Consider the following 62,163-nt stretch of genomic DNA (forward strand, 5'->3'; position numbering starts at 1 on the left):
TTCTTCACGCTTGGACTGTTCATGTTCGTCTCCAGTCTTTGCAGAATCTCCTCCTCCGTGAGATAACACAGACACAGACGCTAGAACCACGTAAAGAACCAGCGCCATCATTGATGACACGTTCTGAAACGAGCGTCAGTCCTAGAGCTATGCGTTACCTCAATGTTTTTTCTCTAGGGCGCAAGATCATGAGATTTGTTGCTAACGTACAAACAGTCTTTGTGGTTCTTTGGTAATCTCCAAGCAGCTCCTTTTCTGGTTGCAGGACAGTATCAAATACATCTGAAATGCCGTAGCTCACCCGACTTGCGTGATACGTGTATAATGGTTACTAGTATAAATGACCAGATGGGACGTTAAGCTGAGGTCCACCGTTCTTTGTACTTTTTGTAAAGACGTTGCAATGACTGTCATTTGTAAAAAGTGTGGATGAGTAGCTTTAAAGAAAGCTAGTACTGAATCGAGACATTGTACTTGTATTTCCTTCCATGTACAATACTTTGCACATAGAATTCACATAAAAAATGACATTCTTCGTGGTTTACCTTCCAAGGTCGCCATACGAAATTGGAATGATCTCATATGCAAACACATGCTTTACAAACTATATTCATTTGAAATTGTATGCTTTAAAAACTCTATTCTTATACAGTGTATATATAGGCACTGGGAGTTTGTTTAGGCTGAGTGATCATATTGTTAACCAGCTATCCGACACCGTGAATTCACTCTTCAAACGCCTGTGTATTATTGTGTCTTTGATATTATGGAAAAACAAAGTATGGGCCTAAAAGACCAACTTATCCGCTATTCTAGAATAGCTTTGAAATTTTCAAGAAGTTCGTTTAAAGGACCTGGGCAACCCTAAAACAATACAGTGTTCGGGGCCATTTTAACCTACTTCTAAGGACAACCACGTGACAACCAAAGAAGTGCCCAAAGTTTGCAACCATGCAATTTATAGCACATATGATTATGTATCTATGATTCAAATTTGAAGCAAAAAAAATTACCATCTTTGGACTTACAGCACTTCGAAGTTGGGCAGAAATAACGCTTTTTCAGAAGCCTCAAACACTGTATTGTGTTAGGGTTGCCCAGGTCCTTTAACCCTCAACAGTACACCTTCCCGGACTGATTAATCTGTACACCTGGGGTCCGCGCGGACCCCAGAACAGTTTTTTGCTAATTTTTAGAAATTATCAACATGCTACCAGCTCAATTGTTTTGCAAACTAATGTGGGAACCACTGTGTCCACATTACATACAAAAATCATACATTTTGAACTTTTTCTATTTTTGGGTGAAGAAAAGAAGACAAGAAGAAATACCCGCTTTTTAAACCCATTTCAGACTGAAGGGGCTTTTGAGGCCCAACTTTGATCTCAGATAGCGGCTAAACGGCTTGCGCTAGAAGTATCAAATTTGGAGACCTTTCCTAAAATGTCTCTAGCAAAAAGTTCATATTAGTTTAATACTAGTAAGTTGATGTTTTTTTGTGTTGCCATGGCAACGGGTTTCTAGCAGGCAGTTTTTTTGAAAATAGAAGTAATTTTGGTTTAAACATAAAAATTTTCTGAGTTTTATATTAAATTACACTTCTTTTCCGACATTAATAACATCTTACATAATTGAACATAAGTTAAATCATTTAATATGCATAGAATATGCTAATTTGATGACGTCATTGGTCAAAATCCAATATGGCGGACTATATTATTATTAGCTCTGACGTCATATGACGTCATAATTACACCAAAGTTATTAAAATCTAATTCTATTACTACACAATTCTCTGAAAACTTGGTAGACATACGATGAGTGCATAAAAACATATAAAAACGGAAATAAGGTAATGTATAAGAACGCCAGTGTATCCATTATGATCGAAAGCCGGCTGGGGTCCGCGCGGACCCCAAAAGAAAATCAGATATAATTTTTTTTATAAATGGTAGAAACGGAGTTTTCTGCACTGTATTGAGAGACAACTTTGTGGGTGACAATTACCTAAAATTTCAGAAACAAATCTTCAGAAACAAAAAAGATATTACAGAATATATAGTGCTGGGGTCCACGCGGACCCCAGGTGTTCTGTTTAGGGTTAAACGAACTTCTTGAAAATTTCAAAGCTATTCTAGAATAGCGGATAAGTTGGTCTTTTAGGCCCATACTTTGTTTTTCCATAATATCAAAGCACTTGCTCGTAATCGTGCCTTAAACTATGCCAAATTTCATGTTTTTCACATGTCTAAATCAGGGAAAATGGCCCCGAAACTTGTTTGGCCCGTTACCATGGCAACGATCGGTGCTGACCGGAAAGAAAGCTATTTTGAGGGGTTGTGGGGCAAGTACTATCACTGTGCAAAGTTTGAGCCAAATCGATTTTTTGACCCCTGCCACCATTGTTTGATCCTTACAGACATTCGCTCTTAAGTCTATATTCGATGCATTTTAGCCTTTATCCAGGAAAAAAACTATTTTCAAAATTCGAGTTTTATAATCCAAGATGGCGGATAGCTTAAATATGCATGACGTCATTTCATGACGTCACTGGTGTTGCTATGGGCAACATAAGTCTTAGTACACCCTAATATTCCATTACGAACATTTTTTGTTAAAGTCACGTTGTATGCCATTGAGTTTTTAGGGAATAACCTATATATACGGTTTTGGCCAATATAAAATCACATTAATGACGTCATAATGACTTAATTTTACGTCATAACGACATCAAAATTATTGTAATGATACATTTTTACTAGTACACCATCCTCTAAAAATTTGGTGGTCATACGATATACCGTTCGCGAGTTCTGAGGGGGGGGGGCGAATGAGGATAGTTTAGGCTAGGTTTTCACGTCACATGGTAACGGTTCTGTCATCAACATAGATGTACAAAAAATATTGTCCTTTTCATCAGACTACTAGTATGGCCATATACCAGTGACGTGTTATATGACGGGAACGTTACATGCATAAACAGTCTATCAATTTATCATGCAATTATCTGGGGATTTGTATACGATATCTATGACTAAATTGAACAAGGAATAAGGTAGCTGGAATGTGCCAAGGATGGCAGGATGATGTCGGATATGATAATGATGATGACAGGAATGATAAATGTTGCACTGCAGTTACAACAAGATGCATGCATATAGCTCTCGAGGTTGACCCATTTACTGACATTGTCGTCAACTTTTCGTAACAAATAGAACTTCACTTAGTGTTCTCTCAAAATCTAAGGCCCGTCACTTTTAAGAATTTTAGGACGGAGTGCGTCTACAATGTTTGCAGATAAATAGGATGAACCCAAGAACACCTGGTCGTTGAAGGGACTGCTAGCCATGTTAGAGTTTGGAAAATGCACTATGCATGAAGCCACACTATTCACAAATCGCACGACACTACAACTTTAATCATGAATGAAGGAAATGTTTCAAGCCATAGTTTGAAGGCTATGGTGTAACATTTACCCCACTTGACAAATAAACTTCCTTGTGGCGGAACACGACCTATCGTTCCACTTGTTCCTGATGGAAGCGTCATGGTGATTATCGGAACGATACTCTCCACAGTCTTCGTTGTCCCAATTGTCAGGTTGTCTCGGAGCCCACTGCCTGAAAATTCCCAGAACAGTACCATCCTCCCACACCCAACGTCCTTCCTGACGGCTGTCGGTCAGTCCGAAGAAAAAGGCAGCGTTTGGATCGACGGCATTTTTCAGGTTGATGAGGAAGGTGTTGGTGACGGCATCGCGGGGCATGGCGAGAGTTCCGCCGTCAGATGTACAGGCTGCTCTAGCACTGTTGTAGTTACTCCACTGGTCGTATGCCTTGTAGCAGGACCGGCTGTGCTGGTGAGATTCGTACCCGCTGGGACAAGCTATATCGGAAGAGGATGGTTTAGGCTAGGTTTTTCACCTCACATTGTAACAGTTCTGTCATCAACATAGATGTACAAACACGATTGTCCTTTTCATCAGACTACTAGTATGGCAATATACAAATGACGTGTTATATGACGGGAACGTTCATGCATAAACAGTCTATCAATTTATCATGCAATTATCTGGGAATCTGTATCAGGTGCCTTTGACTGCAAAGAATGAGGAATATGGTAGCTGGAATGCGCCAAGGATGGCAGGATGATATGAGGATAATGATGATGAAGAGAATGATAAATGGTGCACTGCAGTTACAAGATGCATGCATATAGCTCTCAAGGTCAAAACAATTTCTGGCATTGCCATCAACTTTTCGTTACAAATAGAACTTAGTTCATTACATCAGCATGAAATTTCACCTGAGTTGTTAAATTACATTATGACAAATTTAAACTGTTCTCCAACTCATAAATTTTACTCGTCGGAATTTTCGACTGAATCACTCAGTTTTCTTCAGCTATCTGACCCAAATGCTTTGGACACGTGATTTTTTCAACGTGTGACGTCAGCAGAGGGTCAAAGGTTGTCACACAGTAAACTTGGAGGGGGTTAGAATCTTCCGAGTTGGATTCCGAACAGGATTACTTCAAGAGAGGAATAAAAGAGGCCATATATATACATCAGGGCACATCAACCTTCGCTCAACCGGGACGGGGAGTGATATCAACTTCTGACAACCTTTGACACGGATGGTCGTTCCACATGTTCCTATTGGTATCCCCGTAACTTCCGGGATAATATTCTGCGCAGTCCTCGTTATAAAATATTAAGTTGTTAGGTTCTCCTGGATTCCACGAACTGAAACCTCCAAGTGCAACGCCATCCTCCCACACCCAAAGTCCTTCCTGACGGATGTCAGTCATTCCAAAACGGAAGAAAGCGCAGTTATCGACGGCATTCTTCAGGTTAAATAGAAACGAGTTGGTGACGGCATCGCGGGGCATGGCGAGGGTTCCGCCGTCAGAAGTACAGATCACTTTAGCATCGTTGTAGTTTCTCTCTTGGCCGCACGCTTTGTAGCACAGTCGACTAGGCGGATGGTATTCGTACCCGCTGGGACAGCCAAGGTTTTCACGTCACATGGCAACGGTTCTGTCACCAGCATAGATATACATATTAGTAAACTCTGCTCTGCTGAACTTCACTCCCTTGTACCCCCACTCCGAACATTCTCTGCAAGAACACGCCCTGCCACCTTAACAGCAGAAAATCACCCTTTCTTTCTCAATACTCCATCACTCAAGAGAAAATTTCATGCCGACAGTTTCTTCCCCAGAACCACTTTACTGTGGAACAAGCTTCCCCGTGAATGTTTCCCCACTAGGTACGACCTCCAACGGTTTATATTAAATCTAGGGTGAACAAATATCTGACCACACAGTCATCGCTGTAACCCATGCCAAAACATGCAAGTGGCTCTCACGAGCCTTGTTTTGAGGTGAAAACTGAAGTAAATAAAAAAAAAAAACAAATGTCATTTTAATGATACTATGATCCAGGACATATGACAATAACGTGTTACATGACGGGAACGTCACATGCATAAATATTTCACCAATTTATTATGCAATCATCTGGGGATTTTGTGTAAGGTATCTATATAGAATGAATATATATATCTATATAGTATGAATAGAATAAGGAATAAGGTACATGTAGCTGGAATGCACCAAGGATGGCAGGATAATAATGATAGAAGATGCATTGTTTTGTAACAAATAGAACTGGCTACAGTACGTGATTTTCAAAATCTATCCCCAGTCCATTTCACACCAAATTCTAGGACGGATTGCGTCTACAATGGTATGCCGTTCATAGAATGATCCCGAAAACACGTGGTCGTTGACGGGGTTGCTAGCCATATTGGAGTTTGTTGAGTGCACTGGGCATGAAGCCACACTCCTTACTCGGCATTTCAACTTAAAGCATGACTATGAAAAAACATTTGACGCCATCGTTTTAAGACTAACATGCTAAATTGGCGGGATCTGACAAATGAACTTGTTAGAGGGATAGTAGGAACACGAAATATCATTCCACTTGTTCCTCCAGGAAGCGTCATAATTCATGGAAAGATACTCCACACAGTCCCAGCTACTAGGCTGTCCCGGAGCCCACCACCTGAAATCTCCAAGAGCAGAACCATCCTCCCACACCCAACGTCCTTCCTGGCGGATGTCAGTCAGTCCGAAAATAAAGGCAGCGTTTGGATCGACGGCATTTTTCAGGTTGATGAGGAAGGTGTTGGTGACGGCATCGCGGGGCATGGCGAGGGTTCCGCCGTCAGAAGAACAGGTTGCTCTAGCACTGTTGTAGTTGCCCCAATGGTCGTATGCCTTGTAGCAGGATCGGCTGTGCTGGTGAGATTCGTACCCGCCAGGACAAGCCATATCGGGAGAGGATGTTCATATGGTAACCCTTTATAGGTTTTTTTCATTTCACATGGTAGCTTTTGTCACCAACATAGACATATGTCACAGTAGAGATGCAATTCCAGTAGAGTTGGCATCTCTACTAGTAGAGATGGGAATCGTATTTATACGATTCTAGCAGGGCACAGTCATATTAGTTACCTAATTCTAGCAGGGCACAGTCATACTAGTTACCTAATTCTAGCAGGGCACAGTCATATTAGTTACCTAATTCTAGCAGGGCACAGTCAATTGGCATCTCTACTAGTAGAGATGGGAATCGTATTTATACGATTCTAGCAGGGCACAGTCATATTAGTTACCTAAAAATGTTTTGGAAAATAGACTGAATATTTTCACACCTCAATCATTACCCAACATCACTCAATAGCTGTTTGTACATGCCACTGAAAAACAGAGACATTTGCATCAGGCCATTATGAGTTAGAGACTCAATGTGATAAACAGTTTTTTCCAGTTAGTTAGTGACTGGGTATATAAGAGCTAATCAGTCATACCAAGCCAGTTCAAAAAATGATGTCAAAGTGAACAGAAGATATGACAGATGATGAGCAGCAGAAAGCAGAATTCTACAGACTGATTGAAGAACAAATCAGCGGCCTTGATCAGAAGAGGATTGCCAGCTACTACATCACACAAGAAAGATACGACAAGGTTCTACAGGCACTACAACTCGACAAAGGGGTAAAGTGCCAAGATGGGAGCTACTTCAAGTTCTGGGCTACCAAGAACTTCAAGTTTCACGAAATCGGCTCCAAGAAGATTCTCTACTGCAAGAAATCATCCTGTCCTGTTGTTCCCAAGGAAGACATCTTTGACACAATAAAACGGCGAGTTGTTTAATCTTCACTCCATGTGATATAAGATTGAAATATATTGTTTTTTTTTTTCAACATATAAGGGGGGGTGATGCCGTTACTTTTATGGTAGTTGTATTTATGAGGAAAAATGAGCTCTTCCGTTCTTAGGAATCTTCTCAGCGTTACTCTTTTGTCATATATCACATATATTTTGCTGTGTTAAGTCCAAACATGAATCCCAGGTCATGGTATAAAAGTGAAATCATCTGTAATTTGGTATGAGGGATATCTTTTGCACAAGAGATGGGGGTAACTTGGAAGGGCCCATTTTTGCCATGGGGTGTTGTTTAAAGATTCCATTGATTAGTTAATCAATCAATTAATGGTAGATGATAGCTCTTGCACTGAGAAAGAAGTGATGTGGTTTTGGGCCCCTAAGGAGCTTGTAAGGAGGTTGGAACAGCAGGGGCATTTGTTAAAATATTTCCTCACCACTCTTCAGATAAAAACAACTTTTGGGGGCAAAACTTTCTTTGGTTTTTTGCAAGCTTGCATGCATGCACGTCACGACAGTGTCACGACATACTTGGGTGACCCTATATAAATCTTAAAGATGGCACATGGTTAATCTGGTGTTTTATATATTTACAGCTGCCACTCCAGGGTCGGTCATTCTCGTCGCGACAAGACTTGGGTTGAAATCAAGAACAACTACTCATGGATTCGTCATGGCTTTGTTGAGTTGTACCTAGTAGAGATTGGAACTCAGTAGTATAAATACTAGGATTCCCATCTCTACTAGTAGAGTTGGCAACTCTACTGGATTTGCATCTCTACTGTGACACATACATGTACATGTACATAAACGATTGTCCTTTTATGGGAATATGATGGAGGCCATATAGCATTGACGTGAAGCTAATTGGAATGCGTCAAAAATTGGCACAATGATGTTGGATATGATGATGATGATGATGATGATGAGAATGATAGAAGATGCACTGCAGATACAATAAGATACATGCATATACTAGTAGTAGCTCTCAGGGTCACAACATGTCCTGACTTTCACGTAAATTTTTACTAATAAGCGTTCTTTAAATTCCGTCCATCTCAACATGAAATCCTATGACGGAGTTCGTCTACGATGGTTTGCAGATTTTCAAACTTGGCCGTGAACACGTGATGGTTAACAGGTCTGCTAGCCATGTTATTTAATGTTCCCATGCCGTCTTGCCATTCTGCAACGCCTACACAGAAGAGTGTGGTGCCGTCATTTCTCAGTGCCATCGAGTCCGGTATGACATCGCTACTCGAACTGTCTTGGCCGTCTGTTAGGACGATCCCGTACTTTCTCGCTGCCGGCTGTCCGGAAGTGAAGAATTCGTTACGCATAACAGACAAGCCCGCGACAGAGGGAACTCCGCTACTGAACGACATGTCCACGCTTTCGATCCTTGACAACAAATCGGCCTTATTGCTGTAGTCCGCGAGGGAAATCGCCCTACTTGCAGAGCTACCTTCAAACTTGATGAGACCAACTCGCGCGTAACTTCCCCCGATGTTGAGGGAACGTACTACACCACTGATAAAGTCCTTGACTGTCCCAAAGTGCCCAGAAACACTCCCGGAAACGTCGATTGAAAAGATGATGTCAGCCCCTCCGTTACAGGCTACAGAGTAAAGGAATAGCATACATTCATCTATTCTGTGCTGTACAAAGTACCTTCTTTGAGATTCTATCCTACTAGCAGTCATATCTAAACAAAATTGAAAGTGATGGAAAGAGTTAGAGCTAACTGGATGGAATGAATGATGAAGCGAGAGCGTAAGCGAGTAAATACGTTAATGTTACATTACAATAACATTGTAGCCTGGGTGCTATCCGTTTTGTAACGGAACTTCTTGCACTCGCCTCCGTTTTCCTGATGCAGGACCGATGGCTCCCAGGTTATGTTTTAATAGTATTATAGTCTTTGAAGAGTTGATTTTATTAATCAATTCACAGTTGGCCTGGTACTCACCTCTACAGAATGGGTTACTCCCAGTCCACCTGCCATTAGCCTGGCAGGTTCTGCTGCTGCTGCCTGTGTACAGCTGGTAACCATGGTTACAGCTGAAGGTGCAGGTTTCCGGATGGCGGAAGGTGGAGCCGCGATTACACGTCATCCTTCCGTTAGTCGGTCTGGACAGGGTCGGACACCGTACGCCTGGAGTGGCAATTTGCAACAATGAACAATGTGGCAGTTCCATTGGTGTTGTGTTACATAGGATATTGTTATGCCTGTTACCATTACTTATGTTTCAGCTATGTGATAGCATTGACGATGATGTTGACTATCTGGCAAAATATAATTGTTTTAATCATCTTGTAAACTTGTAGAAATATCAAATAGCTTTACTTATATTTCTACACTGAATTTAAATTCTAAACACCAATCATTTTGCTGTTTTGAAAAAAAAAACATCAAAGCATACTTACCAATACACCTGGCATCATCGCCAGACCAGGTTGCGTCTGCCTGACAGTGCCTTACCGGCACCATTGGGGTATCCAGTTCATAGCCATAGTTACAGGTAAAGGTGCAGGTCGAGTCCGGGTAGCGAAGGGAGCTGGTATTGCAGGCCATTCTTCCGTTTGGTGGAGCAGACAGATCCGGGCATTTCACACCTAACAGCAGAGAACAATGATGTTAACCATAATAGATTCAAAACTCCCTATCACATCTAGTATTGATGCTTGTATCATCTAGACGTAACCTCTAACAAAAGCAGCATATTTATGTAATGGTTTGGTCACCGTCAAGACGAAGTTACAGCTTACCGATACACTCTGCGTTGTTTCCAGACCAGGTTGCATCAGTCTGACAGCGTCTCTCACTGCTGCTTGTGGGAGTCGTGAGCTCGTAGCCTCGGTCGCAGGCGAAGTTGCAGACTTCAGGATACCGGAAATAGTAGCCGCTGTCGCAGGTCATATTACCGTGTAGAGGACTTGAAAGGTCCAAGCATTTGACGGCTGAAACAGAAATCAGATTTCAAGACGAGAATTGCAATCATGACTTGGTATCGAAGATAAATTCCTGAACTTTTGTTTGCTGTAAAATAACAATGTATCACGTCTTAAAATCGGACTTATTTTAAAATAAGACCGACTTGCCAAAGTGCAACGTCAAAAACTACGAACAGGGAATAAGATGCTTGGACTTACCTAAACACGGTATGATCCCAGTAGTGTTTGTGTCGAAAGGAATGGTCCAGTTGCCGTCCTGTCCACAGGAGTACTCGGCATAGATGAGCCTGTCGTACCCAGGGTTACAGTGGAGCAGACAGACGACCTCGTACTCCTCCGCCGTGCTGTCAGGTGATTGGCAGAAGTCAGCCGCAGGGGATGCCGGGATAGAACACCCGAAGTACCCGTTTTCCGGTTCAGCGACCTGTGAGGATGAAACAGCAGCATATTTGGTGTACTAGCAGGTTATGTCATCAATTGCACATATGTGTAGCAGCCATGTTGGTGGACTCCATAGATCCAAGATGGCTACTTACCATTCAAAATGCCTCGTACTTTTTAACATTTAATCTTGCAGTACAAAAGATTATACAGGGTTCTGTTCATCCACAGATTCGAGACTTCGAAGAATTATATGGAATGTATTTTCCGTTGAACTTATTGCACGGAGAGATTAGAAACATAATCCTACATACCGGGAAAGGCGGACAGGGGGTCCGTTCACAGCGTCTCCCGTCCCCGACCGTCCCGACCCGGCAGCGGCAGCTGAAGGTCTGGTGGCCCGTCAGGTCGCAGATCCCGTGCTCAGGGTGGCAGTCGTGCAGGCCGAGCCGGCAGTAGTCGGATGGGACGCATCTGAAGGAAAGTTGGACGAAGTTTTTATTGATATTTCCAGCATAAAGTTCTCCCAGTGTGAGAAATGCGACGAACCAGAGATGTATAGTCATGTCAAAAGATTAGAAACTTTCTTCACCTTGGCTTGTCATTCCATTGTCCACTTGCCGTGCACCTGAAGCTGTGTAGACTGTGGAGATGAAGGTCCTGCTCATTGCCGACTTTGTAGCCGGACTCACATGTCAGGCGGCAGGAGTCCTGGTACCTGGTACCGCTGCACGTCAGGCTGCCGTTGGCAGGGCTCTGTTAAATAAAATGTCAGTGTTATGAGCAACATTATTCAATACTTCAAGAATGATAAATGCTGCAAACTTCCATTCATAGGGCTGAACACCAAAGCATGAATAATCACAATATATATTTCAGTTGTGCTACAGTTTAATGTTTCAGCTTTGATAAAATTTGGAGTACGTACTGTAAGGTTGCCGCAGTCTTTCTTCTGACAGAACAGTTCTGGTCCCCCAACAACTGGCTGGAGCGCTGCAGTTCACAAAGGAATAACAGTAGAAGCATTAGAAAGCTAAAGAGAGGCGAAAACGTCTAACATAGGTATACATGTATGTTGTGTTGGTGTATGTCGGGATGGCATGTGCACTTTGATTTGCTTTCGCGGCCTCTTTTTACGTGTAATTCGGCAAAGGTCGCTGAAAAAGGAACAGAAGTTCGTACCTCCCTCCTGCAGGCTCCAGTTGCCGCTGCTATGACAAGCTACGCTCCGGTGGTCCGTTCCTTCGTACCCGTCCGCACAGGTGACTCCGCAGGTGTTCCCGTAGGTGTGTCCGCTGGCGCACTGTAGGGCGGTGTTTGGGAACTCAGGAGGGGAGCCGCAACTCACTGGTAAATAATATAAAAATATTGTCATTAGCTTTTAAAAATTTGTTTACATTTTTACTAAGAATGAAGCTTAACTTAGAAGGGAATGTTGGTTACAAGAGACACATAATATATCATGTATATACTATCTCAGTATACCATCATCAGTATACTAGTAAGATACTAGTAAGATAGTAAAATGCAGTACACGCGACAGACTCCGGTTCCCCACCCCAAAGTTGTAAAGTCGTCTTGTTCCAGCCTTTCGAAGCAGGATATGCTATATTACCTGGGGTACACGTTGGCTCCCCACTCCAGGTGGCCTGGGCTGAGACTCGGTACACCTGGCAGGTGAAGTTGTCTTGTCCCAGTCGTTCGTAGCCGTCCTGACAGGTGAGATGACACGTCTCGCCGTACGTCGTACCTGTACAGGTGACGTCACCGTGTGCCGGGATCTGTGCATGGCGGAGTTGAATGATCTTTGACTGTTTGACTGGTCTTTGGTCTAAACTGAATACAATAATCTTTAAGCGGATGTAGTTGACCCATCCAATCAACAACCATATTGGATGACAGATTGCAACGTCAGCCCATTCTTCCTATTGTAGTAACAATTCTTACGTTGCATTTCCCATTCGGTGTAAACATGGCTGTCCAAATATAGAGATTACAACATGTATTAGATGGTTGTTGAAGATTAGGATTAGGCAGAGAAGACTTTAATGGTTGACTTACCGAAATGTTTGCACAGTCAGCGACGACACAGGCCAGCGTCTGTGGGATGACAACGTCTGTCAGAAGAAAGAAAAATGTCAATTTGCATGCATTTCAGCACCTTATACCTGTACATGGGAAACAGAATATCCCCCCAAAAACGAGTTGTCAAAAATGATACGTCCCCCACCTGCAAACACAGCATTTTCCATCTCTGTCGTGTTCCATCTGCGGAAGGTGGTCCAGTTTCCGGTCCAACTGCAGCCAAGGGCGTAGTCCGTTTCCGGTACGTACCCTGCGTCGCAGGTGACATCACAACGGTCCGAGAACACGTGACCCTGACACAGGTACGAGCCGTGCGGGGGGTCCTCAGGTGGGCTGCAGGTTACTGTGTGATGGCCACACATACAGAAAACAATTACTAAAGTTCCAAATAGAAAAGCAGAATTGGATGTGTTTTTATGCTGAAAAAAATCGTTGAATATCAATAATTACAAGCCTAATAGATAATCATCAGAAAACCAGAATAACATCCTACCAGGGTCACACTGTGCGGGTTTGTCCCAGTGTCCTGTAGCGTTACACGTCAGTACAGGGTGCCGGGGAAGGTAGCCTCGCTCACAGACCACTCGGGCTTCTGACATGTATGTCGTTGAGTTGCTGCTGAGTTTGCCATGAGCTAAATTCTGTGAAAAAAGAGAGACTTGCTAGTCATGCTTCACTTCCTTCTAGCTACTAGAAGTTCTAGTGAGATAATTATATAAGAGAACACAAAAGATTACCCCAGACTCTGTTTCACAGTCCACAAGTCTGCATTCTGGATGCTTGGTCGCTCCAAACGTCTCTGCAAAACAGATATTCACAGGTTATACGATCATCAACAGGTTAGATATATGATATATGTGTAATAACAAGTAGACTTGGTGGTGTGGATGACATTGTGTGTCACAGGCGGTCAGAACCGTGATTTAGAACCATGGCCAGGCACGTTCTGGATAGTGCACGCGTATCCAGAACTATGTCTGGGGCAAATCTACGTTTTTCGATACGCGGGGACTTCACCCTAACCCATTCAGACCTCGTCCTAGACCTAGACCTAGACCTAGACCTAGACCTAGACCTAGACCTAGACCTAGACCTAGACATAGACCTAGACCTAGACATAGACATAGACATAGACCTAGACCTAGACCTAGATGGGGCACACTTCTGGATACAATAAGGGCCTAATGCTGCATACCTAGGCGAGACAGAACCTGCAGGAAGTCCAAGTGGGCCACGATGTCTTCAAGAATAGGGCCGATCCATTCCAACAACTGCCGCATCATGTCGAAGTCGATAATGTTATTCTCCGAAATTATATCTAAATATGTCTCCACGATAGGAAGGTGGGGGGCGTTTAGTTTAACCAAAATGCCATGCGCCGCGTCCGCGTAGATTTTGTCGGAGATGCCGAGGTACTCGAACCACCCAGGGTCCGTGTTCGGCATCGTGTCGGCAGCCCGACCGACGCCGACGAGTGTCGACACGACTTCGGGCGCGATCGGCGCCCATCGGCCACGGTTGCAGAACAGCAGGCCCGCGTCATCGGTCTGGTAGCCCACGTCACACTTGGCGATGCACATGCTCACATGGATGTTGTAGTAGGCAATGCTGGTGCAGTTGAAACGGCCGTTATGCAAGTCAGGAAGTGGCGTGTTGTCGCAAACTGAAAATATGTAAGGAAAACTTTTTTTAAGTCAACACTACTAGTATCTCTTTCGCCTTTTGATCTGTTACAATTTTGCTGCTGTCGTATTTTGGCTCAGAAGAACTACAAAGAAACCGAAACAAGAGTATGTCGTGCAGCAGAAGTAGGCGTTTCACGCAGTTAACGCAGCGGTGTACAAACTTGTACGTGTGGGCTACGGTAAAATGGTACTCACACTCCTCCACAAGCGGCGGCACTGTTGGCTCCTGCACGTATCCAGGTGGTAGTATCGCTGATGTGTCCCCTCCGGCGGCCTAGCCTGCAGCGCCAACTGGTACCACCTCTGCATCTCCGGGGAAAACTGCTGCATCCACGCAGGCACCGGCTCAGGAGTCTTGTAAACTATCGAACCATGAAGGAAAACATAAGACATCGAAAGGCTCCGAGAACGGAATGGAATGAGATGATTGCAGAAGGTAAAAGGAAAAATACGTAGATCCTACCGTTCTGAGCAAAACAGTCTTTTTAGAAAATTCATTTTTCAAGCCAAAATTGAAAGAACGTCTGATCACTTAATCTTTAAACTATAACATTCTCGACGTAAATCGTCGACCTTTGTCGGCAGTGGCAGTGTGTGGCTGGGGCTTAAGTTAAGTTATGCACCTGGTATGACGTTGGTCTTGAAGAGGACAGCGAACACCACCGCTGTCAGGACGGCCAGGCAGTAGAAGATGGCGGCGAGGATGAGCAGCGTGTCCGGCCGCTTCCTGGTCGGCGGGTTCAGGGAGGAGCCGTACCCGTACAGCGGCGGGCCGTACGGCGTCCACACGGCGCCGGGCTTCACCTGCTTCCCGCCGAATAGGGAGTCACAGCTTGGCTGCCTTTTCAGTGGGCCAAGGGAGTTATGGATCGGCAACCTTTTCAGTGGGGCCTGTGATAAGAAAAACAGCATACAGTCAAAACCTCCCAAGAAGACCACTCAGGGGACCTCTATGCGGACAGGTGGTCACTGTAGACAGTATTGTCAATAATCTTTGTGTCGATGGAAAGAATTATGTAAGGGGCCACCAAAAGAAGGAGGGGAGCAAGGGGCCAGTACCTGACCTGAGCACATAGGCAGGTGCCTCCACCGAAAAGTCAAAAGTGGTCACCAAACAGATTGAATTGCTTAAGAACAAAACTAAAGTTAACACACATCTTTTATCTAAATTCGTGAAACAAAATGCTAAAGGTGGCAAATTAAATTAAAGCAGAGCAATAAAAATAGGACCTGGTACCTTTTCCACTTTTGACTCCACTGATACTGTCTCCTTGGTTTCTTCGGAATGGAACTCGTCAACCATCTCTTCAACGGCAACGCTCCTTTGAATAGACCTAGAAAGAGTACCATAGAGCAAATATTGATATTGTTCTTCGTGCCGTGCTCATATATTGTAGTCTCTTATCGGGGATTGGACAAGTAACAACCATTGGTAATATCCTTTGTGCTCATGCTGTTTGTAATCTCTTATCAGGGATTGAATAGGTAGCAAACTATGAATGTTTGCCTTCAGGTCAAGGTCTGGATTTATTACTATAAAATATCGCCATTCCGAACCTGTATGCTGCTTGGTGTAAAGCAAAAAGCAGATGTATTTTCGGTGTTTAATGGTGTTTTCGGTATCCTTTTCTTGTGTTGTAGCCTCCTTCCATATACTTTGAGACTCTAGCAAAACAAATGTTTAAATGACTTACTGATCATCTGTGACATCCGGAGGTGGTGTGGGGTCTCTGGTGATTTCTTCTTTTGGAATGTTTTCGACTTCACTGTCACTGCTGACAGCTGGTGTTCCAATTGTCTAAGAATAGAATATGCGTTAGGTAAGGTATTTAAAACGAATTGCATTGTTATAGTTGTTAATTTTACTGTTCACCCGTCATTGCATTGTCTCACTGACATCCGGCTAACAGACCTTACATGCCAGCTTGCTGGCTCTTTGTCAAATTCGTAACTTCTTTTTTTTCTAACCCATGCCCGTATCGTAGCCAAGGGGGTTCGGAAGAACCCCCCACATGGCTCAAAGGTCCACATATTGGTCCTCTTCTTATCCAAAGGGTCCAACATTTTTCTTTAGATGGACTGATTCGTATCACCAGCTGGGCTGGAATCGTAGAAAACTACCTACTTTGTCATTGAATGAAAAGTTATCTCTGATTTTTACTGTAAAACCCTTTCAAAAATGCAGGAAATTCCATTTCAGAAAGTTAATTTTTCAAAATTTTCCGGGGGAGCATACCCCTGGACCCCCTAGGAACCTCGCGTCTTCGGCGCTCGCCTCGCGCCTACATACGGCGCTCACTGGTCCCTCAACCACTGGGAAGAACCCCCCATTCAAAATCCTGGCTACGGTCATGTAACACTACTTCTGATCCACGCTTCCTTCCAACGTGACCTTAAGGTCAACCCATGATAACCAGCCCCTCTTTACTCGGTTATACAAAATTTAAATACCTACAGACACATGCAAACAAACGAACAGACAAACACACCCAACCAACAAAACAAGAGCGTTTCCTACTTGGTCTTCCCGGTGCTCCTCTAGAACTGCCAAGTCTCCCCACATGAACGATCTCTCGGCTTGCCTGCTTGGCATCGAAACCTGTGGATAATAATTACAATTAATGATAACGATTATTATTATGATATTATTATCATTTAAAAAAAAAGAAGAAGAGGAAGAAGAAATTTACAAACCTTACACTCTGACACCGGCGGTACATTGCCGATGTCTTTTGCCGCCGATGGTGGCCGGCTAGTCTTGTGTTTAGATTTGCGGCGTCTGCTAAGGGTCCGTCTGGTTAAGTCACCCCGTGGTCCCAAATGGTCGCACCGGGTCGTCCAGGCTGTTTTAGTCGGGCCGTGAGGCGACCAGCCCCGAGGAAGCAGCCCGATGCTGCCCGGCGAGGAAGACATGTATCTGAAGTGAGAAAATGAGCAGAGTTTTTGGCTTCGGCTTTTTTTTGACGTGTTTTTAGATGTTTAAGCAGGTTTTCTGTTTTGTACCGGTATCGATTTTGGTCAGTGTGTCAAATGGATACTGCCCTGCCAATGTTACTGTCTTGCGAATTTGATACTCTCTTTCAAAGATCAAATGATTTGCTTAGCCCTTTCGACTCTGAACCCAATACATTGTACTTAGCAAATAAGTGCAAAGCAAATACTTTAGAAAGCATATGGTCTCACAAAACTGGGGACTATGGGGTAAAAACAGACTTTTAAACATAGGAAATTGCAGCAATTTCAATATGGTTAAAATTCAAAGACTAGACGTATAAAAACTTGCCTGTTTCGCACACCTGTGCACACCTGTAAATGCCGTCTGTAGGTGTTGTTGTGAGCTTATAATGCTTACATGAGTGGCCTATCCAAGTTCCACGTTTCCTGGTTAAAGTTTAATCCATAAATTGTTCCGTTGATGGACAGATGTTTTTATAATGACGCCGTAAACAACAGTGGGCCAACATAGGTTATTTCCCTACTGCATGTACCTTCGCGATAACCGTCTAAAAATAACACATGGCGTCCCCGGGTCTCGGCTCAATTCATATCAAGAGAGATTACACGGTGGTAAAATACAGGCCCCAATGTCCCCACCTGCTTTAGAACCCTAATCGTGTTCCACGATGGTCAAATCTGACCCCATTTTTCCTAACACGCTGCTCATGAATATTCAATGTCAATCATTCATTTCGCTCTTGACAACAGTAGCTGATTGGTTAACACGTTTCAAGGCGTGGACTAGAAATGTTTTGATCGCACCATGCTCAGCAAGATTTTCCCGCGAGCTTGCCTTTTGAAATGCGTACCTCGTCTCCGCCTCCATTGTTCTTCGCTTCGCACGTTTTAACAATGCCCCGGTCTTCAGATCTGTGTCTCAAATTTTACCTCTATGGTTACTGTAATTCTTGATTTGTTGATAATAAGTGCCAGTTAATTTGGGCACTTCAGCAGTCAATATTCCATGGCTAAGATTTCACTACCGCAAGTATTTGTTCGTTTCCACCCCTCCCTCTTTCCCCGAATCTTGCTGGACAATACAAGCTCGTTAGCCTCCTTCGCAGACCTGTTGGACGGCGGCGTTATTTTTTTCGGAGAGGGGCGCGAGTTATGCCACAGAGGGACGATTTTGCCGCCGAGGGGATTTTGCCACGGAGAGAAGGTTTTTCAAAAACCTTCTTTTGCAAAATTCCCTCGGCGGCAAAATCGTCCCTCTGCGGCATAACTCGCGCCGCTCTCCGAAAAAAATAACGCCGCCGTCCCGGTCAACCTATTTACCGGAAAGGACCGGAAAGGACCGGAAAGGATCGGAAAGGACCGGAAAGGACATATAGGAGGCTTAAATCTACCGGAATACACCCTGCATTGATGAGATAAGAGCCCAAATCGCTGTATTTTGGCATAAGATAACTTATACGTGGCCCAGGGAACAAGAAATCACTTAAATACTGAATCGGCAATCGGAGGCGGACCGACCAGTCGCCATGTTTGTTTACATAGCGTAACGCGATATGTTTGTTTAACGCGATCACAGAAGAGAAGTGAAATGTACCAAATTAAAAAGTTCTTTTGCACTTCAGCATCGCAGTTTGCTTTATTCTGACCATGGTATAACTTATGCGTGGCACAGAGAACAGAAAATCGCTTTGAATCGGCAACTATCGGGCCCCGAATAGTCGGCGGAGTCGACAAACGCGGCCAGTCGCCATGTTGTTTACATAGCGACTATGTCTGTTTCAGTGCAATCAGGCAGAGAAGTGAAATGTATCGAAATAAAAAGTTCTTTTATACTCTAACATCGCAGTTTGCTGTACTTAAGTTTACCCATAACATATTAAACTTATACGTGGCCCAGGGAACAAGAAATCACTATGAATCGCTGGAAACTATCGGCTGGAGGCGACAAATGCGGCCAGTCGCCATGTTTGTTTACATAGCGTATTTATTTAGCGCGATCACTGCAGAGAAGTGAAATAAAGAGTTCTTTTATACTTCAACATCGCAGTTTGCTGTATTTTGACCATGAGATGACTTATAGTGGCCCAGGGAACAAAAAATCCCGTCCCGTTGCGTCGCGGGATAAACAATAGGGCGGAACCTGATAAATTGAATGGGGGAGTGTTCAGTATGTGTACAGGGGAAGGGGTGACTGAATCCGACGATAGACAGAATACATTATAGATTTACTAGTACTTCATCCGGTACATTGTGCCAGTCTTTGATCCCATTACGAGTATGTTTTTGTGCTGTACACAGTGTACTTATTTAAAAAAACTTATCGATGAAATGACTAACTTATTCTTTGTGAACAGATGTGTTTACTTGAGTGATCAGCTTGGTCCAACCAAGGTGTATGAGGTAATGATCCAACATTCAACTCCATGTGACTATTAAAGTGTCGACATGAACATGTGTATGGTTTCTTGTTGTTGTTGTCGTACATGTACTTGCATCAATGATGTAGAAGATGATTCTTCTTCATGGTCCTACGAGACCGATGAATTATGCCTACTACTTGCATCAATTTGAGAGATGGCGATGACACAGAAAGAGGATCTAATGTACTTGAATGTCCTTCCCTCCGTATATTATCAGCAACCTGTGTTGTTTGATGTTCAAAATCGATCAAAATATTAATAAATTTACAATTGATGCGTCGATGTCCTTTCTGAGTTTTTCGCCCGTACTTTGGTGTCGCCATATGGAGCATAAGAATGGCCATGCCAAGAATAACTGTTCACAGTCACGCATCGCCATGAAAATGTTACTTAGATTGTTTAAGATTAAAAGCGGCCAGATCAGAAGGACATCAAAGGCTAGCAGCGACTCCCCACCTATACTGAATAAGAAGATCAATTAATGCTGATTACAGTGGCTTTAACATGCTTGCAGTAGTCCTCTTTCATGACAGGACCCTCTAACTTGTCAGATGAATGAAGCTCCAACCAGGATACTCAACTCAGCTTCGCATGCGCCTCCAGGTGGCTGGTCTGCCTGTCTCTGGCTGCCATCCAGGCGGTCGTGATATCCAGTCCTGCAGCCTGAAGGTCTGTGGATAGCTGCTCCGTCCAGATGCGCCTCGGTCTCCCTCTGGGGCGGGACCAGGTGGAAGGGGTACCGAGGTGGAAGGAGAGAGCCCAGTTCCAAAGGTAGTTCTTCCCTTGCAATAGTGGAGGATGCTCAACCAAGGATTCAAACCATTCCAAATGATACCCAGATGTCAAAGACACTGAAATATCCTATTATCCTAAGATATTGCAATTATGTAAAAATAGGCAAGTACTATTCCTCTAAGAAAGGCTATTCCTCTTTTATTGCTGAGAGTAATTCGTCATCTAACCAAGGCCATCTCCCGATCTAACTAAAATTCCTAAAACATTGACAGAAATTTGAAGTTAGAACCATACAGCTTATTTTCCAGTAGATCACACCATGGAGGTGCAAAAAGGCGGCAGAAAATCACACACGTACATCAATTACGTCCATGACTTGTCACCCCTTCCCCTGTACACATACTGAACACTCCCCCATTCAATTTATCAGGTTCCGCCCTATTGTTTATCCCGCGACGCAACGGGACGGGATTTTTTGTTCCCTGGGCCACTATAAGTCATCTCATGGTCAAAATACAGCAAACTGCGATGTTGAAGTATAAAAGAACTCTTTATTTCACTTCTCTGCAGTGATCGCGCTAAATAAATACGCTATGTAAACAAACATGGCGACTCCTCTGTAAAAATGCTCCTGGTTCGGACGGTTCGGACTAGTCCGAGAGTCGTCCACCCCGCCCAGGGCCGTTCAGCACGTCCGGCCCGTGAGAGTGCCCGTTCGAACGCCCGCGCGAGGAACCACCTTAAGTGGTTCGAGACGTTCGGCGGTTCAGCGCCGCTGAACGCCCTGGACGGCGTAAACACTTAGAAAAATTTTGGTGTGGAGCCTGCAAATTTTTCTAAGTCCCAGAACCCAGGACTTGCCGTGCCCTAACGCCCCCTGTCGCCCGCGAAGCGCGGCGTCCAAAACAGATTGCGGTGAAGTTTCGTGCAGCATATAGACTCAGATATCGCTCACAGCGCAGTGGAGATCGCTGAAAAGACCAAAAGACCTCACACTCGTCCCCAGCGTCCGCGGAAAAGCCAAAGGTATATATCGTGGCGTAGATTAAAGTTTCCAATTTTAAGTTGTCTCAATGGTATATTAAACGGACCTTTACAAAGTACCTTTATATATTTGTTAAACGAACTTGACATCGAATTTTTTTTCGTTTATACGATAAAACTAGTCAAGATGTGAAACTTTGCCAAATTTTATTCCACAAATCCGAACGGTTGCTGAGATTTCGGCAACTTTGCACTTCGGCACCTGTCGTAGGGCTAGGTCCCGTACAAGGCCCTAATGACGGGCCATTTAATTGTCTACTTATCACGGCAAATTTACTATTCCGGCCAACTTTTTCTTGCTAGCGGGTATCATTGTTGTACCCTCTCATCTTCTGAGTGATTTGTAGTTAGTGCAAGCCGTTTTCACGGCAGAAAAGGGGGGGGGGGGATACGCGTCCTCGGGCCAGTGGGGAACTCCCATAGTAAAGCATAGGGGACGGTCCTATTGGCCGTTGCCATGGCAACGGGGGTCTGACGGTGAAATAAACTGGTGTATATTATTTGGACCGACGTCAGTACCAGATATACTAAGCAAATTTCACCGAATTTGAAACTGTTGCTTAATTCCCGTGGGGGTTCAAGGCGGCACAACACAGTATTAGCCCTATGGGGATTTCTATAGTTAAGGACCCCAAAGTGACTCACTTCGACTCACTAAAAATTATAGTAGGGTGCACAAGAAAGGTTCCACATTTTGATATGTTTAATTTCAGGGCATGGTGTACAAAATATTTGAAAATGAGCCTAAGTTTGCCGGCTAGTTCTCTTCTCACGCCCTCTTTTATTAGCGCCACTGCGGAGGTCATGGAACTGCAGCCGACGCACAGTACTAGGCGGCGCAAGTATACAAGCGCATATCTACGCCGACTGAACACGTACCATGATTCAACTTTTACAGTCTCAAAACTGACGCATTCCTCTAACATTCACCCCAGGTTCAACCTCAATGCCATGTACATAATAATCTCTGCCCCTTTCTCAAGTATTGTGCAGCGCTACTTTGTGCCGGACTACTTTTGACTACGGGGTTCGCCCATTTATACTGTGTTGTGCGGCCTTAACGCTGTGAGGGTGTAAGACTAAATACCCCTCCACATAATGCCCAGAAGGAACTTTGCCACGGCCAGGGAGTTTCACGAGCGCCGGTAGAACTCGAAAGGCTGGGCCATGCGGGGATAATGTATGCAGGCGCCGAGGGAGCCCAGATCGCTGGCGAGCGCCATGGAAACCAGAAAATAATCATATGCAACAGTCCCGCTACGTCACAGTCTGCCAAAAATAGCCCTCGATCTCAGCCTCCGCGAGACACCGGCCCAAGACAGAAAATGGCCTCAGGACAGGGTGGTGTGTATCTGAATCGCACATGAAACGAATCTCTGTCGGAAAACTAACTAAAGTTGTTATGGAGAAACCTGCCCACCAAAAGATCGCTAGATCTGAAACACAACTGTAGGTAAAACGACGGGAAAATATGGAAAATGCATGCCAAACACTACTCTACTCTACTCTACTCTACTCTACTCTACTCTACTCTACTCTACTCTACTCTACTCTACTCAAACCTTCAGAAGGGGAAGGGTTGCATGCCCTCACACACTGGACAGGGACAATGTAGATAGTGAATAACTTCTCATATGATTATGTCATACACCGTACCCCTTCTTCATATTGGCAATTCTTAATATTAACACCAACTCCCCCGGCATGGTATCTCTCGAATTTGGCCAATTTCTAGAGTAGAGTCTCCCGAGTCGACCAGGCTCCGCAAATCGCTGACAGAAAAATTAGAAAAATATAGCTGACCAGAGAGGGTCAACTCCAGAGCCGCAGCAAGGCACGGCTCGGGTTACCCGGTTGCCATGCTTGAGTGACATCTCCTGCTGTTCAACAAACCGACAGCAGACCAGCCTTCTTCTCTCTGTCCAAGCCAGAGGTTTGCTGGGTTTTGACTAATTTTTGGCGTGTTAACGTTTTAGGCTTTTTTTAATTTTATCGGGGTTTCTTTTTTGCACTGGAATCTTGCAGCTTTGCGTGAAAAAAGATTGCACTGGAATCTTTTTTTCACGCAAACCAGTGCAAAAAGAAACCCCGATGAAAGAAAGCCTAATACATAGACTACTAAAAAATAAGCCAACTCCCGAACCTCTACTTGGAGAGTATTCTCCTGTATCGAGCAGCAGAGCCATGTTATCGCGCGCAAGCCAGGTTGCCAGCCGTCTACCGCTCCAAGACAAGTTGACTACCCCAAACTTGTGTGGAGCGGGCTAGCGGCCGGGCGTATCGGCGGTGGGTGGGACCGGGTCTTGTGTGACGTGATTTGTGGTACAGCAAAACGCGAAAAAATTATAATTCTTTTTAGTGTGATCTTTATATTGTCGTTTTTTTCTATAGATATTATAATTACATATAAAACATTTCATTATTGTCCACAAAATGGTCAGTTGTGTTACTGCAAGGCTTGTTTCGCTCAGTTTTTGTCAGGAAGGCGTCTAAAGTATTAGTGACCATATACACATCGACAGTTTTGAGTGTCATGGAAAAACAATTAAGCCCATATACGCTGTAAATTAAGTGCTTCAACCGTACGTCAGGCGTATTTATAATTTTGCACTACCAGACCCAGCGGCCGGAGATTTAGCCTGAGAACCTGTGCCGCCTTCCGGGCGGGAGTTTTGATACATCATTATCTCATGCCGCGATCTTTTGCCCGGGCCATCCTACAACCAGTCGCCCAGAGAAAGTTTGGACGGGTACAAACCTTCTCTGGGCAGCTGGTTGTAGGATGGCTGGCAAAAGGACGCGTTAAAAATTCTATAAAACGCAGAATCAAAACTCCCGCCCGCCCGAGGCCAGGAGGCTGCGGAGATCCCCGGTGGAAATGGTTGAGTGACATCCCCTGCCAAGAGCCTGGCTAAAGAATCGCAACCCCTTGTATTTAATGACTTGAAGCAAAAATAATGATTTTAGAGAACCAAATGACATATGAAAATCCTTCAGTGATCCGAGATTCGACTGTTAAGACACACGCACATTGCGTAGTCCTGACGTAATAACGCCATAAATTCACGAATGTAGTATTGCAGCACTGAAACCCTAGCGTTATGTAAGAGATTCAACTGTGCAGCAAAGGAATGAAATGATTTTTTAGAACCAAATAACTTTAAACAATTCTTTAATAGTCTATACATTAATATTAATCTGATAAAACTAACGCACATTGGGTCATTTTGACGCCATGACGTCATAGTTTAAAGTTTTAAGATTTTTAAGGATCGCAAGTGTAATCAAGGAGATTAAACGCCGTGTAGCAAAGTAACAAAAAAAAAATTCAAGAACTAAATCACTTTTGAAAATTCTTAAGTGGTCCATAACGTAAGAATGGACAGATAAATCTAACGCACTTTGCGTAATTTTGATGTCATGACGTCATAGATGCAACAAAACCGATTTGCTGGGACCCGATTGCGGTGTATTTAACGCCTTGCACTAAGTTGTAGCAGAGAAGTGAAGCGAAGAATCAGAAAGGCACACAATGAATATTTAGAAGAAATCATGAGCAATGCATTAGATGATCCTAAGAAAATTTGGACTTATATTAAAGGAAGGAAACAGACAGCAACTGGTATTGCACCCTTGAACCACAATAATGATTTAGTAACCGGGAGCCAGCAGAAAGCAGAAGTGCTAAGTGAACAGTACAACTCAGTTTTCACTCAGGAAGACTTAACCACCACCCCTGACTTAGGAGTTAGTCCACACCCAGACATGCCCCAAATAGTAGTAACCGAAGAAGGGGTCTGTAAATTACTAGAGGGCATTAATCCCCGTAAGGCCGCTGGGCCGGACCACATACCATGTAGAATACTCAAAGAATACGCTTCAGAGATCAGTCCCATTTTACATTTATCTTTAACCAGTCTCTGGAGAAGGGCCAAGTCCCAGGTGACTGGAGAGGAACCTTTGTCCACCCAATTTTCAAGAAAGGTGATAGGGGGGAACCCGCGAACTATAGACCAGTTTCATTAACTAGTGTAAGCTGCAAGCTGTTAGAACATATAATATACTCTGCAACTATGAAACATCTGGATAGTAACAATATACTACTCCCTACTCAACATGGATTCCGAGCCAGACACTCATGCGAATCTCAACTGGTATGCACCCTTCACGATTTAACTTCCTGGTATGACAAAGGTTTCCAAGTGGACCTTGCCATATTAGATTTCTCGAAAGCATTCGACAGCGTTCCCCATAACCGATTAATCAACAAACTACATTATTATGGAATAAGGGGGGACACTCTCCACTGGATCAAAACATGGCTGATAGATAGACACCAACAGGTCATGGTGGAAGGGGAGTTATCCAAACCAGCTAAAGTCATATCAGGAGTCCCCCAGGGGACAGTTCTGGGTCCGTTATTATTCCTACTTTACATTAATGATATTAACCAGAACATCACCTCCAACCTTCGACTTTTTGCAGATGACTGTTTAATATATCGACCCATTAGATCTGATCAAGACCAGCTCTGCCTCCAAAGAGATCTAGATAGACTCTGCACCTGGTCTGACACATGGCAACTCAAATTCAATGTAAAGAAATGTTGTATCCTACATGTTCATAAGTCCAAGTTAAGGTCACAATATATGTATACAATGTTCACAGAACCACTCGAAGTTTGCAGTCATCACCCATACCTGGGGATCACACTATCGCAAGACCTCAAGTGGTCTACCCACATTAACACCGTCACGGCCAAGGCCAGCAGCACTCTGGGATTTTTGAAAAGAAACATAAGGGGGGTAAGTAAACAGGTAAGGGCAAAAGCATACACATCACTACTTAGACCGAAGTTAGAGTACGCAGCCACAATCTGGGATCCCCAGAGACGCCATCACGCACAGTCCAACATGCTAGAAGAAAAACTGGAGAGCATACAGAAGAGAGCAGCTAGATACGTGTGCAACGACTATAGATACACCACTAGTGTCACTCAACTACAAAACAACCTAGGCTGGCCGACACTCAAGAACAGAAGAACACATGCACGACTAACATTGCTTTACAAAGCAATCAACAACTTAGTAGCCATACCCATACATGAATACACCTCCAGAAACACCAACCCAACAAGAGGACACCACCTACGTTTCACCATACCTTCATGCAAAACAGATATATACAGATTTAGTTTTTTCCCACACACAATCATTGAATGGAACTACCTACCAGCACATTTAGTCTCAGCACCAACTACAGACATCTTCAGGATGGGGTTGGCCCAACACATGGGCCTCCCCACTCCTTAGTCAGTCATTACTGACACATTGCGGCCATGTACATAGCACTGTTTATTATTGCGCACAACACATTTTTGTTTGATTTTTTTCTTTGAACGGAGCACCTCACCCCACCGGCCGCAATTGTCAATGACCCTGGACGTGATGCCCCAGTTTGGGGCCTTGTCCAGTACAACATACAGATATAGATATAGAAACTAACCAATTAGTTTTCATCTACAAAATGAGTTTTAACAATTTCTTTTGTCCATATTATTACATACTAATGTTAAAACTAAGGCACATTGCGACGTTTGGACGTCATGACGTCAGAGATTTAATCATACAGATTTTCAAGGATGGCAACACTAGAGTAATGAGAGATTTTAAACGCCATGTAGCAAAGTAACTAAATAATTTTCAAGAAGCAATTCACTTTTACCAATCTTTTAAACGAGTACATGTTGGAATATAAATAGTCTTCACGTCACGACGTCATAGGTCTTGAAAGTCCGGCGTCTTAAAAGATATTAAACGCCATGTAGCGAAGTAAGGAAATATATTCAGTTACGAACTAAATCCTAAAATCTAACGCACATTGCCTAGTCTTGACGTCCTGACGTCATAGATCAAGTATACATCTTTTCAAGAACCGCAATCCTAGTGTACGCATTGGGCTTAAACGTCATGTAGCAAAGTAAGGAAATAATTTTCAAGATCCAAATCACTTTTAACCATTCTTTAGTTGTTCATACCATATTATTAGAATGACAAAACGAACGCAAATTTCGTCGTTTTCACGTCATGACGTTTGAAGTTTGAAGTTTTATTAGATATCCATTAGATAAGATAAAAACATCTAATCTATTCTTCCTGGATTCATAAAACACAGAGTACAATAACATAGTAAGGCACGTAACATAACACTTGCATTCATAATAAACAGTGAACAATTATTTACAATTACGTCATAGATTCAACCATCCAGATTTCCAGGACTCTCCGCAACATAGGTGCATTTTATATTATAACCCCTTCTAGCAAAGTAATGAAACAGTAGCCAAATGACTTTCAACAATCTCTTAGTAAAACAAAGTACATAGTTCAACTGATAAAACTAACGCCCATTGCGTAGTCCAAGTATAGTATTCAGATTTTGCCCCTGACTAGATTCAAGTATAGTATTCAGATTTTCAACGCTCGCAACACTAGTGAAATTCAAGAGATTAAACGACATGTAGCAAAGTAATGAAATTATTTTCAAGAATTAAATTACTTTTAACAATTCTTAAGCGGTCTATGCTATAAGATTCGACTGAGAAAACTAACGCTTATTGCTTCATCTTGACGTCATGACGTCATAGATTCAGATTTGCAGGACTGCAACCCTGGCATATTTTATGCCATTATACAACTTGTAGTAGATTAACTAAATTGTTTTCAGGTACCAAATGCCTTTCAACAAACATTTAGTGGTCTATTTATCAAATACTACTGATAAAGCTTACGCTCACTGCGAACCGTCGACATCACGACGTCATCGATTCAACAATACAGCTTTCAGGGACCGTAATCCTAGTGTACAAGTAGTTGAATATTGACTTGAATACTGTAAATCGAATATCGAGTGTTGGATATATGACGTCATAACGTCAAAACGACGTAATGTGCGTTAGTTTCATCAGTTTTATTTGATGGTATAGACATCATAAAGATTGTTAAAATTGATTTGAAAACTTAAAATTATTTCGTTAATTAGCTACTTTCACAAACTAATTACGTGTAGTTGAATATTGAGTTGAATATTGAATATTAAGTGTTGGGTCTATGAAGTCATGACGTCAAAACGACGCAATGTGCGTTAGTTTTGTCAGTTTATTTATTGGTATGGACCTCTAAAAGATTGTTAAAATTGATTTGAGAACTAAAAATTATTTCGTTAATTAGCTACAAGTAGTTGAATATCATTATATGAACAGGGATTTTGCCCTACAAATCTGTATGGTTGAATCTATGACGTCGTGACGTCAAAACGACGCAATGTGCGTTGGTTTCATTAGTTTTATTTGACGGTTAAGACCTGTAAAATATTGTTAAAATTAATTTGAAAACTTAAAATTATTTCGTTTATTAGCTACGTGTAGTTGAATATTGAGTTAAATATTGAATATCGCATATTGGATCTATGACGTCATGACGTCAAAACGACGCAATGTGCGTTAGTTTTATCAATTTTATTTGATGGTATGGACCTCTAAAAATTTGTTAGAATTGATTTGAGAACTAAAAATTATATCGTTTATTAGCTACAAGTAGTTAAATATCATTATATAAAAAGAGATTCCGGCCCTAGAAATCTGTATGGTTGAATCTATGACGTCATGACGTCAAAACGACGCAATGTGCGTTAGTTTCAGCAGTTTTATTTGACAGTATGGACCTCTAAAAGATTGTTAAAATTGATTTGAAAACTTATAATTAATTCGGTAATTAGCTACGTGTAGTTGAATATTGATTTGAATATTGAATATCAAGTGTTGGATCTATGACGTCTTGACGTCAAAACGACGCAATGTGCGTTAGTTTTGTCAGTTTTATTTGATGGTATGGACCTTTAAAAGATTGTTAAAATTGATTTGAGAACTAAAAATTATTTCGTTTATTAGCTACAAGTAGTTAAATATCATTGTATGAACAGGGATTTTGGCCCTACAAATCTGTATTGTTGAATCTATGACGTCATGACGTCAAAACGACGCAATGTGCGTTAGTTTCATCAGTTTTATGTAACGGTTTGGACCTCTAAAAGATTGTTGAAATTGATTTGAAAACTTTTTTCGTTAATTATTTCGTTAATTAGCTACGAGTAGTTGAATATTGACTTGAATACTGAATATCGAATATCGAGTGTTGGATCTATGACGTCATGACGTCAAAACGACGCAATGTGCGTTAGTATTATCAGCTTTGTTTGGTTGTACCGACATCTACGATATTGTTGAAATTGATTTGAGAACTAAAAATTATTTCGTTAATTAGTTACAAGTAGTTAAATATCATTATATAAATAGGGATTCAGGCCCTACAAATCTGTATCCTTGCATCTATGACGTCATGCCGTCAAAAAGACACAATGTGCGTTAGTTTTGTGCGGTTGAATTTGAAAGTATAGCCCACTAAAGGATTCTTAAAGGTCATCTGATTACTGAAATTTATTTCGTTACTTTGCTACAAGGCGTTAAATATTGTATAATTGCATTAAATATACCGGGGTTACGTTTGCAAGACTTATGGCGTCATGACGTCAAAACTACGCAATGTGTGCTAGTTTGATTAGTTGAATCTTATAGTTTGGACCTTTTAAAGATTGGTGAAAGTCATTCGGTTATTTAAAATCATTTCGTTACTTTGTAACAAGGCGTCTAATGGAAACATGTCGGGTGCGGTCCTGGACGGCATTCTTGAATCTTTGACGTGAAGATCCGTGTTCGTTGATGAAATTCGATAGTATCGACCACTTAAAGATTATTAAAACTCATTTGGTTGTTGAAAATTAGAAGATTATTTAATCAAATGAATACAATGTCTGAAAGGCTGTGGTTTGGTTTGACATACGTACGTGCAATGTCTATTTACATCCTGTATCTGAGGATAGACCATACGTTGGCCATTCAGAAGCTGTTACGGCTTGGAGTAAGGGGAAGTCTAATCCAGTGGGTCTGCGACTTACTGACCCAGCGGCGGCAAAGAGTTCGTTATGGAGGACAGCTCTCTGACTGGGAGGTACTGACCTGCTCAGTGCCGCAAGGAACACTCCTTGGTCCGTTAATTTTCCTCGTAGTGTTCGATGATGCCATGAGGGACGCACTGCTTCATCACTGGAAGTATGTTGATGATCTGTCTATGACAGAATCTCGCCACTACCTCGAGCCGTCGCTAATGCAGGATGAACTGGACAGTTTCACTAGCTGGTGTCGGGACAACCTCATGGTACTTAACCCAGACAAGTGCAAGGTCATCACTTTCTGCTTCATGGTGTGCCCGCCCCCACCACCATCGCTCACCATAAATGGATCCCCCCTTGAAGTTGTGCCACTCACCTGTCTTCTGGGGGTGTGGCTGCAGAGAGACTTGAAATGGGAGACGCAGGTTACCAGAATGATCGGAATGGCTAACAGACGACTCTTTTTCGTTCGGAAACTCAAACACTTCATCCTTCCCACCGGTGACCTCGTCACTATATATACGACCTTCGTAAGACCAGTATTGGAATACTGCGCGCCAGTCTGGCACCCGGGGCTCACCCGGGCACAGTCCGACAAACTAGAAGCTGTACAACGGAGAGCAGTTCGCACAATACTTGGAAGGCGCTTCACTAGCTACGAGCAAGGCAGGACAGACTTAAACCTTCCGTTGCTCTCAGACCGCCGGCAGAAACTGTGTCTTGAGTTCGGGACTCAGTTAGAAACCCACACACCGTCAATCCTGCCACCAAAGGGTTCGGACTACCACGACAGAACCACCAGAAACAGAGACAAATATAGACCAATCAAATGCAGGACTGATCGACTCGAGAACTCCCCCATAGCTTACATTGTTCGCCTTTTAAATGCCTGATCAAATGTTTTAAACTTTGTTAAAGAATTTCCGTAATGATGTATCATTTAGCTTTTAATGTTTTTTAATACTCGTATTACGGTACAAATGATAAATTTTAGTATACATCAGCGTTACTTGGAATACCTATATATAATAATTGACTCTATGTTTTATCTTAAAATGAGCTCTGATAATGTTTGTAAGAAATCCGCAATTCAGCCTACGGGCTGCAAGTGATTTGTTGTTTTAATAAACCATTCATCATCATCACCATCATGTATGCGTGCTCATTTGCATATATGGGACAATACCATGCTCCCGCGACCGAGGCGTCTACGAAATAGCGCATACCATTCGAATCGAAGGCTCAATCGAAGGCTGGCGAATCGAAGGCCGAATGGAGGGCTAACTTCAGGTTGGTTACTTACTTTTGTGTGTAACACCGTATGTATACGTGAGTGTCAGAATGCCGAAGGGCAGGGGAAAACCCGGCATAGTTCAGGGATGAACAGTGATATTATGTTGCACGTGGGCTACCATGAAGGCAAACTCCAAGGATCGGTAGCTGTTCCCGGTCGCCAGGAATCGTAGGGTAATGGCGAGTTTTCTAGGCCTGCTGGCAAGGGCTGTCTGGTTGCAGGCACAGCAGCGCTTATATATATATATACTGGCTCAAAAGCACGACAGCCCGACACACCGCCCCCCCCCCCCCGGACCCCGCCAGGGACCTGACAGCTGCCCGGCCGAACTGTAAGAGCCGGTCGGCATCCTACCGCAAGCCGCACGGGTCAAGACGGGAGACTGGCCGGGCACCGGACGGGTCCCTGACAGAAACGCCAAGGGGACCAAAAGTGTATGAATATTAATTAGAACGCCGGCCGGGCCACGACAGGGAGCCGTAAAGGATCATTTAATTGTGAACCTGACAGCCGGCGCACGCTCGGCTTCATGAGGCTGGCCGGCATCTACACCGACAGCGTGCCGAACGGGCCCCGTTTTAAATGTGACTCCAGCATTACCAAACATATAGAGGATGTAGGACTCGGGAGCTATAATAGGTTTGGTAACCAGGCTACTGTTCCAGACCCATTTACCCACTGGATAGACGACACCCTCTCTTCCGAGGACCTGTGGATCGAAGGCTACTTATTGATAAGCTTGCTTTCACAAACTGTGATGATGACGGTATACTTGATGCTGGTGTCCTGTATACAACTCTGCTTCTAAACACTTCAATCTTATCTCGGCGTAAGACTCTAGGGCACGGCCACATTTTTGCCTTGGATTTCTCTAAACTAAAACCCTCAGCTTACCCTTGCTCGCTTCCTCTACCACTGGCCCTGGCCGTAAGGTGGCAGCAAGCTTACAGGCCCATTATGTAACTTTTTACCCAAAACTTTAAAATCTTCTAATTATACTCAATTTTGGTGTTACCAACATTTACTATCACTTTTCAACACATTTGTGTCATTATTTCACATTTTTGGCGTATATTTTATGCGTTCAAACAGTCCTTGTTCAGTTACCGGTGCCACCGGTTTGGCCTCAGGACAATAACAAAAACAACATACGTTGGTTGGCCCCCTGGGGTGGCTATTTAGGTGGGTATGCCAGGCTTGATAGACAGGGGCACATGTCACAAGATTAGCTTCTTTGAAAACACTCATATCTTTCACATGAGATGGCAACAACTGCGTATTAATTAGATCATTCAATGGATTTTCGCGTTACCATGGCAACGGGTTTCTGACAGGAAGCTTTTGGAAAATTTAGTAATTTTGGTTTCGACATTAACATGGGACATTTAGCTGTCAGTGGTGACGACCAGTTGTGATAGCCAATGAACGGCTTACTGTTGCATCTTTCGACAAGCAACAGTGAAGGATATCACACAATAATACAAAACCCACGACATTTTAAAAAGATTTAATGGATAGATTTTGTTCCCAGACACCAATGTAACAGAACATGCACGTCAATCCGTTTATCATTGATACTAATGGTAAAAGAGTCATCACAAAATTAGACAAACATCCTTATCGGATGGAAACTTTCAAACTGCTATTCCGTACGTTGTTGCCTAGACGACTTTATTTATATGTACCAACTCGTCTAAAACACTTCAAGCATTAACTAAATAGTCTAGATTCGACCATATTTTAAAACAGTAAATTTATTTAGTGGACTAAGTATTATTTTACCCATATGATTCTCCAGTTAAACGTTACTTACTATTTAATGTCTGAAGTGTTTTATAACGATACGTTTTAGATGAAATGTTTATATAATTAACAATGCAATTTACATAGCTGCAATCTCTGAATATTCATGACTCAAGACAGGTTTGACTAAGTAGAAGGTCGGTTTGATTTGCAAACATTACATATTGTAATCGTCAATATCAATAAATTGTGATAACAGTTAAACTTTACGTTACCAACACTAAGTAAATTGTGACCCCAAATTTTCCCGGAAGCTGCAGTATAAGGGTCTATTCCGTGAAGAGAGATTTGGGGTAAGTCCCACATAAAGTTTAGCTGTTATCATAATGTTATATATCAACACAGATGAACCTTCATGCTAAGATCAATAAATGCTGACATTGGACATAATCCTGCAGAAAAATATAGTCTGTGTCATTTTAATCGTACCTTGACTGAATATGAATGGAATTCTGCTTTTGATTTACAGCACTGATGTAATATGTATTGAAAACGAAATTACATGATATATAATAATCGCACACATACAGGGTTTTATCCATGTGATTGGCCAGTTCGTATTGTCAGCTCCGTGAAGGTTTAAAATTTACTATTTAATGCCTCGTGTGTTTTATAACGAAGTTGTAGATATATATATACCACAATTTGTTTAGGTCCAATTACAAGTGTTTGAATATATTAGTTATACATCTTCACGCAGAGTGGACAAAGTAGAAAGTTAGTATTAATTGCAAATATTAGATATTCTAATAGTAAAAATAAATCGCTAAATTGTGCTGAAATCGTACAAACTCTTACAAAGAAATATTGTCTAATTTTTTTTCGTGTCTTGATTAAATATGAATGCTTCTTATAAACAGCGCTGTTGTAATACATATTGAATGGGAAATAACATGTTATCTTAATGTAATAATTGCACACAGTTTTGTATGACATCATAACATAGTAAAACTGATCTGATTTAATGGATGACCTCCACGTGACCAGTGATTGCCACCATTTAAACCAAAAAATGACCCGTTATTGGTTTCGAGCATCTTGCCATGTTATCTACCAAGTCATGAATGGTTTGTTTGCTGCTGCGAAGAAGTGCCTCTTTTGAATTGACCCCATGACTAGAATCTTGAACTGCATTTCGTTTTCGATGTATTGTTCAAATTAAAAGTAGATGGCCTTCCGGTTAATTTACTAATAAATGTTACGCAATGTGTTTGCATTGATTAACAAGATTAGATGTTTGTTTCAAACGTAGAAGCTAAAAGAGCAAGTGTACAAATCAGTTTGTTACACACTCTTCTGAAAGGGAATAATCTACATGTACATCCTTAGGGAGACTAAGTATAGAAGTTAGGTTGTTCCAAAAGTTTGAGAAATAAAACAGTCTAACTTCTGAAACAACAACGGAATTTTGTTACACTGTCTTCTGAAATCCTCGTGTGGAAATGTGGAAGTTAGTGTGTTATACAGTCTTCTGAAAAGAAGAAAGTGTAGAAGTTAGCTTGTCGCACCATCTTCTAAAATAGGAATCAACATCTTTAAATTTTAAAATCTATGCACTTTTTTCTGGTGTGCCTTTTTTCACCCACGGGCATTAGTACTTGTCCGGAAGAATCCATCCATGAAGTCAGATCGGTTTGATTAAAATGTATAATAATGAGTAAATTTACATAGAAGCTGACAAAAAGATCTCAAATCAATCAAATAATGTAGCGAAGCGAATCAAATATCCATTGACAAGGCTGTACAACATTGTGTCTGGGTTACATGCTGGAAAGACGTTTTACAGAAAGCGGATTAAATTGCGTAAGCAAGGTGCGTCGGTTTGATTAAACAAGGTGCGACGGTTTGGTTAAACAAGGTGCGTCGGTGTGATTAAACAATGTAAGTCGGTTTGATTAAACAAGGTGCGTCGGTTTGATAAAACAATGTGAGTCGGTTTGATTAAACAAGGTGTGTCGGTTTGATTAAACAAGGTGAGTCGGTTTGATTAAACAATGTGAGTCGGTTTGATTAAACAAGGTGCGTCGGTTTGATTAAACAAGGTGCGTCGGTTTGATTAAACAAGGTGCGTCGGTTTGATTAAATAATGTGAGTAGGTTTGATTAAACAAGGTGCTTCGGTTTGATTAAACAATGTGAGTCGGTTTGATTAAACAAGGTGTGTCGGTTTGATTAAACAAGGTGCGTCGGTTTGATTAAACAAGGTGCGTCGGTTTGATTAAACAAGGTGCGTCGGTTTGATTACACAACTCTTTTATTATGGCTTCACCACAAAGTGAATTCCTTTAAAGGAATTCAACTCAGCCGTTTTTAGGCCGAATAACACCAAATTTGGCATGAAGGTAGAGGCAAATACCTACAGACGTTTTTTTTTTTTCATTTTTTTGAAAGAGGCCTTTAAAATTGTTTTATTTTGGGTTTTATTTTGGCCATTTTCAGGCAAAAAAAATATACATTTTGAGATCTGGGGCCCTGGTACTAAAACCAAATGACCTGAAATTTGGTATGGGGATACGTTGGACATATGTCTACAAAAGTTCAAGCTTTAAAACTGGGAAAAATAGGGCTTTTTGGCTATTTTCGGACCAAAAATGTACATTTTTGGCTTCTGTGCCTTAATATTAAATCCGAATGACCTGCAATTCGGTATGGGGATACCTTGGAGACATATCCACAGAATGTCATTCACGCTTTTGACATATACCACTTCAAAAGTGTGTAAAATAGGGCTTTTTTTGCTATTTTCGGACCAAAAATGTACTTTTTTGGCTCCTGTGCCCTAATATTAAATCCGAATGACCTGAAATTTGGTATGGGGATACCTTGGTCACATGTCCAAGGAATGTCATTCATGATTTTGACATACATTGCTTTAAAATTGTGTAAAATAGGGCTTTTTGGCTATTTCTGGCATCGAAAGGTTCCATTGCTGCATGTGGGTGTTAAGTATTGGCAGCCATCGTGGGATAGATCCATTTTCGGTATGAGGGATGTGGTGAAGCCATCTGCTGCATTTGCTCGCAAGCAAATGTCGGCCTTTCTAGTTTCATCAAAGTTTCTGACAGATCTTTACTGGTTCAAATACATGGTCAAAGGAATGGTAATCACGATGCTGATGATGTACATGGCAAGACTGAGCCTGTCCAGGACCTTAGCCAGCAGGGTGTAGTCAGACACCTCCTCCTCGTTCTTCATGGCCTTGGTCAGCTCTTCCAGCTCCTTTGTTTGGTTGTTAACCGCCTTTGTCAGCACTCCCATCTCGGTCTTCATCACCGTGGTCATCTCCTTCACACACGAGATCAGCTCAGGTAGACCAGAAGAACCAGTGGTCTCCAGCCCTGTAGCTGTGGGAGGCGTCGATGGCTGCCCGGTGCTCCTGGAAGATGAAGGGCGTTTATTATGGATGAGAAACGAAGAAAGCTGTTCAACCTTCTTTCAGCTTGCTTAACGTTATAACGGAATTTGTTACATTTCTGATATAAAAAGATAAAATCAACTTCATTCTAGAAGGAAATAACCCTTACTGTGTACAGATAGGTAACTATAGTATAGTATGTTTAGACCTTATAACCTTACAAGAAAGAGTTATTAGTTGATTTAGCTGCAGAAGTACGTAGGTCAATTCTTTTGTACCCACGTGTCTGTATGTATTTCTAGTTATAGACCTTGCGAAAGTCACTGTACTTATGTTGTGTTAATTACGTTTTTACTTATAACCAACACCACACCTTCTTCCTTCGTCGGCCGCCGCCATATCATCGGTTTGAAAGGCGTAGTTGGTCATCTCCATGTCAGGCTGGTGAGGCAAACCAGCCTCTCCGTCACCCGTACGTTTCTCCTCTGTTAGATCTCCCAGCAGCAGCATCCTAAATAACAGACAAGAATCATTACCTTCGCCAAGAAGGTTATGATTTCAGTAGCGTTCGTCCGTCTATCTGTTTGTCTGTCTGTCTGTCTGTCTGTGAACAGCATAACTCAAGAAGCTTAATATGCAGTGTCATAAAACTTAGTAGGTGGGTAGGTCTTGATGAGACCTAGAAATGATTAGATTTTGGCCTCCCTGGCGGCTTTTCTTGGTACTGCAGCAGAACTTCCGGTTTTAATATCTCGCGATCTGGACATGCTAGGGTCACGAATTTTCGTTGGTAGGTAGCTCTTGGGGGTAGACAAGAAGTGACATGAGTTTGGCTCCCTAGCAGTTGAGTTGAAACTGCAGGAGCGTTTCTTAAAAAATCTCTGAAGGTGGATAACTCAAGAACCGGGGGACAGATTGTCATGATTTTTGGTATGTAGGTAGCTAAAGTGATGCTTGGCATAATCAGATGACAATTATGCAAATCAGGAGCTAATTTGCATAATTGATGAGGAAATTCTATAAATCTGCTTCATCCGATAATAGGACTATGAAACACTTGTGACATGTAATTGAGAACGAGAAAAAATCTGAGGATGTAGATTATGTAAATGGAGACCTAATTCGCATAATTAATGAGAAATTGTTATTTTATAGTTGTAATTGCTGGGAATCTTATACTTGCCACATTTGAAAGTTAAGTGAAGGTGAACATCATTGAAGATAATTTATTCACATTATGACGTCATTTGCATTATTTAAAAGGAAGTGCTAGAATAGCCTTTTTTGTTAAGATAAGGCTGTCATTGGGTGGAGAATATGATCAACTGATGTAATCCATGCAAATGACGCTCTTATTTGCGAAATCAATGATTAAAATTGTATACTTCGTCAACCGGAAGGGTTAACATCATTTGGCAAAGTTATGAGGTCGTGGAACTCTTGTTAAAATGAATAAAATTATATTTAATACTTTCCAAATAAATGTCTGATTGTACATTGATGGTTGTGTGCAGATTTTAAAAATAAAGGACTCTTTCAGATATCGATAAGATATACTGAGCAAAAAAAATAGTAGGTACTTTGAAATGTAGCGGAGGAAAATAATCTTCGTCCGCGGAGACAGGCTGCCCTGCCGGTCGTAAATGACGATGATGGCCAGAGTGAAGAACAGGAATAATCCCATCAGCCCCATCCACAAGATGACCAGCGTAGCTGTAACATTAGAGATGGTAACTAGTCAACTTAATAACATACAAAGTAGCCACTGCCTTGAACAAATTGTCTTGAAAACAATACTGTGAGGGTATATCTAATCTTTACTCACCGAAAAGAGGCAGTGCCCCCTTGACAGGAAGTACGTCTGTCACAAACACGAGAGACACGACCATGGAGAGTAGAATGGTCACTCCAAACGCGATCCGGTCGCCCCTGTCTAAGGGCATGATGAATGTGATGTTCATTAGTACCACCAGGATGATGCAGGGTCCTACAGTAGTGGCGATGTGGAACAGCGGGTTCCTCGATAGATGAATAGCGAGGCACGCTTCGCTGTTTTCTTTTGCAAAGATCTTATCCTTTCGGTACCATTCACCCTCCGGTGTTGCAGTAGAGTAAGAGTTGCACGGAGTGATTCCCATGTTGGCTGCAGGCCATTCCACTTCGCATTCTATGTTAAACATATTGTTCAAATAAATCAAATCCTAAATTTATTGTTATTAGGACAATATGTATCAGAAATGTAAAATACATAAGATTTTGTAAGATTTCGTTTTCGTAGTTATAAGTGCATCCTTCTTCTGTAAAGCATTGTCAAACATAACATTATGTATACTATCATCTTTTAAAAACGGACATAACTAAAAAGGCCAACATTTGCTTTGGAGAAAATTCAGCATGACTTCACCATATTTCACGACATAGCAGGGAAAGAAGGAGAAATACAAGGGAAAACAATATTAATTCTTTACATTGATATACATGTAACTTTATACCTAGCATGAAGTGACAACAGTTGGATAGCTATCCCTTACATTATAGGTTGGGATTTTTAATTGCATAATGCAAACTGTTGATTTTCAACATAAAAAGAAGCGCTTATGCCCCGCATTCCAATGCTGGAGCAGGAAAGCTTGACATAATTACCTACCAAAACACTTGAATAAAGTTTTTAGTGCATGGCTTTGTAAATGTGTTACTTGAGTTAACAAAATCAGATCCGAACAGCCAATCAGCAAGGAGAAGAAAGGAAGGATGCATGCTTATTGCTTGCCTGTTCTACATGCCATTCTGATGACACATGCCCAAATATGGTAACACACTGCTATTATAGTACATTTTCTATAACACAACTAAAAGGCTGGAATATAACAATTCCAAAAGCCCGTATCACGCGTGAAAACAAAATGCCTTGGAGTATTTGCTCACTCTACCTTCATGCCAAATGTCATGTTATTTGGCCTAAAAATGAAGGAGTTGCATCAATTTAAAGAAATGGCAGGAGAAGGAGGAGAAGGAAAAAGAAACGCGAGGAAAAACAATATGACTTTACCACGTACGGAACATGAGGAAAAACAATATGACTTCAACACTTACGGATGGTTTGTGCAATTGCTGTGGTTGCAGAAAAGCAGATGTTGCATTCCATGGTGTCTGCAGGAAAGAAGAAGGGGTCTGCATCACACACGGTGGTGGTCAGGGTTTCTACACTCCATTCCACCAGACCATCGCTGCTCACTCGGACCGGCACATCCTTCTGTAGGCCTTTATAGACCGGATCGGCACTGCGAAGTAACCAACAAATTTTGGCCGCTTGTGTTTTGTTAATTGCATTAAAACGTTGTCTTCTTGTGTATTTATGTATTATTATTAATGACATAGACATAGTATACAGGTCATGCGGTTTTGGGATAACGCAAAGCCTAGCCATTGTGTTGCTCAGATATACTAATTCATATTTAATATGATGAAGGAAATTTTATGTATGGATAGAATTTTATAAAGTGCCAATTAAAGAAGTACAGCGTACTTTCTTTTCAGGGTCAATGTTGGTGTCCAAATATCGTTGCCGTGAACGCTGAGGCTGGTGACGTTATCATAGTACTTCGGATCCCAACTCAGTCGGCTGTCCTGCCATGTCTAACGAAAACATATTAATGCATGAAGCGACAAAAAGAAAAGCAAAAAGATGTTAATGTCTATAGGCCAAAATGACGTGACCAAAATATTGTCTAAAAACTTTCCTTAACGTTATTCAGACCGGACGTTTTTGGGCATGCTCAGACCGGCGGGGGGGGGGGGCATTTGAGGCCCGCCTCTGTAACTCAATCACTTATCGTAGGGCCACCAAATTTTCAATGGTTTAGAAATAAAATTGATTCATAACGACAATTAATGTGTAATTATGACGTCATATGACGTCATTTATATGATTTTGGGGGCTAAAACAATCAATTTTTTTCCGTAAAACTCAACCAAACCTTAACTAATAGTTAATCTCCAAGCAGATCTTTTGGTGGGGGTAAGAAAGTATCAAATTGGCCAGTCTGTATCCATTTCCCCACCCAAGTTGGGTGGGGAAATGGATACAGACTAGCCAATTTGATACTGTCTTACCCCCACCAAAAGATCTGCTTGGAGATTAACTAATAGTGTCTATGATAGAATATTAATGTCTGCAACGCAAATGGACTAAAGATGCTTATATGAACGTTTTATGTGAAAAAAACACGGAGTTGAGACGAAAAATCAGTGAAAAACATGGTTACACAACAGCTAATTATATGGTCCGCCATCTTAGATTTTGATCGATGACGTCATCAAATAAGCATAAATTAAACATATTGTTTTTGCTCAGTTTCTTCTTCTTCTCCATACAGTACCCTCCTACCTAGCCTCTGACCTGATTTGTTGACGTGTGTCACCACAGTAACTGGTGTTGGGTTACATAATGTTGCAATTTTATAGCAGGAGAGATTTAAACTCCTGTCACAATATATATGTGAATGTGTCTGAGTAAGAATTAACCAAGCAGACCATATGCGAAGGTAAACATTATTAATTTTCTTTGCAAATGTTACTTTTCTAGTGAATGTTTAATTTTAAAAATTATATAATTATATCAGATGTTATTAATCTTAAAAAGTAAGTGTAATTAAACATAGAACCTAAAAAATTTAATGTTCGAACCAAAATTACAGATTTTTCAAAAAACTGCGTGTCAGAAACCCGTTGCCATGGCTACGCAAAAAATCAGGAACTTATCTAATTGATATGAAATTGTTGCCAGACATTGTTTAGGAAAAGTCATAAAATTTGACGGTGCTAGCACAAGCTGTTCAGGCGCTATCTGAGATGAAAGTGGGCGCGGGCCTTAAAATCCCCCCCCCCGGTCGGAATACGGTTAACTTTAAGTAGTATTCTCATAACTATGACAACTTACGAAATCGATGACAACAGACGCCACCAGTTGCTCCTTCTTTTCATCCTGAAATACCAGTTAGAGCATCAATTAAGCTGCATTTGTGGTCTTAAAAGTGATTTTGTAGTGGAAACTAAAGGGGGTATAAAGTGTGCAACAGATAAATGTACTTACCAAGTCGACAAGCTGTACCACAGATCCAGTGAAGTTGATGATAACATTCTCAGGTGACAGACTTGTACTGGAAATCTCCAGTAGATCCTCTTGCAGCCTTTGCCTATGATTAACTACAGGAGGGTGCGTTTTTTTGTGTAAAATCCGTAAAATATGCAGAAACTGATAAATAGCAAATTGATTGTCAAACTTTTGTGCCTATATGTTATGAAACGCGAGTCGTCGCAAGTTTAACTACTTGATAAAAGCATTACGCTTCACCTCTGTTGAGGATGACTAACGATGATAAATGGTCGCAACACATGACAAAAGAATATAATTTATTCTGGTTTTAGTGTGTTAAATATTTATGATTTATCAAACAATGAAAACTACGTTCAATTCAAATGAAATTCAGAAAGTGCACTTGTGGCAAGTGAAGTTGGTCTTATGGCTATTGGTTTGATTTATTGGTTTATTACGACACCCTTTAGCCACATATGAGGCTAATTGGCTAAGTGTGTTAGATCATTTATAATTTATCAAACAATGAAAACTACGTTCAAGTCTAATGACATTCAGAAAGTGAAGCAATGCCTTCCACAGCTTTATAGATCTGTAGGCAAATATATTCTTTTCACTGTTGTTCTTACATTGATTTATTCATGTTTATCTGTCCCACAAACATAAACGTGACACAACAATAGTTGGCGTACGCACAGTAAAACAGATATTACGATGTGTACAATCCACCTGTTGCAAAGACTGAAGCTTTAAGACTTACCTGAACAACTGGGTTTGTCATACTGCCAATGGCCTCCCCCGATGCACCTCACTTCATTGGTGTAACCGGACTTGAGTTTGTAGCCTTCGTTGCAGGAGTATGTCACCTTTTCTCCTACGTAGTAGAACCTCTTGGTTGGAGTTCTCTTGCCGTAGTTTGGAGGACCTCTGTCCCAGCAGCCTTCAGCATCTGGTGTATACAGTTAGACATAACAGTCGGTGGAAAAAATTTTATGGATATAACAGTCAGTGGAAAAAAATTCATGAAATGAGCTGGGTAGAACAAAAGAAGTGCTCTTATTGCCCAAGAAGCAAATAATGAACGGTTCTTATTTTTTAAAAGGAAGACATAATTACTTCCTTACAAGAAAACTTACCACACGGGATGACGTCACATTCCTCCTGGCTACCGTCTTCGGTCAAACAAAATGGCCGTTCCAGACCGGTAGGGTTGCGGCAGTAGTTGTTATCCAGGTTTGCCCAGGGAAACTCTGTCTTGTAGTAACCAGCTTGCGGAGCTGACCACTCGACACAATCTGCCCCGGATGTAGTTTTACTCCATGTGCCACGGTAGTTTATTCCTACGCCGTGGTAGCAAACTGAGGAATACAAACCGACACATATCACAAGGTAATAGTGTATGTGTCATCATGATACACCCTTGATTGAATTTGGTGAATTTGGTTGGCGTGCCCGTAAGGCAAATGAAGTCATCGTTTGCATAACATCCAATAATGTAGATCTCTGTCTAAGCTACCCTCGACAAAATGTCCAGGACAAAATATGCAAAAACCGAAAGTTCTGTTGCAGTACCAAGGTCAGCCACCAGGAGGCCCAAATTTGACCCTGACCTTTGCCTAACCAACACCTACCCACATACCAAATATCATTACAATCCATTTAAAGGTTTAAAGGTTCAAAAGTGCTGGCTACAAATGTGCAAAACACAAACAGACAGACACACACACAGACACGCCATAACAATGCCTCCATCATGGAGGTAAAAATTGTTATAGCAGAGTCCTATTTATAGCTAATTCCCGTGGAGAAACGGACAAAAAAATCTTCATTTTCACCTTCGCTTCCCTTCTTAGCTGAATTAGGATTCCAACAATTGTGATTGGATGAAGGAAACAAACTACATCGCGGCAGCTGGTTCTTTATCCAGTCATCAGCCATGTTGAGCACTTCTTCACACCACGAGCGGCATGGTACCAGCTGTGTTCCCCTGAGAAACATCAGTAGATATAACACCAGTCAGCGAAAGTAGCACATTTACCAGGTTTGTTGCACACGCAAAAATTGACGTCATATTACTTCTGTTCTTTAGGTTAGTCGAAGCCTTTCAGGTGACTAAAAGTCATTATCATAACGTTATTTTTTCCACTCACATGCATGAGGTCATGTTGCCTGCATTTGGTGACGAAGAGCAGCGAGTCTTGTTCTCTTCGGAGACATTGCATTGCGGGAAAATAAGCGTTGATATGAATGTCCTCATCTCTGGATGGTACTTTCCTGGGATGCTGTACGAACTGTTGAGCAGCTCCACGACAGAGGAATTCTGTATCTCCTCAAATGTCGTCTGTCCCAGCTGATTCGGTAGCATTGCAAGCCTGCTGTCGATTTCAAAATCCTCAGGGATTGGTTCGCATACTGAAAGGTTTAAAACAATTGATAATTTTCAGTGTTTGCAATCTTGACAGTATTCAACAAGTGTTCATAGACGACAATTCTCCGTGAAGTTTTATATTTTGCAGATTGAGAACAGTAATAGTGTATGTAAACAGTGTGTGATCACTTAACAACTGGTAACAACGTATCGTAAAAATGGCTAAATCCCTGGTCTAATAATCCAGCCTGACTAAAAAATCGCGCTCCTGGTGGCCACCTGCCCAGAAGTTTGCCGCCCGCCTTGGGGAAAAAGTTGCAGACTGACTAATGTGAACACAGGCTACATAAAATCAACAACACGACAATCTAAATAGATGAACAAAGTCGGCTTTCATAACAATATCTTTCATTTACTACATATTATTAATTTGACAAGGTATTGCAGTAGGTGCAAACCACAATCCCAAAAGATTCTCGTAACCAATATGCACAACAGCCACCTATAGCTAATATCTGCTTAGAGGACCTCTGCTACCAGACAACTACCTAAACCCACGGCCTTTTCCACAGGATTGTAAATGTAGGAATGTTTCTAGATTATGCATTTACTTCAATATCAAAACTGCTACGGTGAAAATAAAAAGACGTGCATTATCACGGACATAATGGCACACCACATGCCCAATTAAACAGAAATGCTGCGTACAGAACAATGCGTTTTGGCTGCGAACATCTTGAAGATTCGGCCCAATGCTTAAGCATGGGGAAAAACATCTGTTACCACCTATCGACCCCTCCCCACATCTGCATGAAGTTTAAACTCCCCCCCCCCCGCTATTTAAAACAATGGGCTTTTCTGGACCATTCCAATTTGAAATATTGCATTGACCGCGAAAATAGCAACGGCAAAAATACACATTCGTGCATCAACACGGGCATGCCCGCAGACTGCGTATAAAATTGCGTGCCGATTACACAAAGAGAACCCAGTTTTTTGACTGCGAACACGAAAAAACGGCTACTCACAACACTCCGTCCGGAGGTCATGACCTCCTTCACGGAGTAACAAGACAAGCTTCCGAAACAAAAGGTAACTGTAGCCTAAATTCAAAACTGGACAATCGACCACTGGTGTACCAGCTGGTTCGTTCCTTAGATTATTTTTTTTCATGGACCCTTTGAGAATCATGTCTTTATTGGCCACTGGTATACTTTGCCCATCTTAGTTAAGACATGTTTGGCATGACTTTGTACAAGAAGAAATGACAATTTCAGAATTGTTGAAACATAAAAATAAGTCATGATAGAAATAATAAATAATAGTCTTATAAAACCATATGCATATAATTCTCAATTTTTATATACATATATCTCCCATTGATCACTAATACTGAGGTCACCTTTCCAAATTCTGGTGCAGTCTTGTTGAACGGAAAATACGATATAAAAGACAAAAAAAGCATCAAAAAAGTTGAAAACAAATTTATAATGTATTCTGGTGGGTCATGTGGCGTAACGGTAGAGTGTTCAGCTCAGACCAAAGTGGCCCTTGGTTCGAATCCTGCTTGATGCCATCGATCTAATGTCCTTGGAAAGGCAATTTAAACGCACGGCTTTTCTTACTTTGCTTAGGTGTAAATGAGTACCTAGCTTTGGTTAGGGACGTCCCTCCGATAGGACGTTAAATGGAGATCCCGTGTTTCAGAGAACTTCATCCGACGAACGTTAAAGAACCCACCGCACTTATCGAAAGAGTAGGGGACCTTCACGATGGGAGTGGTTCGAACATTACAGACCGGTTTTACGCAGCTTGCACTTTTAGTGTCCTTTCCCCTTTTTAATGGTACGGTAAAAAAAGTGGTCAGTTATTTTAATAACCGACCACTTTTGAGGTTACGGCCTAATAACCAGTGGAAAATGGAGCCTGTTGATTGGTTGATGTCATCTGACTATCTGATATCTGTTATGCCTAGGTCACAATTCAAAACCGGGTTCTGGTTCTGCCTGTTTTTGACACTGTCGGTCGGGACCGGAAAATCAACCCGTACCCCAGCAAAAAAAAAAAGAAAACGTCGGGACGAGGCCGTAACCTAATTGTGACCATGACAGCCGGTGTCCGCCCAGCTTCTTGACGCCGGCTGGTTTCTAGATCGGGAACATGCCGCTCGGGCCCCGTTGGAAATGTAACTTCGGCATTAAGAATACTGATATACAAACAACAGCTAGTTTTAGTACACGTACATGCTACATGGGAACATAACAGTGACTTACCACAGCCCTCCTCATCACTCCCGTCCGTGCAGTCTGCGATCCCGTCACAACGCTTCCAGGATAGGATACAGGCAAGTCCGTGTCCACAGCGGAAATGTCCCAGAGAGCAGCTGATTGCTTTAATTTCATAAACATTAAGTTCTTAAAAAGGAATTATGTAACATTTTTGCATTTCATTCAAAAAAATTCGTGATTGTAATTTACTTCCACTTTATAACTGCACATGTGTTATGTTTGTGCACATTTATGACATACATAATTCGCGCAAAAACAGCACGCACAAAGCGCAAAGTTTGCGATGCCACCACAAACAAACATGGCTGACAGCTGTGTTTCTAAGTGGTGGACACACTCGTTAAGCTTTTATTTACAAATGGATCCGGAGAAGGGTTAATTCAAGTCTGTAAATAAATTAGTAGAAAATTTACTATCGTCCTAGTGTTACATAAGAAAGCTTTAAAGATTTTGAATTGATTCTGCTTTTCAGAAATTATTGTAATTGGGTGGGGCAGATAACTCAGTCTTTGCAGCCAAGGGTTGATTTGTGAGGAGCTTACAATTATTGAGGTTTAGTCGGAAGGGTCCGGAGCGGCTGACATCCGGTGCAAATGTGGGTCACATTCCCACTACTGTAAAATAATCCGGATGGGGACGAATTGGTAGCTAACTGAATCGATCCGGATTATGGCCACATTCCCACCAGGGTAAAATTGTCCGGATCGAGCCGAATTAATTAGCTTTAGAGCTAGATCGAGCCAGATCAAAGCTGGAATCAAAGCGAATCAATTCGGCTCGATCAGGGCAGTTTTGCCCTGGTGGGATTGGGGCCAAATTTACCACAGTGGGAACGCTTACGATCCGGTTCGATTCCACTTGATCCGGATCCACTTTGCGAGATTGATGATATCCCGATCGAGCCGGTTTAAGCCGGCAAGTCGTCTGCGATGAAACGCTCACCGGATCAAACCGGCTTGGTTGATAGGCTTGGTGACGTCATGCTTCCAGGTTCACGTGGTCAACATACGAACAGTGTGGAGATTTCTACCCCATTTTACGCTTTTCTTTCCCAGTCGCCGCCAATGTAGGTCAATGCACTCAATACTTCCAGCACACCATTTTCAAGAGATGAATGGCCATAAGAAATCGCCAAAATACGCTCGCAATGTGTTTTTTGTGAAACTGCAGCTTATCCAGCTCTAACCGGCTAGAGTGGGAATGCAGGCGCGGGACCAAGCCAGTCGTAACTCCCCAGTATGTGTAAACGCGACCCGAATCAGAAAACAATTCGATACGATATGATACGATACGATACGATACGACAGGCAAAACATCAAAGTGGGAAAAGGGCCTTGGGATCTGAAGAACACGTAATTTATCTATTTATATTATTATAATATAACAACATGTATGTAAGGAGTAACATAACTTAGAAACTTTCGATTCTAATTTTACAACGGTTACCCTAAACACAAGATTGTCTTGATAAAGTATCTAAGAAACCAAGACAAATGAAATAAACTGACACAAATGAAGTAAACACAAGGCGTGCATTTGATAAATATTTACTGTAATTTTAAGAAAAACTTATGTTAATTTTATAGAACGTTATGTGACATACCTTCATTCAGCTGGCAGATAAACTTGTAAGCAGAGGAGCACGGTGCGTCATTCCAGCTTGATCCATAGTAGTTCGCGCAGTTTTCTCCCTCGTTACCGTTGGGTTCTCCCGGCTGCCAGAGGTTCCAGTCGGTGCTGATGTCGTGTGGAGTCCCGTCTTCCCACACCCACTCACCTTCATTGTTCCCATCATTTAGACCAAACCAGAAATGTGTGATTTTATTCACGGCGTTCTTCAGATCTCTCACGAAGTTGTCCACGTCTCTGTCCTTCGGCATGGCCAGGAGCGCCCCGTCCGCTGCACACACCTCTCTGGCCTGGCTGTAGGTTTTGTCTTGGTTGTACGCCTTGAAGCACGCACCCCCGTATGCAGTATAGCCAGAGGGACAGCCTGTAGAAATATGATACAAAACGGTATAGCTGGGTCTTTCATCTGACATTCAGACTATTTAGAGCACTCTTACCACTTTTCCTACTCTCCTACTACTTGTACACTAAGTCCCACTCTGGAGTAACAACATGAACTTGACTCGAAGTATCTATGCAGGGGAAACGCAAGCATGTACAACCTACCCTCTAAAGAAATGCATTGTACTGTAAATAAGTACACTAACTCTGGTTGAGATATCTTTAACAAGTATGCTTTTTTCTCATTATGATATGAAAATCATTTAGGTGCTCCGGGGCATCAGAGACATAATTGGATGGTCGAAGGGTGCAAACTTGAGCAAAATTGATCATGTGTATCTGAATATACCTTTATAAACTCAATTACAGAATCCACAAAAATGTACATGATGGAGACTACTTTAGCTTATTGACGTAATCACGTATGCAAAACATCAAAGCCCACGTTATACTAATACGTAACAACTGATTTGCGGTTTTATTTTTGAACAAGGCACCAGACGATATTGTACTCACAGCTCCGTCCATCCTCCTGCAGTTCCCAGGAATCCCGACAGGCGCACGTTCTTCCCCCTGGATGCGCCAGGCACAGCTCCTTACATCCTCCATTGGACGAGGAACAGGCTGACATACGGATACATGGGCAAGTTAAAATTCAAGATATGATTGTGTAAATTAAAACAGATGCTTAAACAGTTATGTGATAAAAGTTAGTTGCCACGGATTGCAAGGTTTTTGCAGGTAAAATATACTTTGGCACCTTTAAGTTAGGCCACACCAAGTAAATTTTATTGATGACGTCCGCGCGCGCATTGATTTTGGCCCGTTCCTAGAAAAAAAACCCAAGAAATTCCACTTCCTGTAACTATGACCAAAGAGTCACGACAGTGCCGGAAATCGTCAGATTGAACGTTCCACCTGATTTATTGCTGTTTTGGTGATGAATAAAAGATATCTTGCTTGTTACACTGTGTCACCTCATTCAGTTTGTTTCCTAACATTTGTCATCTCTTAGTATATTTCTAATCTAGGCATATTGTTTTTTAGGGCCCTTCTTGTTTTTTCTTTCGCCCTCTCGCATTAGATTTAGGGTCTCCAAAGGACGTCATCCATAAAATTTACTTGGTGTATATTTTCTCTAGCTACATTTATTGTTATCAACTATGAACGTTATTTTTGCACAATATATGAATTATTAAGCCATTATTACTCGTGTCTCATATATGAAACCCAATCATTAGCCAAAGAGGTACTGCACTAACCATACTTGTCTTTTTGATGCTATCTATATAGGTTATTGATCTATCATGTATCAACTTATTACTTATTATCGTATAGGCAGATGACGTCGACCAATCACAAGGCTCCATTTCCCATTGGTTATCAGGCCCAAACCTTAACAGTAGTCGTTTTTTAAAAATAACCGACCCCTTAAATAACCGACCGTACCATTTTACAGGGGACAGGACACTAACAGTAGTGTTGCGACTCGTAATATTTATCGATTAGCTTATTTCGAACAATTACTTAACATAATTAATAAGATATAAATGAAATTTCAGCAGAAAAAGACTAAACATAGTTTTCGACACCCCCAATAAAAGTAGTACTGTTCCAATGTCACTTGGTGACCGTAGACGACCTCTTTTTTGCCCACGCCATACATGTATCTTGTTTCTTTTGGCAATACAGACATTTTTCAGCAATGAGGGAATTTTAATATAGGAATTTGTGTCGAATAACTGTGTCAGTTGGATAGGCTATATGATAATAACGTAAATGCTCCGCCTTATCCTCGGTGTATTTAGTAAGATAATCCCTCTCACGCTCACTCTGTGGTTTATTCGGTGGTTATCCTACCTGAACAGGGATTATCTCATCATATACACCATGGGGCGGGGCATTAACACATTATTATTGTTTGTCACTTCGTAAATTGTGTCCTGATTGGTAATGTGTAATTTTTATGAATGTTTCTTTGCAGATACCCATCCACATTTATTGAAGTCAAGTCAAAGTCCAAGTTCATAAAAACTGTCTGTCAGAACCCCGTTGCCATGGCAACACGAAACTTCATTAATGTATACCTAATCAATATGACATTGTCGCCTGATATCTTAGGAAAAGTCACCAAATTTGACGGTTATAACGTAAGCCATTCAGGCGCTATGTGAGATGAAAGTTGGCGCGGGCCTTAACCCCCCCCCGTCTGAATAGCGTTACAGCGTTATGATAGTAGGGCTACCAGATATTTACTTTAAACTAGTACAACTTACATGTCGATTCTATGCCATACATCATTAATAGCAAATACATTATACATTGTGAGGTAGATACAGGTAGTTCTGAAAGGCTAGTTATTCACGTTAATCCTTCTAGTACACTCTGCACATAAATAAATAGATAGAAGACACGAGGAGGAATTGTATGCTATTATGCTGATACATTTAGTCGAAAAGTTATTTTACTTTTTCGCTTTTTGCAATGATATGTAGATGTATTGACTAAGATATAGAAATTGTATCAGGACGGAACATAAGAACATAAACATCTCTCTACTTCCTTGTGTAATGTTACACCAGTATTACATTTGATCATCTCCATTTCATTCTTTGTTATAATATGTCATCAAGAAACGGCATAAACTTCATATTGCACCGATGAAATGTACATTTACTATATTTTTATGGCAATTATATCCAAATTACCATGATTCCTAATATTCACTTCCCAAGCTATTACCACACAAATGCATAAAATGTAGATTAATGTAGAGGTCATTTGCTTAATTACTGATGAGATATTGAAATTAAATATTACCAGAGGAATGAACTTTTACAATCACATCAAATATATGTAATTTGTGATGAGATAACCATGATATCTGATGAAGGTATAAGATCTCCGAATTCTTGTTAAGGTAATTATACTATGCTCTTTAAAAAATAACATTGACTGTGTTCCACAGTAACACTATTGCACGCACATGCCCCCGGGAATATAACCTTCCTGACAAAGGTAATTACCATTGGTGACGTTAGGAGGCGCTGCCGTGGACAAGTAGATGTCAGTAGGATACACCAGGTCATCAACCAGAACAGTCTGATTCATGCTGGACTTGGATAACCTGGAGTGATATATTATGTCAGCAAATTGTTACACAGAGATACTAAAGGGAAAAGGCAATACCTTTTTATCATCAACTGCAATGATTACAACTTTTGCATTCGTTTTAAAAGCTAAAATAGATTAAGGGGATTTTCTTACCTTCTTACTTCACCAGCCCTGTAATGTATCCAGTATACGTAGTTATCATCAACCGTAACCGCTTGTACATGTTTCCCGTCTCCAGGCTTAACAAGTTGTGTATTGGTGCCGAGCATGTCTGAGCTGTAGATTGCGTCGTTAACGGAATAATACAACCGATTCTCTGATTGGAAGAAAAACACTTTTCAGAACAGAAACACATCCAGATAACCATCGAGTCATCATGCATGATGATGCTGTTTAATAATACATGTATGTCTATAGAAAGTGCTAAAATATAGAATAAATACTGCAGAGGGAAAAATCATATAGATAGTTATAGGTTGGAGGTAAGCAATGGTAAGTCAAAATAGTTTATTAGTTGATGAGATCCAGTATTATTCGTCGTGTACACTTAAAATAACAAAGTAAATTTTAAGGAGTTTATATCTATTGTTCATTTAGTCCTATTCAGGCCCGTCCCATGTAACTCTATAGTTCATTTAGCACTATTTGGGCCCGTCCCATGTAACTCTATTGTTCATTTAGCCCTATTCGGGCCCGTCCCATGTAACTCCTAGTCATGGTATCCACGACTTTCAGAGTGTTAGGGTTAACGCTTGGGAAAACATTCATTACTTTAAAAGGAAAATCGTTTTCTTAAACATCATACATTGTATACTAGATCACGTTATAATATTCAATAGTTATCTAGCTCTTCTTTTTCCCTAATGTTGTCATCATGAAACGTCCTAATAACGTTTTGGAGGGCAGACGACACCATTTACTCCCTTTTGCTTTGTCTGTTTCAAGCATGTCTGATGTAAGGATGTAAATTAAGTTAGACCCTTGTTTTCAGATCACACCATCTAGCCGTTAAGATAAAAACATGGCGTCCCCTGATAAACGATTTGACCTTACAGATAGAAGAAAGACACTGAAACGGGAAAAATTTGTAATGTGTAACTTTAAACTAGCAGTATCATAACAAAATTGTCCTTTGTGTACTAACAGGCTGTTACCAGGATCTTTCTCTATTGCTTGTTTTCTCACCTGTGTAGTCTATTGCAATGGCCGAGGAATCAAACACACTCCTGATGATAGTAGTTGGGTTGCTGCCGTCCATCGCAGCTCGGTGAATATTATAGGGCCTGACCCAGTACATGTGTCTGTGAAAACAGAGACCCATTTCTTCTGAGATGTGAATAAAGAGCAGAATAAAAAATAACACAGTAATTTTAAGTGATTGCTACAGAACTGTTTTTCATCAGTTAAGAGTTTTCTTAATCCTATTCAGACTTGACTTTTTACTGCTTATTGTATAATCGTAAAACTCGGCAGGTATACAACAAAAAGGTGTTATAAAATGATATGGGTATAATAAGAGACAAGAAAATGACGTTATAAAATAAAGTGATGCATTTTTAGGCCGACCGCTCATCTCTCGAACCCAGCTATTTCGCCCTCGGGGATGGGGGGGGGGGCTATCACCAACAATTTCAGCGGTCTTATACTTACTCTTTTTGGTAAGAGTGGTGGGTTCTTTAACGTGCGTGGGGTGTGGTTCTTTCAAAAACAAAAGACCCCCAAAGACCTCCATTTAACATCCTATCCGAGAGACGTCCTTAACCGAAGCTAGGTACTCATTTACACCTGAGCTAAGACGTGTAAAGTGCCTTTTCCAATGGCACAAGATCAGTGGCATGGGACAGGATTCGAATCAAGAATCTCTTAGAACACTCTACCGTTACGCCACACGGCCCCATCACGCTGGATTTTGACCAATAACTTCATCAACATCGACATCATCGACATCAATTATGAAGTCTTAACAATGATAACTGCATCATTGGTCATACAATATTGGCCATGGAACAAGGGGTGACAGAGGCTATTTACATCAGGGCCCATCGCGCATCACAACCGCGACGGGGCCAACGTCGTCTACTAGATACCTTTGACCCAGTGCTACGTCACACCTCAATAACGCCACGTGACAGTCTCACTGGGTCAGTCTACCGAAGAAGACCAGAGGTGCCGGTTGAAAATTCTAGGTGAGAAATTACCTATTGTGTTGGATCACAAGTTTTAACTTGAAACAATTGAATCAGATTGCATAGGATGCTATTAGTCTAAGAAAGCATATGTAATTTCAAATCAAACTAAATTTCTTATTGCTCAAATAGAAATTACTGAATTTTTTCAAAAGAGGTAAAGTCACCAAGTTTTTTTTTTTAGCACAAGCCATCCAGACTTTATCCGACAGGAAAATTGGCGCGAGACTTTAAACTTCCTTCCTGTCTGAATACTGTTATCGGACAATGTCACTGTGGCCACCTCTTTATGCCAAAGAAATAAAGGTAATTCGAATGGATACTATTAAATTCACTATTTACATGGTTTTAGTTCTGAAGGAGGTGCCTGAAAATGAATATTCTGAATATTCCCCGCCCTATTGCCCCCCAAAATCCCGCCCACCCCTAACGTAAACACGCCGAACACACGATGGTGCATTCGTCGTGTGCATGTGCACGCTACCGAAATGTTGGTTAAATTTCACGATCCTGGTTGTGTATTAGCTCAAGCACAAAACGTGGGATGACCGTGGACGCCTCTCCTGTCTGCGGAGAGTTCAAGTGTGAGATATACAGGCCGTACGTCCAGGGTGCCATCAGGTACCTCCTGTCTGTTCATGACGTCACTAGAACTCATCTACAGGAACTTAGACACAGTGTCACCCAATACCTTAAGAAATGGTCCAACATGAAAAAGTCATCCGACCCGGGTATACTCTGCCACAGTCAAGGACTAGGACTTACATCAGTTGAGCAGATGTACATGGAACAACACGCCAGTGTAATTGGAACTATCCTAACCTCAGGTGACGACAGTTTCAAGAATGCTCTTCAGACAAAAAATTAAGGGAATCGGCCCTCACACGGAAGTCAACAGAAACGCTGGAATGCCACACGGTCGTTGAACAAAGCCTAGAAACATTGTCCAACGGTGACTCCCAAAACAGTCAAGTAAGCTCCCAGCAAATAAAGAAGACGATTTGCCAAACAGTCAAAGACACCAAACTTGAGGAACACAGTTCTGCGCACCATACAAGAGTTGTGCGCTACCAACACGGGACAACCTGGTCCACTGGAGAAATGTACTTTCAACAAAATGCCCGTTGTGTCAAGGTCACCAGTCACTCCGTCATGTTCTGAATGCCTGTCCAGTGGCACTAATGGACAGAGACACCTGGCGCCATAACAGTGTACTGAAGGAACTGGTCATTACCCTGCATGGTTAGTACTCGACGCTAGAGGCCGTGGTTACGATAAGGTTTTGGGGCGTGTCCTAGAGGCGGGACACACACTACAGTACCTCCGGACATCTTACCTACCTCCCTCGTACCGGACATCACTAGTACTGTACGTACAGAACACTGTTAAAATAAACAGAAACTTAATAATATCGAACTAGCTGTGATCAACAAACGCTCAGGCAGCCGTAGATAGCAAACTGGACAAAATATGAACACCTTAAGGAAGAGATAAAGTTACATAGTCTCTATAGTGCTACAGGTGAGGTGAGGAAGTTAAAGTGCAGACTATGATACTGTGCTCTCTGTACCTCCTACGCAATCTATTGCACAAGGAACACTCCTGTGTGGTAGTTTTCGTCTGGGCTGTTTCCAGCCGGTAACTTTAAGTAAATAATGTGCAATACTAGTAAAATACAATATAATGTGCAACAGAATGTATATATTGATATTGATGGCTGATGCACAGCACTTTTTCGGCTTTTAACATTGCGCCATAGATCAATTCTTTTTTATGGGTTCACCACAAAGTGGTGAAACCATATTGCTTTTTCTGATGTTTCTTCTCCTCCTTCTCCTTCTTCTCCTGCCATTTCTTTAAATGGATTCAGCTTCTTCATTTTGGGGCCATTTGGCATGAAGGTACAGTGGGCAAATACCCCCAGGCGTTTTTTTAAATTTTGGTGATACAGGCTTTTAGAATGGTTTTATTTGAGATTTTTGGCTGTGTTGTAGCAAATGTATTAGTGTGTTAGTGTGCAATGTTTACCACGTTAGGGCATGAGTCATCACAATGGAATGCAGGGCATCAACCAATAGGCATGCAGCTTTCCTCTATTCTTCTTGCTGATTGGTTGTTGGGATTAAATGGGTTTAAGTGCTCAGAGCCAATCCATACCGACAGTATATCTGTATTCAAGTGTTTTGGTAGGTATTTCAAGCTTTCCTGCTCCAGCATTGGAGTGCTGGGCATGAATGCTTATTTTTTTCTTGAAAATCAACAGTTTGCATTATACAATTAAAAATACTAACCAATAATGTAGGGAATAGCTATCCAACTGTTGTAGTCTTAGTTGTATGTTACTTCATACTATAGTGTTATATCAATGTAAAGCATTGTTTTCCCTTGTGTTTCTCATTTTTTCCTTGCCATGTCGTAAACTGTGGTGAAGCCATCGCTGTATTTGCTCCAAAGCAAATGTCGGCCTTTCTAGTTATTATTTAGAATTCAACATGGATAATACAGGGCATGGTAATGGGGTACTCTAGCTATAGCTAATGTTAACCTCACCACCAGACATACAGGTATACAGTGACAAAATACATGACAAACAAGAATTCAGAGATCTCATACCTCCATGAAAATATATGAGCATTTGTAAATGTTTTGATTTGTCTCATTGACTATTAAAATAAGGTCGTAATTAGGATAATCTAGTTTAATTAATGGTTTTCTCGTGTAAAATTCCTCTCATTTGTCATACTCCATTTCAATATGTCCTCAATTATTCAAATGACTTTACATTAAGATAATATATGCATAGTGGTGTTAACCTTCAAGTAACTTACACACGTCACTAGGTATAAAATTCCCATCATTCACCAATAAGGACTCACAGAATTTTGACATTAATTATGCAAATTAGGTCATCATTTGCATAATTGGTATCTATGTTCAAACTGCCACAGATTAAATAGATTACATGTATTAAAGTACTATTACTATAAAACACTGTAATTATAGAATTTCCTCCTTAATTATGCAAATTAAGCCCTCATTTGTATAATTGCCAATCAATTATGTACAAATTTATCTCAGCTACCTATACACCATAAATGATTAAAATACATTGTTCTTTTCTGGACTTTTTAAGATTTTGCCAGAAAGTCCCCTGCAGTTCCAGAACAAGCTGCTAGGGTGACCAAACTAACACCACTTATTCCTGAGACAAAAAGCTATCTGTCACCAAAAAGTCAAGACCATAGCATGTTCAGGACAAAAGATACAAAAAACGGAAGTTCTGCTGCCGTACCAAGGTCATCCACCAGGAGGCCCATATTTGACCTTGACCTTTGTCTTCCTAAGACCTACATGCATACCAAATATCATCAAAATCCATAAAGGCGTAATGAAGTTATGCTGACCACAAAGTTGCGGAAACACAGACAGATAGACACACATACACACACAGACACACCCACACACAGAAACACACACACACAGACATGCCAAAAACAATACCTCAATTTTTCATGGAGGTAAAAACAAAACAACAGAGAACAGCAAATGGGTGGAATTGGGTCAATAAATGGTAAGGAATTCGAAGAGCATGATTGTAGGCTATGTAGGAGTTAATCTAATACAAACTATTTAGTATCAATACCGTAAGTTGGGTGATTGTTAAAATGTTACAGTTTGTATCTGGGTGTAAATCAGGTGATCCTCTAAGTAAAATGTTACATAAGAATTGTTCAGACATGTTGTGTACATCAAAGATAGAGCCTACCAAGTTCTGTAGATTGCTGAGTAGGGTGACTCATTGCTGATTATATACTGGGCAGTGTAACAGAAAATGTATGACGCTTTCACAACGAGACCGCAGATACAAGCTGCACTAGGGACTAAATTTCTTTCAAATAAACTGTGGTTAAGACTAGATGTCACGATGCGAAGACGCGTGAGGAGGGCGCATGTGTACCTGGCCCTGGGGTCATGGCTAAAATATGGTTAAAGAGGGGGACGTACTGACTTGACTAAGTGCATAGCTTGTTATACAATGAAAAATTAAGGGATCGAGCAGCTACATCAAGACCATTCCAGTGATGTGATATAGAATGAAATACTTTTTATACCTAGGGCAAAACGGTAGCCGTAGATTGGATGTATTACGAAGACCGTAAGAAGTCGTAGAAGAAACTTCGGGACAAATCAGGTCCCTCAGATACTGACGAGAATGGCCATGGATTACTTTGTATATCATGATCAGTGAGTGAACATGACGAGTCTCTCCCAGCCTAAGTCAACAAGGAGTGAGGAATATGAGGACCCTCTGACTGCCCCTGAAACTGTAAGTGCACATTCATATCTCGTTCTAATCGTTGATGATCGTAGAAGTGCATCCATGCCATATAATGTCAGCATATTCAAGAAGAGGTCGGATAAAAAATTTATAGATGACATCAAGTACAGCACGTGGTAGTCTGAATTTCAATTTGTTAAGGTAGCAGGACACAGTTTCCGGCCTATGGGGATTTCTATAGAACCCCAAAGTGACCTACTTCGACGCATTAAAAAACATAGTAGGGTGCAAAAGTTAGGTACAGAACGTGAATATGTTTGAGTTCCAGGTATAATGTACAAAATATGTGAAAATGGGCTAAAGTTTGTCGGCTAGTTCACTCGTGACACAACCTTTTAAAAGCGCTATGCGGAAGGTCATGGAACTGCAGCAAGTGCACAGCACTAGGCTGTGACAGTATCAGGGCGCAAATCTACGCTAACCCTGACCGAACAAAGATCAAATTTCAACTTTTACAGCCACAAACCTGACGTATTCTTCAACTTAAACAGGAGGTTGGACGAGAGAACATACAAGATGCTCTACAGACGCGGGGATCACGTCATCGTTCCGCGCTTTCGCTGCATCAAGAGGAAGGACTACACAGAGCCGCGGAGACGTTACACGAAGACTGACAATGTGGTCGGAAACCGAATTGTGGACATGGGAAAAATGGAAGAGCTGGTCAACCTGTACAACGCCGGACATCGACAACACAACGGCAGAAGTTTGCGAGGGGAGCTGCGTGTTTTCCAGGAAACTGGAACAGAAGATAGGATTTGGGTGCAAGGAGGCCCTCTGGTGTACAACATGCGGCTACAAGACCACGCCCGCAGAATTTTTTCAGCGCGCAGACACAAGACGGCCGGGCGCTCGCGGGCTACTGGCCGTCAAACTGAACATCCAGGCCGTCACTCCGGGAGCCAAAGACCGGTATGGCCCCAGTGCTCTAAAACCTCTCTTCGCTTCTCTAAACATTCCCAATCCAATTGCAAGTCACACAACACTGGGTCACTGCAGAAGAAACAGAATGTGGCCTGCGAGGCCTACGAGCAACTAAATAAGGAACAAATGGCAAAGAACTGTGCAGTATTGAAAGAGGTTAAGAAGCTGCGTGCAGAGGCGGGACTGAGAGAAAGTGAGACAGTGGCAACAGAAAGTGATGCTGGGTACAATAACCCGCCTAAGGGGAAGTCGAGGGGGCAGCCAGGGACACAAGCAGAGTGCCCCCTGTTTGAAAACGACACCGACGAGAAAATGTTGCTGTCCGTTGTCACGGAAAGCCAGCAATGCGCCCAATGCGAGGTGCGAGACCGACAAGGACTGCCATCCGGCCCTGGCTCTCACCCAGGCTGCACACAAACATTTGATAAGAAGATAAAGTTGGGGAATAGTGAGCGGAAGATGGCAAAGAGGAACACGGAGGCGGTCCTGCAGAGTGGGTTAGTGCCAGGGATTTCGTGCACAGACAACGACGGCAAAATACTGAACGGGACCAATGACGCCTTACGCGAAGCCGGCCTGCCGCCTTCAGAGAAACAGGACTGTCTCCAACACAACAGAAGAAATCACAGAAATAGAGCCTTCGCCCTGGACCTTGAAGTCTTTAAAGGAGGGAATGACACCAAGAAGTCGAGAGGCGAAGCAAACCGGAAGGTAGGCACTATGTTGTCAAGAGATGCACCGATGCTTTGTACAGGGCCAGAGAAGACCACCCTGACAGTGACACAGAGTTTTGCGCTGAAGCAGACCAAATTCGTCAGACTATAGTAAACTGCATATCAGGGGAACACTCTGGCTGTAGATATGAGTATGGCTGCCCAGAGTATGTCCCAGGTAGTCGCCGCCCCGCCCCAGACACACCAGGAGGGGGGAATTTGGCGTTGACCGAGGGCGACCGCAAGACCCTTCAAGAATTCATCGACTACAGGCTCGGCGCAGAGGCAGTGAACAGGCAAAGAAAAATGATGACAACCAACAAGAGTGAATCGTTCAACAAGCGGGTAACGAAAGCCGCGCCTAAGGATATGCTCTTCAAAAGAAACTACGGCCGCCGGGTCCACGCGGCTGGCCTTGCGGATTCCGTCGGGTCGGGTACAGCCATCAGCCGGGCAAACGACTTGTTAGGCGCGGGGCATTCCCAGGACAGTCCGGGCACAGCTGCGCTTGAAACAGTCGACAGGGAAGAAGACTATCACCAGAAGCGAAAAAAGACAATGAAATACAAAATGAGGCGTCACCGTCTGCAAAAGGCTAAGCTAGAACGGAGGGATACACAAGACGGATACAGATGTCCACCAGAGCAGACCATTCCTATGCCAAGTAGACCACAGAACTCAAAAACTGTTGTAGAACGAATATGATACGTGATCCCTGCTTGTTGAGGGACATATGGACGACATTAGGGGTCGGGGGTGGGGTGGGGTGGGGGGTTGTTGGTGTGATGGTGTGGGAAGTATGAGGAAAAGTCACTGTAATACGCATTTTTTGTAGCCTTGATGTGTCTGACAGTGTCCACTGATACGGCAAGCCTTCCGTTCGTTGTTGATGTAGCACGGTTCTAAGGAGAGATGGTCCTCCGCAACACAGTTTTTTCGATGGCAGATACACAGTATTTATGGGTTCGCCCATAAATACAGTGTACTGCGACCTTAACCACCCCCCTACCGGGCGGCCAGGCCAGGCCGATCGGTGAAGATTAGAATCTGTACACCGGAAGTCTCTGTTTGGTTCAGTCAAGTCCAAATATATAATCCCTTTTCTAACCAAACTGGTGGATCATCCACCTTTTTGGGACCATTTCTTCTTAGAGCACTGCTAGGTCCCCTCAGCCAATAGGGATCCTGGATTTTTAGTGATTATATCCACATAGTAGCATACTTGTGAGTTAGTGCACCTCTCTCCCTTGGGGTAGAGGTGCACTAACTAACCAGCCACCCTCTTCTCAGCCAACCAGTGAGCTGGAATTGGTCCCTCTCTAGGGACAGAGGTGCTCTAACTAACCGAATAAATTACACTATGTTGGACCCGCCCATTGTTATTTCCATGGAAACAACAACTGGCCAATGGCAGTGTCCAGCTTTCTGCCCTGGGGAATCAGAGGAGACTGACCGGCTCATCACCACACATGGTTTGACTCTTCTTGGAGTTGTTTGGCTGTCCATCTGGGCTGATTAACGACCTAGCGGTCGTTAATCAGCCCAGATGGACAACCAAACAACTCCTCGAAACAAGACAAAAATTGACACTAAACAAAGATTTATAAAGCAAAATCAAGTTCTAGTGGATGGAGTTGATCAACTTCGGGGACCTAGAAGTGCTCTAAGTTAGATAGAGCACGGTTTGAGGCTGAATACTCGGATTTAGAACTGCCCGCCAACCTCAGGGATTTCATGTCACCCTCGGCCTCCGGGCCTCGGGAGACCATGAAATCCCCTTGGTGGGCGGGCAGTTCTAAATCCCTCATAGTCAGCCTCAAACCGTGCTCTATCTATTACTTCTACCCTGTACTCCACATTCCACATATGGTATCGCAAGGTTACCGGTTACTTGAAGTTGAAGGGGTAGTTTACGGTCAGTTGGCGACATGACCGCACTTCGAGGTATGCCACTTCAATCAGTGTTCATGAGCAATAAAGAATCATATGAATATGACCCCTATACATGTCTATCATTTACTGAATGCATGGAAATGCGTTTGCACCCAGCAACACAGCGGAAAATCTTTCGAAAAGATGGGACAGCAAGGTGGACGCGGCGCATGTTGTGTTTCCACAAAACTCCAAATTTCGTCACTTATTCCGTAATCACTAGAATGCTAAGAAAATTGCAACA

General features: G+C 42.0%; 5 protein-coding genes and 1 pseudogene across 5 annotated transcripts in view; 2 read left to right on the forward strand and 4 right to left on the reverse strand.

The window, feature by feature from the left end:
- Positions 1–3,349, reverse strand: part of LOC109475377 (plasminogen-like) — an 8,297-nt gene extending 4,948 nt beyond the window's left edge. The window contains exons 1-2 of the mRNA XM_019775989.1: positions 3,323–3,349; positions 1–80 (exon numbers count right to left, since the gene is read on the reverse strand). The exon at positions 1–80 is cut by the window's left edge and continues 37 nt beyond it. Coding sequence (XP_019631548.1) covers positions 1–80; positions 3,323–3,349 — 107 coding nt within the window. The remainder of the gene's footprint in view (positions 81–3,322) is intronic.
- Positions 3,350–3,472: 123 nt separating this feature from the next.
- LOC109475386 (lectin BRA-3-like) lies at positions 3,473–6,336 on the reverse strand. The gene is made up of 2 exons (XM_019775998.1): positions 6,108–6,336; positions 3,473–3,885 (listed from the first exon to the last, which is right to left on the reverse strand). Exons 1-2 carry the CDS (start codon positions 6,334–6,336, stop codon positions 3,473–3,475), a joined length of 642 nt encoding a protein of 213 aa, XP_019631557.1.
- A 579-nt stretch (positions 6,337–6,915) lies between these two features.
- Positions 6,916–7,221, forward strand: LOC109475397. Its single transcript, XM_019776005.1, has one exon. It carries the CDS (start codon positions 6,916–6,918, stop codon positions 7,219–7,221), a length of 306 nt encoding a protein of 101 aa, XP_019631564.1.
- A 1,070-nt stretch (positions 7,222–8,291) lies between these two features.
- On the reverse strand, positions 8,292–17,715 carry LOC109475407. The gene is given in 24 exon segments (XM_019776013.1): positions 8,292–8,851; positions 9,203–9,388; positions 9,661–9,849; positions 10,003–10,194; positions 10,387–10,612; positions 10,884–11,043; positions 11,162–11,325; positions 11,498–11,562; positions 11,752–11,916; positions 12,185–12,350; positions 12,631–12,686; positions 12,800–12,997; positions 13,148–13,295; positions 13,392–13,453; positions 13,850–14,317; positions 14,535–14,613; positions 14,616–14,701; positions 14,963–15,180; positions 15,217–15,230; positions 15,577–15,673; positions 16,034–16,137; positions 16,858–16,938; positions 17,034–17,256; positions 17,636–17,715. Coding segments are annotated over 23 exon segments (3,903 nt in total). The 5' UTR covers positions 17,253–17,256; positions 17,636–17,715.
- An 18,949-nt stretch (positions 17,716–36,664) lies between these two features.
- Positions 36,665–53,083, reverse strand: LOC109475418. Its single transcript, XM_019776024.1, has 16 exons — positions 53,011–53,083; positions 49,228–49,335; positions 48,305–48,694; positions 46,687–46,803; positions 44,196–44,457; positions 43,881–44,032; positions 43,182–43,403; positions 42,806–42,994; positions 42,043–42,155; positions 41,890–41,934; positions 40,477–40,586; positions 40,044–40,231; positions 38,776–39,093; positions 38,531–38,663; positions 37,324–37,461; positions 36,665–36,971 (listed from the first exon to the last, which is right to left on the reverse strand). Exons 1-16 carry the CDS (start codon positions 53,081–53,083, stop codon positions 36,665–36,667), a joined length of 2,865 nt encoding a protein of 954 aa, XP_019631583.1.
- Positions 53,084–54,555: 1,472 nt separating this feature from the next.
- LOC109475429 lies at positions 54,556–60,692 on the forward strand (annotated as a pseudogene).
- Positions 60,693–62,163: the final 1,471 nt, after the last annotated feature.

This window comes from Branchiostoma belcheri, unplaced genomic scaffold, assembly GCF_001625305.1.
Source record: "Branchiostoma belcheri isolate BF01 breed outbred unplaced genomic scaffold, Haploidv18h27 scaffold103, whole genome shotgun sequence".
NCBI lineage: Eukaryota > Metazoa > Chordata > Leptocardii > Amphioxiformes > Branchiostomatidae > Branchiostoma > Branchiostoma belcheri.

What these genes read in the sequence shown, in the direction of transcription:
- LOC109475386 (XM_019775998.1), bottom strand. Translation starts at nt 6,336, where the DNA reads ATGGCTTGTCCTGGCGGGTACGAATCTCACCAGCACAGCCGATCCTGC. An exon ending in TGACATCCGCCAGGAAGGAC is followed by an intron (nt 3,886 to 6,107) that starts GTTGGGTGTGGG and finishes CTTCCGATATAG; the next exon opens with CTTGTCCCAGCGGGTACGAA.
- LOC109475397 (XM_019776005.1), top strand. Translation starts at nt 6,916, where the DNA reads ATGACAGATGATGAGCAGCAGAAAGCAGAATTCTACAGACTGATTGAA.
- LOC109475418 (XM_019776024.1), bottom strand. Translation starts at nt 53,083, where the DNA reads ATGGACGGCAGCAACCCAACTACTATCATCAGGAGTGTGTTTGATTCC. An exon ending in TGGTACAGCTTGTCGACTTG is followed by an intron (nt 41,935 to 42,042) that starts GTAAGTACATTT and finishes CTGGTATTTCAG; the next exon opens with GATGAAAAGAAGGAGCAACT. An exon ending in GCGGCCGACGAAGGAAGAAG is followed by an intron (nt 36,972 to 37,323) that starts GTGTGGTGTTGG and finishes TTCATCTTCCAG; the next exon opens with GAGCACCGGGCAGCCATCGA.